The sequence below is a fragment of the Oppia nitens genome, unplaced genomic scaffold (genome assembly GCF_028296485.1).
Source record: "Oppia nitens isolate AA-2021 unplaced genomic scaffold, nextdenovo-longstitch-racon4-pilon3 scaffold6_pilon_pilon_pilon, whole genome shotgun sequence".
Lineage (NCBI taxonomy): Eukaryota > Metazoa > Arthropoda > Arachnida > Sarcoptiformes > Oppiidae > Oppia > Oppia nitens.
In genome coordinates, this window is record NW_026533250.1 from 5,831,740 (window position 1) to 5,903,828 (window position 72,089).

The window sequence follows — 72,089 nt, forward strand, 5'->3', positions numbered from 1 at the left end:
ATTGATATTAATCAAATAATTTTTTTAAAAAAAACTTATAATTTATTAGAAAGATATGCATACAATTGATTGGATGGAAATTTCATGTAATATGACTTCAATCAATTGGATCAATTCAACGACAATTAAATTTCCAGACAATCAAGACTTAATATGGACTGTCACTAACAGATCCATCATAATTGCTAATAATCAGAAATATTATTACTATTTATTTAAACAAACAAAACTGACACCAAATCAATATATAATTAGTTATCATAAAGCGTTTAATCGGATTAATGATCGCAACATAATAGCCATTAGTGAACGGTTTGATAGATTTGTATCAATTGTTTTACTAAATATTAACAACAAAACTATTCAATACTGTTATGATAATCATTGGGTTTTTATTGATAATCATCGCATATATAGACAAACTGTAAGTTATAATTTTTATTGAAAAAACTAGTTTTATATGAATTTATTGCAATTTTTTTTGATGAATTGTTTTAATATATAATTTTTATTGTTGTTGTCTTTTTTAAGTGTCGACCGGAAAATATTCAGACATTGATTGACTGTTCCCCACAAACCAAACAATCAATGATTATTATAGTGATGTCTATTATGTTTGTCAGTATATTTGCGATTGTCATCATAATTGTTGATACATTGACTTTATATTACAAATATCACTCGTCAACTGATAATTAATTTTTAGCTAATAGTTATGAAATACACTGTAAAATAATTATAATTATTCTTTAATTTAGTATTTAATTACTATTAAATATAATTAAAATTATTATTTTATTGTTAAAACTTTTTTATAATAATATAATTGACATTTAAAATATGTTAAAATTTAATATTAAATAATCTAAAATAATAGTTTTTATCATTTTAAATTACAATTAATTAATTAATTAATTAAAAAATACTTTAAATAATTAAAAGATATTTTAAGAACAAAATAATAATAACATAATTTATAAATGTGTAAAATAATACATAAATTATTATAAAAGTATTATAAATGTCAATAATTTAATTTAATAGTAAATTATATTAAAACATATAGTTTTTTGTTTATTTGTTTTTTCTAACTTTTTATTTAGTTTTTAAACAATGCATGTTATATATACAATGTTTGTTAGTATTATTTAAGATAAATTAATTAATAGTTTAGTAATTACTGTAAAAAAGTTCACATACAATGTGTTGTCCATTATATGACTCATAATATCATATAATGATATCTATATATTAAATAATTTATTGGTTAATATAATAGTCATATTTGAACGCATAATATTTGTAAAAAAATATTTAGATAATTATCTGATTAATATTAGTTAAGCATAGAAATAACTATTAACTAACTATAAGATAAATAATATTTTTATAGTATATTTATATTTGATATAATTTCTCTGTTAACACACATTGATTGCCGACACAAATGAAATCCATTTATATGATTGGTATTTATATATCAAATATATGTATTAATTATTTTTAAATATATATAATTATATTAATATAAAATGTTTTGTTGACAGCACTGTTGGTGTCGACCATTGCATCGGTTGTCATCATTGAGTCGAAAGATTTCTGTGAAGAATATCTGAAAAATGATAATAAAATTGATGTATCAATAAGTTTGTATAAAGACTATGGATATGATGAAGATATGATACTATTGTTTATCGGTAAAACCTACTGGAAATTGTCGGTCAAAGACAAAAACACAATTATGATTGACACCCAAAGTGCCGGTCAGTTTAACTTCTTATCCGATGATAAGTACTCTATGATCTGGTCTTTCAAGTTTGATGTCACCCATAATGTCTCAGATGAACAACAAATAGATGATAATGAACTCCCTTTTTGTCGTATGGGTTCTCTAGAGGTAATCCATATACACATTAATAATCAACCAATTGATTGATTTTTAATATATTAATTAAATATTTTTTTTTAAATCTTATAATTTTATTAGAACAATAAGATTGATTGGATGAAAAAATCATGTATTACTAACATAAATATTGATGATATCCATTGGATCAATTCAACGACAGTAAAACTTCCAAACAATGATATCTATATGTGGACCGTCTCTAACAGATCCATCATATTTGCTAATAATCATAAATATTATTACAATTTGTTTAAACAAAGTAGAGTCCAATCAATTGATTATTTGATTAGTTTTCGTAAAAAGTCTAATAATCAGTTTAAATGTTTCAATATAATAGCCATTAGTACACAATTTGATGAATTTGTATCAATTGTTTTAATGAATAATCAAAAAACTATCCAATACTGTGAATATATTGATAGCCAGTCTGTATGTCATAAATAATATATGTATTTAATACCAACCCTTTGATGTAATATTTTTTGTTTTGTTTTTCTATAGTGTGAATCGCAAGATATTAAGACATTGATTGACTGTTCCCCACAAAACAACCAATTGGTGATTATTATAGTTATGTATATTGTGTTTGCGGTCGTCATCACAATCGGTGGACTGTTTTTATATTACACACTATATCGTCAACTAATAATTAATTTTTAGCTAACATTTATTAAAAACAATGTAAACTCAATATAATAAATTATTTTTTTTCTTAAATTAATTAAAAACTAATAAAAACATATATATATATTTCATATTTATAATATTTAATTTAATATTTAACTGTTAATAATAATAATTATTTTATTGTATAAACTGTTATTATATGAATTAAATGTTTTATAAATAATTAAAGATATTTTAAAAACAAAATAATAATAACAAAATATTTAAACTGGATAATTTTTTGAAATAATTCATAAATTATTTATGATTATAAATTTCAATAATTCAATTTAATAGTAGATTATATGAAAAGTTTTGTTTGTTTGTTTATAACTTAAAATTTTAAAATGCTTTTTATTTAGTATTTAAATAATATATACTATAAATTTGTTAATATTATTTAAATAAATCAATCAATTAATAGTTTAGTAATTACTGTAAAAAGTTCACATACTATGTGTTGTCCATTATATGACTCATAATATCATATAATGATAGCTATATATTAAATAATTTATTGGTTAATATAATAGTCATATTTAGTTTTTTTTTGTATTTTTTGAAACGCATAATATTTTTTAAAGATTTTTTTGGACAATTATTTTAATAGTTAATCAGTGAAATAATTATTAACTAACTATAAGATAAATAATTTTACAGTTTATTCTTTGATATAATTTCTCTGTTATCATACATTGATTGCCGACACAAATGAAATCCATTTATATGATTGGTATTTATATATCAAATATATATGTATTAATTAATTTTAAATATATATTATATAAAATCTGATTTTTTGTCGACAGCACTGTTGGTGTCGACCATTATATTTGTTGTCATCATTGAGTCGAAGGATTTCTGTGAAGAATATCGAAAAAACGACAATAAAATAGATGTATCAATGAGTTTGTATAAAGAGTATGGATATCCTGAAGATATGATATTATTGTTTATCGGTAACACCTACTGGAAAGTGTCAGTTAATGCTAACAACACTGTTATGATTGACACCCAGAGTGCCGGTCAGTCTAACTTATTATCCGCTGACAAGAACTCTATGATCTGGTCTTTCAAGTTTGATGTCACCGATAATGTCTACGATGAACAACAAATAGATGATAATGAACTGCCATTTTGTCGTATGGGTTCTCTAGAGGTAATCCATATACACATTAATAATCAACCAATTGATATGTTATTAGTTATAATTAATTAAACCTAAAATTGCTTATTGTTTTTAGAAAGATAAGCAAACAATTGATTGGAAAGAGCAAACATCGTGTAATATTAAAATGAATTATATATTTTGGATGAATTCAACGACAGTTAATTTTATAGACAATTTTAAAATATGGACAATCACTAACAGATCCACAATATTTGCTAATAATATGAAATATTATTACTATTTATTTAATCAAAATAATGTGTCAACACATGAATATACGATTAGTTTTCATAAAGAGTTTAATGAGATTAGAGATAATAACATAATAGCCATTTGTGAACATTTTATGCATATGTTTTATTTATCAAAATTTTATTTATTAACTATTAACCAAACTATTCAATACTGTTATGATAATCATCGGGATTTTATTAGTAGTTATCGCATATATAGACAGACTGTATGTCATTTTATAACATACATTATAAATGAATTATTTGATGTATTATTTTTATTTTTTTAATTTTTAGTGTAAACCGGAAATTATTAAGACACTGATTGACTGTTCCCCGCAAACCAACCAATCGATGATTACTATTATAGTGATGTCTATTGTGATGTTTGCGGTCGTCGTCACAATCGGTGCACTGATTTTATATTACAAAATCTATAGTCGACTGATAATTAATTTTTAGCTAACATTTCTAAAAATATTTATTATAACATAAAAATAACATTTTTTAATATAGTTTTTTTAATAGTTATAATTAAATATTTTTTGTTTAATTAAGTAAAAATAATTTATATATATTTCATTTTTCATTTAAAAATATAAAATTTAATTTTAATATTTAACTAATAATAATAATTGTAAATACTGTATTTATTAATACTATAAACTACTTTATAATAACACAATAAATACATATATATTATAATAAGAATTTAATATTAAATAATTTAAAACAATTGTTTTGATCATTGATATTATATTAGTGAATAAATTAACTGATAATATAAATAACTTAGTATTTCAATGCATTACTAGTGTACTTATATAATATAAGTTATAAGTTATATCATGTTTTAAAGTATATTTATAACTTAAATGTAAATATATTTCTATTCAAAATTTTGTTATAATATCAATAATTATTATTTTTATAAAATGTAAAATAATATTACTTTAGATAACTTTTAATTTCTGAAACTACTAATTAATAATTTTTTAAAAAAATAATATAAATGTCAATAATTCAATTTAGCAGTAAATTATATTACATTAAAACGTTTATTTTTTGTTTGTTTAAATATAATAGTATTTTCTAACTTTTTTATTTAGTTTTTAAACAATAAATGTTATATATGTTTGTTAGTATTATTTAAAATAAATAAATTAATAGTTTAACAATTACTAAAAGTTTACATACAATGTGTTGTCCATTATATGACTCATAATATCATATAATGATAGCTATATATTAAATAATTTATTGGTTAATATAATAGTTATATTTAGTTATTTTTGAAACGCATATTAAAAAAATATTTAGACAATTATTTTATGAATATTAGTTAATCATAGAAATAATTATTAACTAACTATAAGATAAATAATATTTTTATAATATATTTATTTTTGATATAATTTCTTTGTTAACACACATTGATTGCCGACACAAATGAAATCCATTTATATGATTGGTATTTATATATGAAATATATATAAATTACTTTTAAATATATATTATATAAAATGTGATTTTTGTTGACAGCATTGTTGGTGTCGACCATTGCATTGGTTGTCATCATTGAGTCGAAAGATTTCTGTGAAGAATATCAGAAAAATGACAATAAAATAGATGTATCAATGAGTTTGTATAAAGAGTATGGATATCCTGAAGATATGATATTATTGTTTATCGGTAGCACCTACTGGAAATTGTCGGTTAAGAATATCGACACAATTATTATTGACACCCAAAGTGCCGGTCAGTATAACTTGTTGTCCGCTGACAAGTTTAAGTATATGCTCTGGTCTTTCAAGTATAACGTCACCGATAATGTCAATAGTGAACTACAAATATATGATAATGAACTGCCATTTTGTCGTAACGGTGCTCTACAGGTAATCCATATACACCTTAATAATCAACCAATTGATATATTTATTTTTTAAATATATATTAATTAAACCTTAAATTGATTATTATTTTTAGAAAAACAAGCTTACCCTTGATTGGGAAGATCAAATGTTGTGTATTATTGACATTAATGATATATTTTGGATCAATTCAACGACATTAATATTTACAGACAATTTAAAATTATGGACAATCGCAAACAGATCCACAATATTTGCGAATAATTATAAATATTATTATTATTTATTTAAACTGTCATCACATAAATATATGATTAGTTTTCATAAAGAATTGAATGAAATTAGAGTTAACGATATAATAGCCATTAGTGAACAATTAGTGAATAGATTTGTATCAATATTTTATTTGCTAAATATTAACCAAACTATTCAATACTGTTATGATATTCATTGGTATTTTATTAGTAGTTATCGACAAAAAAAATTTAAGACATTGATTGACTGTCGCCCGCAAACCAACCGATTGACTAAATTGAAGACTATATTGATGTCTATTATGTTTTTCTGTATGGTTACGATTACTATAATAATCGTTGCATTGATTTTATATTACAAAATCTATAGTCGACTGATAATTAATTTTTAGCTAACATTTGTATTAATATTTATTATAACATAAATTTAATTTAGTTTTTTTAATAATTATAACTAAATATTTTCTTTTTAATTATGTAAATATACTGTGTGTATATAAGTAAACATAATAGGTAAATTAAGAAACTAACTTCGGATTAAAACAATTTTATAATATAAATGTAGTCAAATCACATGTTAGTGTTTATCAGAGTTGGAAAAATGCAAATTTTTTCAATTTTTGATTTATAATCCGTCATAATTTCATGGATTATACATTGTATTAAAGTAAATAATACAGTTATATTAGATTATATTATACAAACATTTTTTGCTTCTCCCAACCTTAGCTTTTAATAATTATTATAAATTTATTTATAAATAATACAGATTTTAAAAACCGAATTTATTTTTTTTGTAAACTATATATTTGTTATTAGATTGAAACTGAGATAATGATTTTCCTGTCACAAATACTGTATATATATATATAAATTATTTTTACATAATATATATATTATATATATTTCATTTTTCATTTACTAGTAATAATTGTAAATATTAATTAATAGTATAAACTACTTTATTATAACACAATAAATACATATAAAATATTATAAAATTTAATATTAAATCATTTAAAGCAATAGTTTTGATCATTGATATTACAATTAATGAATAAATTAACAGATATTATAATTTATAATTATATAATTAAATATTATTTCTTAAATTACATAAATATTAATATTTATATATATATATAAAGTTTTAATTCAATTTTTATTGATAAATATAATATTTAAGTAATAATAATTATTATATCATTGTATAAATTATTATACCTTATAATAACTTACAATAAAATTTAATATTAATTAATTTCAAAACAATAATTTTAAACATTGATATTATGATATTAATAAATAGATTTTATTAATACTGTATATAATAACTTTTTATTATATAATACTAATATAATTAATTAATAATAAATAATAATATTTTTAAAAAAATAATAATTTAATTCTATTGAAGAAATTATCAATCATAAATATTATTTAACTTATTTTTTAAAAAAAATGTATAGATGTATCTAATGTATAGTTTTTTAATAATGATTTTTTTATAAACTTTTATTTAGTTTTATTTATTGGATAATATGTTATGTGATTGTAATTTTTGTATCCAATTATTACAAAAAAAATGTTTACATTGCCATTATATATGAGTCATACTATTATTTAATGATATACACTGTATATATTAAATCAATTACTAGTTTAAATAATAGCATAATTTACATTTACTAAATCAAATGTTTAGATAATAACTTTATTAAATTAGAAAAATAATAATTAATAATTTTTATTATATAAAAGTAAATTACTATTATTTTTGTTATAAAAGTTTTCATCAATTGATCGACAAAATGAGATCAATTTATTTGATTGGTATTTATATAAATATATATAAATATGTATTAATATTTAATTAATTATCTTATTATTATTAATAGCACTGTCGGTGTCGATGGTATTGACCATCAAATCGTTGGCCATCATTGAGTCGGAAGATTTCTGTGATGTATACGCGAAAAATGACTACAAAATTGATTTTGCAGTGAGTTTGTATAAACAATACGGATATCCTCAAGATATGATACTGTTGTTCATCGGTAAAACCTATTGGAAACTATCATTTATCGATGGCATCATCGATGGGTTGGTTACCATCGACAGTAGAAGCGCCGGTAGATCTGACTGGTGGTTTGCTGACGAGTATATTATGGTCGGGTCATACATAACTGATGCCAATAATAATAATAAGCAGCAAAAAGATTCAGATCATCCAATCTGTTATATCGTTACTCTACAGGTAATTAATATAAAAAAATTAATATATAGTGTATATACCGATATTAAACCACAATTAAAATATATCTCTTTTTAATTAATTAGAAACAATGGTTTAGCATTAATTGGTACGAAATTTTCTGCAATAATATGGGTTTGAATAGAGTATTAACAAAAGCAAGTCATGTCATTGACAATGATATTGTGGACAATGACTGGAAACCGGACCTAATGTGGATTATTATTAACAGATCTAATGTCCAATGTTTTGCTGATAATAACAACTACCTGTGCTATTGGATTAATACAACTGATTTGTCACTTAAACGTCTGAACAATTTTAGTAGACCTAATTGGATGTTTGGTCTAAACAATATAATAACTATTAGCCAACAATATACCAACTATTGTAATAATAATAATAAGTATAACCATTGTATGAAATCATCATCAAATGGTTATTATTTGGGATCAATTGTCTTTATGAATGTCCAAAAAACTATTCAATACTGTTTTACTGGCAATTATGATGACTTTAGTTTCTATCCAGTATGTTATATATATAATTTTTATTGATATTATATATATAATATTTTTTTAATTAAATCATTTTAATATTTATTATCATATAATTACATATAATTTTTTTTTGTTTTTAATTATTATTATTTATAGTGTAAATCGTCAGCTATAAAGACATTGATTGACTGTTCCTTACAAACCAACCAATCGATGAATAATTTGATGTCTATTATGTTTGCGATAGTTATCACATTTGTTGGACTGGTTTTATATTACATACTCATTAAGTTTAAACTAAATTTTGCATAATTTTGTCATAGATATTATAAATTAATTAATAATTATAATTTTAAAAAATGTATATAATGTTCAATAAATTTTTATTTAAATCTGTAATAAAAATATAATTGAATTAATAACATTTGGTGGGCCTGTTATGGATGGTTAATGATTTTAGACAATACATGATATTTGCTAACAATATAAAACATATAATTTATTTTGTTAATCAAGATATACATTGAATTGAGGATATGAGTAGTTTTAAGGAAAATAATTGGAGAGATGATCACAACAACAACAACAACGACAACATAATAGCTATTACTGAACAATATATTGACGATAATTTGGGATCAATTATCTTTATGAGTGACAATAAAACTATACAATAATGTTATGTTATCATTGATATTGATTACAATTTTCCTGCTGTATGTCATATATATTGTATAATTTACCATTTGATGTATTATTTTATAATATAAATTTTAATTTTAATGTTTTATTTAGTGTCTGCCGGAAGATATTAAGACATTGATTGACTGTTCCCCGCAAACCAACCAATCGATGATTAAGTATTACTTTTATAGTGATTGTCTGTGTGTTGTCGGTCGTCATCACTATTGGTGCACTGATTTTATATAAGTTATATTTTTCTTAAATACTAAAACTTTAACAATATTTTATTGTATTTTATAATTTTTTTATTTGGATTTTTAACAATACATGTTAAGTATTACATGTATCATTTAAATAAATCATACATTAGGTTATTATTTGCTGTAATTGTATGACTCATAATATCATATAATAATATTATTAGTTAGTATAATAATTATATTAGTAATACATTTAAAAAATTATTTAGTGATTAATATCAGTCATATTTAGTTAGTTGTTTTTGTGAAATATATAATTTTACTGTATATTTTGAAACAAATACTGTATTTCGATAATAACTTTATTAATTAATTTAAAAAAAATAATTTAAATTGAATAATATTTTTATTATCAAACATTAATTGTCGACACAAATGAAAGTCATTTATCTGATTGGTAATTGTTTATGAATTAATTAAATATCAATTTTCTAATATAATTAAAAATTAAAATTTTTCGACAGCACTGTTACTGGTGTTACACATCATCATTGAGTTCATGGATTTTTGTGAGGAATATATTAAAAATGACTACAAAATTGGTTTTGCAATGAGTTTGCATAAAAAACAATGGATATGATAAAAAATATAAGATTATTATTCATCGGTAATGCCTACTGGAAATTGTCTATCGATATGATCCATAAGACCGTCACTATTAGGACAGTAAGCATCGGTACGTCCAACTGGTTGTCCGATGACAAGTAATCTATGGCCTGGACACTGAATATTAGCAATAATAAGGATAACTGTATTATTGTAAATTATAATTTAATATATTTTATCTTTAATTAACTAAAAAAAATAAGATATAAAAAAATTAAATAAATTATAATTTTATAATTATAATATTTAATTTAATATCTAACTCATAATAATAATTGTAATTATTAATTCATTCAATGGTAATAAATTATTATATTAAATGGTTTTTCCTGGAATTAATTAGAAATTAAATATTAGATATCTATAAACAATATTATAAATATATTTAAAAATAATATTAAATTTATATAAACATATTATATAGAAAAATGTTTCAACACATTTAATTATGAAATAAATAATAGTTATTATAAAAACCATAATTGTCCATTTTTATGATTCATAATATCATTAAAAATGATAGCTATATATTAAATACATTATTGGTTATTAACCAATGGTTAATATTGTTTTATTTTGAGAATTATTTATATTTAATTTAATTTCTAACTCATAATAATAATTGTAATTATTCAATATTAATTCAATACTAAAACATTTACAATCTTTTTATTGTATTTTTTAATTTTTTATTTGGATTTATAACAAAACATGTTAAATATTATTATTTAAATAAATCATATAATAGTTAATTATTTGCTGTAAGAGTTCACACATACAATGTATTGTCCATTTTATATATGACTCATAATATCATATAACGATAGCTAATATTATATTAGTAATATATTTATAAATTTATTTAGTGATTAATATCAGTCATATTTAGTTAGTATATTGTGAATACATAATTTTACTGTATATTTTGAAACAAATATTTCGACAATAATTTTTAATAATTAAAGATTTAATTATTGATCAAAATTAATTGAATAATATTTTTATATTTTGCAATAGTCTATAAAAAATAATATCTTTATTTTTATTATCAAACATTAATTGTCGACAGAAATGAAAGTCATTTATATGATTGGTAATTGTAAATCAATTATATATTATGTATTAATAATTACTTTTGAATATCTGATAATAATTTAACATTTTTCGACAGCAGTATTGATGTTAACCATCGCATCGATGGTTAGCAATGAATCGAAAGATTTTTGTGAGGAATATCGGAAAAATGATTACAAAATCGGTTTTGCAATGAGTTTGTATAAAACCTATGGATATGATGAAGATATGATATTATTGTTTATCAGTAACACCTACTGGAAGGTGTCTAATAAGATGAACTCTGTAGTCACTATTGACACTTTAAGTGCCGGTACGTCCAACTGGTTGTCCAGTGACAAGTACGCTATGGTGTGGCCAAATAACTACAATTATGACCATAAAGATATCTGTCTTTACTGTGCTCTACAGGTAATCTAGATATTAATAATTTTTGATATAATATAATAACCTGTAATAAATTGTTTTATATTAATCAATAAATTTTTATATGACTACAAAATTTTTATAGAAAAACATGCATACAATTGATTGGGCATTTTGTAATGATACAAATGTTAACCATAATGGGATCAAATTGACAACAAGTATAACATTTCCAGACAATTTTAAGCCCGACATCGTTTGGTCTAATATTAATGTTGAAAGATACTTGATATTTGCTAACAATACAAAACATATACATTATTTTGTTGAAAAAAATATATTTTCAATTGAGGTTAAGAGTAAAACAAGTTTAAGGGAAAATAATTGGAGAGATAATCACTACAACATAATAGCTATTAGCCAACAATATATTGGCAATAGTTTGCAATCAATTATCTTTATGAGTGACAACAAAACTATTCAATACTGTTATGTTGTCTTTGATGACAAATTTCCTGCAGGTGTATGTCATATATACTGTATAATTGACCAATTGATTTATTATTTTTAATATAAAAATTTTTTTTATAGTGTCAACCGAAAGATATTAGGACAATGATTGACTGTAACCAACCAACAACCCCGCAAACCAACCAATCGATGATTAGTATTATTATTGATGTCCGTGTGTTGGCGGTCGTCATCTTTATCGGTGCATTGATAAACTATAGACTAATTATTAATTTCTAGTATTTCTAAGTATTTAACTCAATATTTTACTTTAATTAAATAAGATTATTTATACTTATTTAAATACACTATAAATTATAATTTAATATTTTTTCCTTAATTTGATTTTATATTACATAAACTATTGACTAATTATTAATTTCTAGCAAAGTATTTAAATCTATATTTAACTTTAATATATATATATATATATATATATAAAATAATTTACATTTCTTTAAATACACTGTAAATTATAATTTAATAATTTTTCATTAATTAAATATATAAAGTTTTCATCAAAAATCGTAATTTTTTATTCCATAATTATAATATTTAATTTAACATCTAACTAATAATAATAATTGATATTATTAATTAATTAAATTGTAAAATATTGATTCAAATATTTCGACAATAATTTTTAATAATTAGAGATTTAATTATTGATCAAAATTAATTGAATAATATTTTTATATTTTGCAATAGTCTATAAAAAATAAAATTAATAAAATCTTTATTTTTTATTATCAAACATTAATTGCCGACACAAATGAAAGTCATTTATATGATTGGTAATTGTAAATCAATTATATATATATATTAATTATAATTACTTTTGAATATCATATATTAATTTAAAATTTTTCGACAGCAATATTGATATTAACCATCGCATCGATGGTTAGCAATGAATCGAAAGATTTTTGTGATGAATATCGGAAAAATGATTACAAAATCTGTTTTGCAATGAGTTTGTATAAAGAGTATGGATATGATGAAGATATGATATTATTGTTCATCGGTAACACCTACTGGAAATTGTCTAATAAGAGAGACACTGTAGTCACTATTGACACTTTAAGTGCCGGTACGTCCAACTGGTTGACCAGTAACAAGTACGCTATGGCCTGGCCACATATCTACCAACAATACTATAGTAAAGATAACTGTCTTTACGGTGCTCTACAGGTAATCTATATATTAATATTAATTATAATATAATAACCTGTTTTATATTAATTCATAAATTTTCATGTCTAAAATTTTTTTATAGAAAGACATGCATACCATTGATTGGGCCAACACTTTGTGTAATGATATGAATGTTATCACCGAATGGATCAATTCGACGACAAATATAACATTTCCAGACAATTATTTTAAGCCCGACTTTGTTTGGTTTCTCATTGATTTTAAAGGATATTTGATATTTGCTAACAATGAAAATCATATAATTTATATTTCTTATCGTTATATACATACAGTTGAAGTTGTTGTAAATAGTTTTAGGGAAAATAATTGGAAATATGATCACAACAACAGTATAATAGCGATTAGCCAACAATTTATTGACAATATTTTGCAATCAATTATCTTTATGAGTGACAACAAAACCATTCAATACTGTTATGTTATGTTTGATAGCAGTTCTCCTTTTGTATGTCACATATATATTGTATAATTGACCGTTTGATGTATTATTTTTAATATAAATTTTTTTATATAGTGTGAACCGGAAAATTTTAAGACAATGGTTGACTGTTCCCCGCAAATCAAACAATCGATGATTAGTATTATAATTGCAGTGATTGTCCGGGTGTTGGCAGTCGTCAACTTTATCGGTGCATTGATTTTATATTAGATAAACTATCGATTAATTATTAATTTCTAACAAAGTATTTAAATCCATATTTAACTTTAATATATGAAAAAATAATTGACATTTCTTTAAATACATTGTAAATTATAATTTAATATTTTTTCATTAATTAAATAAAAAAAATTAAGATATAAAAAATTTAATAAATCATAATTTTTTATTTCATAATTATAATATTTAATTTAATTTCTAACTAATAATAATTGCAATTTTTAATTCATTGAATTGTAAAATAAACACAATTAGTTATATTTTTAAAATAAGTTACTAAAACATTTACAATATTTTTATTGTATTTTATAACTTTTTATTTATATTTTTAATAATACATGTTAAGTATTATTATTAAAATAAATCATATAATAGTTTATTATTTGCTGTAAGAGTTCACACATACTATATGTTGTCCATTATATGACTCATAATATAATATAATGATAGCTAACATTATATTAGTAATAGATTTATAAAATTATTTAGTGATTAATAACAGTTATATTTAGTTAGTTTTTTTGTGAAATATATATTTCAATAATAATTTTTTTTAGAATAAGTAATTTAATTATTGATGAAAATAAATTTAATAATATTTTTATATTTTGCAATAGTCTATAAAAAATAATATCTTTATTTTTATTAACAAACATTAATTGCCGACACAAATGAAAGTTATTTATATTATTGGTAATTGTAGATCAATTATATATATATATATATTAATTATAATTACTTTTGAATATCATATATTAATTTAACATTTTTCGACAGCAGTATTGATGTTAACCATTGCATCGGTGGTTATCAATGAATCAAAAGATTTTTGTGAGGAATATATGAAATATGACTACAAAATTGGTTTTGCAATGAGTTTGCATAGAGACTATGGATTTGATGAAAATATGAGATTATTGTTTATTGGTAACACCTACTGGAGCTTGTCTATTGATATAATCGATAAGACAGTCACTATTGGGACCGTAAGTACCGGTACGTCCAACTGGTTGTCCGGTGACAAGTACTCTACGGCCTGGCCGCAGATTATTAGCAAGGATAAGGTTAACTGTCTTTACGGTGCTCTACAGGTAATCTACATAATAATAATAATAATAATAATAACCAATTTGATTATATATTGTTTTTATTAATTAATTTATTAAACACATAAATTTTGATGTATATCAATATATATAGAAAGACATGCATACAATTGATTGGATCAACACTTTGTGTAATGATATGAATGTTATCACCGATTGGATCAATTCGACTAAAATAACATTTCCAGACAATAACTTTAATCCCGATCAGTTATGGATGGTTAATGATTTTAGACGATTAATGATGTTTGTTAACAATACAAAACATATAATTTATTTTGTTAATGAAAGTATACATTCACTTGAGGTTATGAGTAATTTTATTGAAAATAATTGGAGAGATGATTACAACAACAACAACATAATAGCTATTATCCAACAATTTATTGACAATACTTTGGGAACATTTATCTTTATGATTGCCAACAAAACTATTCAATACTGTTATGTTAACAATGTTGTTGATTACAATTTTCCTGTTGTATGTCATATATATATATATATATTGTATAATTGACCATTTGATGTATTTTATTTAATATTAAATTTTTTTTATAGTGTCAACCGGAAGATATTAAGACAATGATTGACTGTTCACCGCAAACCAATCAATCGATGATTAGTATTATTATTATAGTGATTGTCCGGGTGTTGGCGGTCGTCAACTTTATCGTTGCATTGATTTTATATTAGATAAACTATTGACTAATTATTAATTTCTAACAAAGTATATAAATCGATATTTTACATTAATATATGAAAAAAATAATTTCTTTAAATACATTATAAATTGTAAATTTAATAATTTTTTATTAATTAAATAAAAAAATTAGATATAAAAAATTTAATAAATTATAATTTTTTTATTTCATAATTATAATAGTTATTATCAAACTAATAACAATTGTAATTATTAATTCATTGAAGTGTAATATAAACATATAAAATAAGTTATATTTTTTGAATACTAAAACATTTAGAATGTGTTTATTGTATTTTATAACTTTATATTTGGATTTTTAACAAAACATGTTAAGTATTATTATTTAAATAAATCATACAATAGTTTATTAATTACTGTACGAGTTCACACATTGTCCATTATACATGTATATACATTATATATGACTAATAATATCATATGATGATAGCTAACATTATATTACTAATAGATTTATAAAATTATTTAGTGGTTAATAACAGTTATATTTAGTTAGTTTTTTTGTGAAATACATAATATACTGTATATTTTGAAACATACGGTATATTTCAACAATAATTCTTTTAGAATAAGAAATTTAATTATTGATGAAAATAAATTGAATAATATTTTTATATTTTGCAATAGTCTATAAAAAATAATTAATTGCCGACACAAATGAAAGTAATTTATATTATTGGTAATTGTAGATCAATTATATATACTGTATATATATATATATTAATTATAATTACTTTTGAATATTATATATTAATTTAACATTTTTCGACAGCAGTATTGATGTTAACTATTGCATCGGTGGTTATCAATGAATCAAAAGATTTTTGTGATGAATATCGGAAAAATGATTACAAAATCGGTTTTGCAATGAGTTTGTATAAAGAGTATGGATATGATGAAGATATGATATTAATGTTCATCGGTAACACCTACTGGAAGGTGTCTAATAAGAGAGACACTTTAGTCACTATTGACACTTTAAGTGCCGGTACATCCAACTGGTTGACCAGTAACAAGTACGCTATGGCCTGGCCACATATCCACAAACATTACTATAATGATAACTGTCTTTGCGGTGCTCTACAGGTAATCTACATATTAATAATAATGATAATATAATAACCTGTTTTATAAATTGCTTTATATTAATTTTATTAATTAAATTCATAAATTTTCATATTAATACAAAAAATTTTTATAGAAAGACATGCATACCATTGATTGGTATATTACTTTTTGTAATGATATGAATGGTATCATCCATTGGTTTAATTCGACGACAAATATAACATTTTCAGACAATAATTTTAAGCCCGACTACGTATGGTTTACTATTGCTAATAAAGGATACTTGATATTTGCTAACAATATAAATCATATAATTTATTTTGTCAATCGTTTTATACATTCAATTGAAGTTGTTTTAAGTAGTTTTAGGGAAAATAATTGGAAATATGATCACAACAACAGTATAATAGCGATTAGCCAACAATATATTGACAATATTTTGCAATCAATTATCATTATGAGTGACAACAAAACTATTCAATACTGTTATGTTATGTTTAATAGCAGTTCTCCAGATGTAAGTCATATATATATTGTATAATTGACCGTTTGATGTATTATTTTTAATATAAATTTTTTTTATAGTGTGAACCGGAAAATTTTAAGACAATAATTGACTGTTCCCCGCAAACCAATCAATCGATGATTAGTATTATTATTACAGTGATTGTCCGGGTGTTGGCGGTCGTCAACTTTATCGTTGCATTGATTTTATATTAGATAAACTATTGACTAATTATTAATTTCTAACAAAGTATATAAATCGATATTTTACATTAATATACGAAAAAATAATTTCTTTAAATACAATTGTAAATTTAATAATTTTTTATTAATAAAATAAAAAAATTTAATAAATTATTATTTTTTTTATTTCATAATTATAATTATCTAACTAATAATAATTGTAATTATTATTTCATTGATGTGTAATATAAAAATATAAAATAAGTTATATTTTTTTAAAATACTAAAACATTTAGAATATTTTTATTGTATTTTATAACTTTTTATTTGTATTTTTAAAACGTGTTAAGTATTATTATTTAAATAAATCATACAATAGTTTATTAATTACTGTAAGAGTTCACACATACAATGTATTGTTCATTATATATATGACTCATAATAACATATAATGATAGCTAATATTATACATTTAGTAATATTACAATTTTTATATTACACTTATTTAATTAGTAATACATTTATAAAATTATTTATTGATTAATATCAGTCATATTTAGTTAGTTGTTTGTGGAATATATAATAAGCTGTATATTTTGATACAAATATTTCGACAATAATTTTTAATAATTAGAGATTTAATTATTGATCAAAATTAATTAAATAATATTTTTATATTTTGCAATAGACTATAAAAAATAAAATTAATAAAATCTTTATTTTTTATTATCAAACATTAATTGCCGACACAAATGAAAGTCATTTATATGATTGGTAATTGTAAATCAATTATATATTATGTATTAATAATTACTTTTGAATATCTGATAATAATTTAACATTTTTCGACAGCAGTATTGATGTTAACCATTGCATCGGTGGTTAGCAATGAATCGAAAGATTTTTGTGAGGAATATCGGAAAAATGATTACAAAATTGGTTTTGCAATGAGTTTGTATAAAGAGTATGGATATGATGAAGATATGATATTATTGTTCATCGGTAACACCTACTGGAAATTGTCTAATAAGAGAGACACTGTAGTCACTATTGACACTTTAAGTGCCGGTACGTCCAACTGGTTGTCCAGTGACAAGTACGCTATGGCCTGGCCACATATCCACAAACAATACTATAATAAAGATAACTGTCTTTACGGTGCTCTACAGGTAATCTACATATTAATAATAATTATAATATAATAACCTGTTTTATATTAATTTTATTAATTAAATTCATGTCTAAAAAAAATTTTTATAGAAAGACATGCATACCATTGATTGGGCCAACACTTTGTGTAATGATATGAATGTTATCACCGAATGGATCAATTCGACGACAAATATAACATTTTCAGACAATAATTTTAAGCCCGACTTTGTTTGGTTTCTCATTGATTTTAAAGGATATTTGATATTTGCTAACAATGAAAATCATATAATTTATATTTCTTATCGTTATATATATTCAGTTGAAGTTGTTTTAAATAGTTTTAGGGAAAATAATTGGAAATATGATCACAACAACAGTATAATAGCGATTAGCCAACAATTTATTGACAATATTTTGCAATCAATTATCTTTATGAGTGACAACAAAACTATTCAATACTGTTATGTTATGTTTGATAGCAGTTCTCCTTTTGTATGTCACATATATATTGTATAATTGACCGTTTGATGTATTATTTTTAATATAATTTTTTTTTATATAGTGTAAACCGGAAGATTTTAAGACAATGATTGACTGTTCCCCGCAAATCAAACAATCGATGATTAGTATTATGATTGCAGTGATTGTCCGGGTGTTGGCGGTCGTCAACTTTATCGGTGCATTGATTTTATATTAGATAAACTATTGACTAATTATCAATTTCTAGCAAAGTATTTAAATCGATATTTAACTTTAATATATATATATAATAATTTACATTTCTTTAAATACATTATAAATTGTAAGTTTAATAATTTTTTATTAATTAAATAAAAAAATAAGATATAAAAAAAATTTAATTAATTATAATTTTTTTTATTTCATAATTATAATATTTAATTTAATATCTAACTAATAATTGATATTTTTAATTCATTGAATTGTAAAATAAATAAATAAAATAAGTTATATTTTTAAAATTACTAAAACATTTACAATATTTTATTGTATTTTATAACTTTAAATAAATCATATAATAGTTTATTATTTGCTGTAAGAGTTCACAAATACAATGTATTGTCCATTTTATATATGACTCATAATATCATATAATGATAGCTAATATTATATTAGTAATACATTTATTAAATTATTTAGTGGTTAATAACAGTTATATTTGGTTAGTTATATTTAATTAATTATAATTTTTTTTATTTCATAATTATAATTTTTAATTTAATTTCTAACTAATAATAATTGCAATTTTTAATTCATTGAATTGTAAAATAAACACAATTAGTTATATTTTTTTAATACTAAAACATTTACAATATTTTTATTGTATTTTATAACTTTTTATTTGGATTTTTAATAATACATGTTAACTATTATTTAAATAAATAATATAATAGTTTATTATTTGCTGTAAGAGTTCACACATATTATGTATTGTCCATTAATGTGACTTATAATATCATATAATGATAACTAATATTATATTATTAAAACATTTATAAAATTATTTAGTGATTAATATCAGTCATATTTACTTAGTTTTTGTGAAACAAATAATAAAAAAAAGATTCAATCATTTATTTATTTATTTTTTGTTATCAAACATTAATTGTCGACTCAAAAATGAAAATATTTATTTGATGGGTATTTGTATTTCAATTATAATTTCATTTTTAATATAATATTATAAAATTTGCATTTTTGTTGACAGCACTGTTGGTGTCGACCATTGCATTGGTTGTCATCATTGAGTCGAAAGATTTCTGTGAAGAATATCGAAAAAATGACTACAAAATTGGTTTTGCAATGAGTTTGCATACAGACCGTGGATATCCTGATGATATAATATTATTGTTTATCGGTAACACCTACTGGAAATTGTCGATTATTGACGCATCAATTGATTCATTGAGAATTAAGAATATCACTATTGAGACGGTAAGTGCCGGTACATCCAATTGGTTGTCCAGTGATAAGTACTATACGGTATTACCACCGATTATTCACAGAGATAAGGATAGGGATAACTGTCTATACGGTGCTCTACAGGTAATCTACACATTAATTAGTAATTAAGAAATTTTATACATTGTTTTATATTAAATATAATTAAAACCAGGCATTATCAGATGATTATACGGTCCCTTATTTTAAAAACGTAATTAACGACCAAGGTTAAAAAACAAAAAGTTTATAATACATAAATTAAATAACAATTATATTATTAAATTAAATATACTGCTTATTTAAAATAAATTTGTAACAGTCTATTTGAGCTAGGTCATATATATATATATTAATAAACCATAAGCATTTTAATCAAAAGTAATCAAAAATCATTATCCTGATAACGCCTGATTTAAACTAATAAATTTTGATTTATAAAAAAAAATTTAGAAAGACATGCATACCATTGATTGGGCCAACACTTTATGTGTGGATATGAATGTTCACAATTGGATCAATTCAACTATAATAACATTTCCAGACAATAACTTTAAGCCGGACCTGTTATGGATGCTATGGAGGGTTAAGGAATTTAGTCTATACATGACATTTGCTAACAATACAAAAAATATAAAGTATTTAGTTAATCAAAGTATACATTCAATTGAGGTTAAGAGTAGTTTTAGGAAAAATGATTGGAGTAATGATCAATACATCAACAACAACAACATAATAGCTCTAAGCCATAGATATGACCATATTTTGAAATCAATTATCTTTATGAATGTCAACAAAACTATTCAATACTGTTATGATATTGATTATAGTTTTCCTTCTGTATGTCATTTAAATATATATATATATTGTATAATTGATGTATTATTTTTAATATATAAAAATTTTCAATAGTGTTCAGCGGAATATATTAAGACAATGATTGACTGTTCCCCGCAATCCAACCGATTGATGATTATTATTATAGTTATATTTATTGTGATAGTCGTCATCGCAATCGTTAAACTGATTTTATATTACAGACTCTATCAACCAATGTTTTAATTGAATTGAATTATTATTATATAAACATTAATATATTTTTTGAAAACATATTAAATATAAGTATTTAAATTTATATTAGCATTTGATTTGTATAAATAATTAATAATGAATGTTTAAAAAATACTATAATTTATATAGTTTTTCTTATGTTAAAATAAATTAACTGTATTTAAATTAGTAATAAAATAATAAAAAATATTAAATATAGCAAAAACAGTTTTGATTAAGTTTTGTAAAAAATAATAGATTATTATTTATAAAAGTTTTCAAAAAATAAATTGGTGTTAAATTTATATATAATTATTAGTACATGACATATTTGTATGATTTTTACTTAACTTGTATTACGCCCCCCCCCCTGTATACACCCAGTGATGCCATTATTTAGATGGTATACTCATATATTTTTTATATCTATTCTATCCTTAATTTTATTATCATCTTAAAACAGCGATAAAAAAATTAATTAACAATTAGTAGTAAATAAAATTAAAAAATTTATTAATTTTTGTGTGTTTTGTTATTAATATTTTATAAAAACTTTTTATTTGTTGTTTTTTACAATATTTATTATAAGAGTATATTTTAATTGAATAAATCAATTAATAGCTTATTGCACATACAATGTGTTGTCCATTATATATAAAAATATGCAGTAAATGACTCATAGTATCATAAACTAAATACTAATAAATCATTTATTAGTTGAAATAATTTGAGTTATTTTCAACAAATTTTTCGATAATATTAATTTGTAATTTATTTTTCATGTATAGTATTTATTTTTATAATAATTAATATAAAATAAATAAGATTTTTATAATTATTATTCTTTTATAAAGTTTTTTTTGTTGTTAACACATTTGATTTTATCGACATAAATGAAAGTCATTTATATGATTGGTATTTATATATCAAATATATATATATATATCTATTAATCATTTTTGAATCTTTTTTAAAAATTATATTTTTATAACAGTACTGTTGGTGTTGATGTTAACCATCACATCAGTGGTCACCCAACTGTCCAAAGATTTCTGTGAGGAATATCGGAAAAATTACTATAAAATTGATTTTTCAATGAGTTTGTATAAACGTTATGGACATTGTAATGATACGATACTATTGTTTATCGGTAATACCTACTGGAAATTATCAATCATAGACGGATTGAGTGATAAGACAGTTACTATTGATACTGTTAGTGCCGGTGCAACTAACTGGTTGTTCGCTAACAAATACTCCATGGCCTGGTCTTTTAACATTGATATCAATGATTATGATGATTATGATAAGCAAAAAATTGCTACTAAATACTACCCATTGTGTCGTATAAGTGCTCTACAGGTAATCCATATACAACATTGCATTAACCCAATAGATATGTTATTATTATTATTATAGTAATTAAAACATTATATAATTTTTTATTTATTCAGAAAGACATGCATACTATTGATTGGATTAAAACATCGTGTAATGACATGAATATTACATTTGGTATTAAATCATCGGAAATAACTTTTAGCTATTTTAAGCCATTTGTTGTGTGGATTGTCTATAATTATGATAGATTTGCAACAAAAATGATTGCTTTCGCTGACAGTACCAAACATTTACACTATTTAGTTAATCAAAGTACAGGTGCGCTATCATATCATACGAGTAATGATTTTTATGGATGGAAATGGACAGGTCGTCAAAATATAATAGCTATTAGCCAACAATATACCTATAACTGTAGTGATACTACTGATCCCCACCACAACCAATCAACAATTAACAAAAACAACTGTTTGAATAGTATGGGATCAATTGTCTTAATGTATGGCGACTATGAAACAACTATTCAATACAGTTACGCTCATACTAATGGCCGGGCCATTGAATACGCTTATGTATGATATATAGTATAACCATATCATATTTGATTTTATATTTATTATTTTATATTTGAATTTAATTAACAATTTTATTTGTTTTCCTTTAAAAAAAAAAATTATTGTTTAGTGGAAATCGGCACCTCTTAAGACATTGATTGACTGTTCCCAGCAAACCAACAGCCAATCGATAATTATTATTACTATTATAGTGATATCTATTGTGTTTGCCATTGTATTGTCGGTAGTCATCACTATAAATGGTCTGATTTTATATTACAGACGGATAATTATTTTTTAACAATTTAAGCAATATTTAATATATATATAATCATCATTTCAATTGTATTATGTATAAAAACTATTGTATATAATAACAAAATAAGTATATTACACATAAAATAAGTTAGATTTTAAAACTAAGTTTTCATTATTATTATTACTATTATAATTAATTGATTATATTTTTTGTAAACTAAATATTTAATTTTTGTTATCTTATGTTAAAATAAATTGTATTAATATTAATAAGTAAAAGTTGAGTAAAGTATTATTTTATTGAATCAATTTTTTTTTAAATATATTTAATGCACCAAAAAGTTAGGTTAGGTTTTGAAAAATCAATTGGTGTTAAGTCTATACGATTATTAGTACATTTGTTTGACATTTTTGAGTTAACATTTTCAAACTCGTATTACGCCTCCCTATAGACACCCAGTGATGTCATTTTGATGGTATACCCATATTTCATATCTAAAGTTTACGATAAAACAATTATTTTAGCCTCCGATGAACGCCTCCTCCTTAAAACAGCAAAACCCATTTTGCAGACAAACACGTATTCATAGTATTTTTGGCGCAAAAAAAGTTTATACAGTATTTCTATACTAAATATATTGTATATTGAAATCATGTTTGCTATTTATTTTCAACTTAAATGTATATAATTTCTATATAAAAACTAAAAATAATAATTAATTATTACCTTACCATGGTTAATTTTTTAATTAAGTTTTTTTTTAAAAATAATCTTATATAATACATAAGTTATAAGTTATAATATGGCTATTAATAGTCTATTTTATATGTAATTTATTGTAAGTAATATTTTTTTAGACAAACATTTTGAACAACAAACTAATAGTTAACATAATTTATGTATAATTTATGTTATACAGTAAATACTATAAACATATAAACATAAGCGCAATATTACTATGTTTTAATACTATTGAGAGGCGTGGTCTATATAATAGCATTTCATTGTATTAGTTATATCTATATATATATATACTGTATATATATTATGTTTGATCTATGTTTTATTGATATGATTATAATAACACCAAAAAATGCATTGCATTTATAGTGTGTTTTTAAAAATAAAATAAAATAAAACATATTTTTATTATTATTTAGTGATTGAAAGCCTAAATACTTGACCACCGATTATATATAATGGCCACAAATCAACACATCGGCGGCAAACTGTTACCACTTATAAGCCGTAGTTATTATTATCACATCAAGAGCTTAGGCGGCGGTGGTCACCACTGCAGCCGCCGATCAGTACTTCATCGTTCATTGAACTCGTTTACGGAAACTGCGGTTAAATTTGTGACCACAAAACGCTGGACATCGACGTCGGCACAGAACAACACGGCCGCAGCTGATGACGGCCATAATCATCGTCGTGGCGATTGTCTAATCTATAGCGGACCCGACAATATGGTCAAACTAATCAAAACAATCAAATTGTTTTCAATATCGACGACAGTGTTGGCCGGCGGTGTCCAGCCGTTTATCATACAACAGATTTTGGCCACCAATTCGTCAGCTTTTGCCGTCGGTTTTGCCGGTATGACCAGCGCAGGCATACTGTTGTCGCCGCTGGTACTCAACTGGTTTACCCGACGCTATGTCACCCGATTGTACTACAACTACGATACGCAACGATTCACGGCGTGGACATTGAATCTGTTTTGTCGGCCGATTAGCCAACAGTACTCGTCGGCGGATGTGTCGATACCCGAAGCGCTCGGTATGTTCACCTCATATACGGTCAACACTGGCGCCGCTAAGGGACGGCCAACAAAGCGGCCGTTTTTTGTCGATCCCGAGTTTGTTACCGATTTGGACGCTTATAAAGTGATGTTGGGTTACGATCGGCCATTGGATATCACTTTAGACAATATTTTAGAGGACAGTCATCATCAGCAACAACAAGAACATAGACAACAAACTAATGATAAACTAAAATAACATTTTAATTATACAAATATTTTGAAGAAAAAAACAAAACAAAAATCATTTATTTAATATAATTAGTCAGTATTTTATATAAAAAAACATAAATTTGTTTAATTAATTAATAAATACTTTAATTGTTAATAACTATTATCTATATTTTAGTGTTTTTTTGTTGTTACTGTAATTATATTTATTTTAATTGATTATAACGCGTTTATCATAAAGTAAAATTATATATAGTTAAATATATAATTATAAATATATATATAATTTATATAATTAAATAATATTCAAAAACTGTTATTTAAAAATAATTTTTTAGTGCAATTATTATATTACCTGTATATTGATGTGTTTATCAAAATTAATTTACTATATATTATTATATATAGTAAACATATTTTAATTGATTAACGATTATTTGTATAATAATTAAATTTTTAGTTTTATTACTATTATAATCTATAAATCTTATAATAAAGTTATGATATAATCTATGACATAACCTGATAATCATAAGCATAAAGTTAACCCATTTTAGGGGTCAAAACAATTGCACTAATAGTCATATACTTAACTGTAGACTTAACGGTAAGACTAATTAATTATTGAAAAACTTTATTCAACTTATTTTTGATGCATTTAGCATATTGTGTGTACAGATTTTTATTAGTAATTTAATACAATTTATTTTTAAATATATAATAAACAAAATAGATATTTAATTTACAATAAAAATTAATTTTAATGACAAAATAATTGTTAAATATAAGACACAATACTGTTTAATGAAATGATAATTATAATGAAATATTTTAAATATTAATTGAGAATTTATATGTAATTTAGATTTTGTTTAATAGTTGAACAAAAAAAAACATTATATATATATAGTTAGCAAACAAACAAAAAAAACAAAACTTATATAATATTAATGACAAAAATTGTTAAATAATAGTTTAGTAATGTTGTTCAATGAAAATGATAATTATGATCATAAATAATTATTAAATACAGTTAACTTTAATGAAATATTTTTAAAATATATTAATTGATAATTATATATATATTAAATAAATATATATATATATTAAATATATATATATATAGTATATATTATATACATATATAGTTTGGTTTTGTTTAATAGTTCACACAAAAAAAATTGATTGATTGACAACAAAAAAATTATAACATATTATATAATATACAGTAAGTAATGACTATATTGTTTGTAATAAATTATAGTAAACAAACAAATATAAACTTATAATTTTATAAATTGTTTACAACTGTTTGCTATAAGTTTCAAATATCTTACGATAGACATCATAGATGGGCAAAAATATTATGTATATTATGATCACAATCATACCTAAAGTAACTATCGTTATAACCACCAATTGGTTGATATGCGGCGAACAATCAATCAATAACTTAATATCTAATCGATCACACTATAGAAAAACATATCATTAAAAACAAAAATGATAATTATTAAATAAAATTTCATCAAATATATATATATATATATATTATAAGACATACATTCGGGTGAAGACCCTCTGAAGGCTTTTCCTCAAAACAATATTGAATAGTTTTGCTGTCATTCATAAAGACAATGGATACCAAACTATCACCAGCTGTAGCTGATGATGATGACGATGACCGACAAAATGGTTGTTTACAATAGTTTGTAAATCGTTGGCTAACGGCCATAATGTTTGGATTAACTTGAAACTCGAGGTAATAAGAAGTACGTATTATCTTCCTTAGGTATGGTTGGGTAATATTAACCAAAAACTGTTGGACACCGTTTCGGTAGCCAAATATTGTCATAACTCGAGTTTCGTTTAAATGGATCCACATTATGGACGGAGTAAATTCCCGACTACTGGTAAGTGTCGTTGATTTGACCCAACGGGCAAAATTCAAGTTACGGCATGAAGTTTCCACCCAATCAATGGTATAGAAATCTTTCTAATGGTATTACCCGCACAAACAAACAAACAAAAAACAATTATTATTATTATTATTAGTAGTATTAGTATTATGTGTTTGAACTCATAATAAAACCTGTAGAGCACCGACACGACAGGGAGGATAGTCCTGATCGGCTAATAGCGGCTTAGCTTCGTTGGCATCGAATCGGAAAGACCAGGCCATCGAATAGTTGGTACCGGTCAGCCAATCGGACGTACCGGCACTCACCGAATCAATAGTAACAGTTTTGTCTATACCATCGATAAACGACAACTTCCAGTAGGTGTTACCCATGAAGAATAGGATCGTATCTTCGCGATGTCCGTACAGTCTATACAAACTCATTGCGAAATCAATTTTATAGCCATTCCTACGGAATTCGTCGCAAAACTCTTTCGACGACTCGATGATGACCACCGATGACGACAACAACACCAACAGTGCTGTGAAATAATAATAATAATATAAGATATTTTGATAATTGATTTCATATATATATATATAATACCAATCAAATAAATGGCTTTCATTTTGTGTGTATGTCGGCAATCAATCAATCAGTGATAACTGAGAAAAATAATTATTTTTTAAATGTTTGAATAATAGCACAAAAATTTAGTATTTATTTAAAACAAAAATAAATAAATAATTTAATTACTAATTATTTTATGATACTTATAATGTATTTGGATTTTACACACAAAAAATAAACTAAAGTTTATTTAACAACAAGAAAAAACTTTAAAAATAATAATATTAACCATTAGTTCAATATATACAATAATTAGCTATAATTTTATCATAAGTTATATAATTTATGAGTCATATACTTGTATATAATGGATATAACACTTGTATAAACTTTTACAGTAATTCAATATAATAATAATCACATTAAATATTTTTTATCCAACAGTCATCCAACAAAAAATAATATAAATAAAGATATTTTTGATTTAAATGATTTAATACATTTGATATTTTTAATTACCAATCATATTAAAAAAATAATAATAACTTTCATTTGTTTTGGTATTGCTTAAAATAATGTTTATATATTGTATCATATTATACAGTATACAGTATATAAAATTGAATAATAATAATAATATTTTTAATATTAATAAATTTAATAATTGAATAATAATAATAATTTATCAAAACTAATACTTTGTTTTACATATCATTTACATAAATAACAAATAAACAAAAAAGTTTACAACAAAATTTTTTTTGGCACTTATAATCTATTAATTATTTGCTAACATGTAAATTGATAATAGTTTTATAAAAATGTAATCATTTGTACCAAATAATACAGCAATACAACAACAACAAATGTTGTTTAAAAATAATAATTTTATTTTATTTATCAAATTTTATTATTAACATTGAATTATGTATACAATTATTTATAATACCATATTATATATACCATATTAGTTGCTAATCGTATTCAAACATAAGTTGATATCTAAATTTAAGTTTATGATAGTATTAATAAAATTAAGGTAACATTAATACATTATATAAACACAAATATATATAAATTTTATATTTTTATATTTTTACATTTTTACATTTTATATAATAAATATACATCAACAAAAAAAATTTCAAAAAAAATCAATTATAAACTTAGATATTGTGTAGTATTCAATGAAAATTAAACCATAAAAAATAAATAATAATAATTTCATATTAAATGTTTTGTCGGCGGCTATTGTTGACTAGGATTTCGGAAACAAAACCATTTAGACGATCCGTTTTTTTTTTTGATGGTCTCATCAACGCATCTGTCTATTTGGGGAACTGTTTGCCGATTCTGTTACTAAATTAAGTAATAGTAGTAATATATAATTGTTTAAATTTTTTGTATCTAATAATAATAATATAATTTTAAAAAAATACCTCTATTGTTGTCTATGGGTATTAAAAAATAAATACCAAAACAATGTTAATGTTACTAATGGTAATGCAATAGCAATTACATTGAGTATAATATCCGTCATCAGATTAGGTGGCATACAGTCAATCAATGTTTTCAAATACTCGGGATTGCACTGGAAATCATATTTAAAAAAATATATATATATTAATAATAAAATTAAAATAGCAAATCAATCCCTAAATTTTTTTCTCAACAAAAATAAAATAAAAAACTACAGTCAAATTATATCAATTAATTAATACTTGTATATAACACGTACTGTTGTAATATCATTGTATGAATTTCCCAGATAACAGTATTTAATAGTATTGCCAAACTTTGTGAACAAAATAGATCCAGAATTATTAAGACTAGTAAACTGTCCAATAATTGCCATCAATTTGATTACTTTATTCAACTGTTCAATCATTTTTAGATTATCGGTTTTATTGATGGTTGATATCGTAATGTTTGGATCCGATGAAAGGTTATATATTTTGGTTAAACCGTTGTTATTGTCAAAAAATATTACGATCGGATAAGTTATAGGCATAGGAGTCCAAGCCATGAATGGCTTGAAATTATCAGTAGATGGTATTATTATAGATGTGTTAAGACTACTACTACTACTACCACTGGTATTATTGAGACTACCATTAAAAGCCATCCGATCAATAGATACCATATTTTTCTAAGGGATTAAAAAAAATTATTGTATATACAGTATATTGAAATCAATTGATTATATAAATTATGTTTGTTTGATGGCCTAACCTGTAGAGCATAGATAAACGTTTCATTGTTTTCTTGTAGAGCCCAAACCATAGAGTAGTTATTACCGGACAACCAGTTGGACGAACCGGTACTGTTGACATCAATCGTAACACTCGTTGAATTGTCTTCACCCTCACTAGAGGTCAACCGCCAGTAGGTATTACCAATGAAAAAATATTTACCAGAATCTGTCGTTAAGTTGTTGTTGTCGTCGTTTTCATTCAAATGTAACGCAAAATCAATTTGATTGCCATTTGTCATAAATTCTGTACAGAAATCCTTAGTCGTCTCCTCATTACTGACCACCAGTGATGACAACACCAACAGTGCTATCAAACAAACAATCAAAGATTTTTAAAGATATTATTAACAAAAAAAATTGATTAATACATATACAATATACTATTAAATGATATAATACGATACCAATCAAATTAATAAATATTATTTTCATCTATGGATTGTATAATACTAAATCAATTCTCATTGATTTAGTTGTAATATATATTTTTTGATTAAAATTTTCACTAAAATTTAATGAGTTATTGTACTGTATATATTGATAACAAAAAAATTATTGATTGAACTTAATAAATAATAATATTCATAAATATACTGTATCTGTTATCACCAAAAAATAAAAAAAAATAAAATACTAATATAGCAATACGTTTCGCATATTGTTGGTTAAGTTGAAAAAATTATTATACAGTAAATAGTAATCGTTTAAAAAAAATTATACAAAATATTTAATATACAAAATAAATGGTGAGTCATATAATTGACAAATATATTTTTATAATCAATTACTAATATTATATTAAAATGTTAATGAAATAAGAAATTAATACTAATTAGTAATATTTAGTAATAAGTTATTTACATAAAATATTTATTATAATTTATAAATACTTATGTATAGTTACAACATAAAAAACTATAATTTTTTAGACATTATATATTTATTAATGTTTCTAATTTAGTAAATATTGAATTATTTATACAATTGATTGGATCAGTTTGATATGGTTTGTATAATATGTTTGAGTGATTAAAAATCATCCATTAAAATATCAAAATAAACTTTTATCATTGAATTTAACAATAATGTAGTTTACATTGTTTTTTTAAAAAAATAAACAAATATAAAATTAATTAATATATATTCCACTATATATAAAAATATAAATATTCCACTATATCTACTATAAGTGATATAATTTTTTTTTTAAAAAATAGTAAATAATTTTTTCAAGTTTTATATATAAGTTTTGTATAAAATAATTTCCAATCAATTGATATAATAGTTAATCAGTTATTCGACAATAGATTTTGTAAGATATAAACAATGCAACAATTATAACGACAACAATCACAATAGATATCTGTATAGTTGTAAACAATTGGTTGGTTTGCGGGGAACAGTCAACCAATGTTTTGATAGCATCTCCCGGTAGACACTAAATAATAAAAAAAAATATATAAAATGTAATAATTATTTTTGTTGAAAAAAATTGCGCTTACAATACGATAACGACGATAATTACCATTACTATAATAAGGACAGTATATATTATATTTTATAATAGTTTTGTTGACATCATTCATGAAAACAATTGATCCCAAATCAGTATTATTATTATTTGACTGACATTTAGGATCAATAGAATTATTGTTGGTATAGTATTTGCTAAAACCTATAATTTTGTGTCCGTCATCATCATCATCATCATCATCGGTATCCATCATCCAATCATAATCATCGGTAATATTAGCTGATCGACTATAAGATTGTTTAGTTAATTGGTCACTAAAAACGTATTGTTTAACAACTAGGTCACTGTTGGCAAAGCTCAGATAGTATCGACTGGTATTTAAAAAGTAGTCAATCCATACAAAAACAGGTATAAACTTATTATATCTAAATTGAATTGTTGTCGATTTGTCCCATTTGATTGTATCCGTATCCGTACACAAAGTTATTGCCCAATCAATAGTTTCCATATTTTTCTATATATTGTATATATAATAATTTAAAAATATTTAATAATAAATTATTGTTTTAATTAATTGTAAATTATTTGGTTGAGATTACTACTAATACTACTACAACCTGTAGAGCACCGATACGACACCACATGTGGTGTTGTCCATAATTCAGATGATCAGTTAGATTAGTATCAATACTAGAATCATATGGGACAGACCAGGCCATGGAGTACTTGTCTCCGGACAACCAGTTTGAAGTACCGGCACTTATGGTATCAATGGTCAGTGTTGTGTTGTTATCGTTGTCGTCTATGATCGACAACTTCCAGTAGATGTTACCAATGAATAATACAATCATATCTACAGGATATCCATCTGTGGTTTTATATAAATTCATTAGAAAATCAATTTTGTTGCCATTATTTCGGTATTCATTGCAAAAATCTTTGGATTCATTGTCGGCCATCGATGCGATGGTCGATATCAACAACATTACTGTTTTAAATCATCGGATTTTTTTTAACAAAAAAATAGTTAAATTATTATAATTTATATATAATATCCAAAGTATGATATCATAAATACCAACTGTAATACCAATGAAATAAATGATAATCATTTGTATGTGTATTTGTGGGTCAGTTATTGTGTTGAATAATTAATTAATTAATTAATAAGTTTTTTTAAATTATATAATTCTGAATATATTTCATCAAAAAAACCAAAGCCTATGATATATTTAGGTTTTGTTTTAAAATACAATATATTTTATAATATTGTAAAAAAAACATGAATAATATTGAGTCTTATATTATTAATAAACAACACAAAAAAATTATCAATAGTTTATGCTATTTATATTAAACTTTATTAATATTTGTTGAGATGATAAAAAATATTATTTAATTAAAACAAAAATACAAAAATGTTTAAATAATTTAATAAAACAGAAATAAAAATAAATAAATAACTTCTTGACTAAAATAAAATAAAAATTATTACAAAAACTTATTGAACAAAAAAAAGAGAGAAAAAAACAAAAATCATTTGGCTTTAGTTTTCTGTGTTTTTGATGAAGATTTTGACGGATCAGTTGAACGGGCAGTTTTCGACGGACTGACCACTGTTTTCGGACTGTTAGTTGGCTTAGGTATTGGATTAGGTATCGATCTTCTGGACAGGAAAACAGATGTCGATTAGGTAGCCAATCGGTACAGTTTTCGTCGGACAAATAGTGTCGGCGACAATGGGTTCGCGTACGAAACAAATAGAGCAAATAGTTTGCGGGCGACTCGACATTTGGATAGGCAAACGCCGAGGTCAGGTCGGGCGGAAATGATTCGTTAAAGCCGTTTACATAACCGGCGGGATCGCCAACGGGTCGGATAATCTGTTGCGAAGTGTCAAAATAGTAGACACGAATACCGGAGAATGTGATCATACGGGACCAACTGTTGCCAGCAGTGTCGGCGTCAGTGTAGGCCGCACTGTAGCCAACATCTGGTGACCACTGCCATTCGTCACCCTCGGTTCGCGTCGACTTAAGTGTACCGTCTGGCCAGTATGTCCAGTAGCGTTTGTTGCGAAACAAATAGGTAACACCTTTGTGCGGACCGGCCAATATGGTAACGATGGCTGTCTGTGCGGTCACGGGTGCCAACTCTGGCCACCAGACACGATAGGGACCTTTAGGTGATACCTGTTTGTTTGGCAAACCATAGATATCCCAGAAATACCAGCCCCTATAGATCCGTACGGTATTGTTTGGCAATCGATGGGCTGCGTGTATGTATGTGTCTTCACACAGGGCTCGCGATGGCTTCAGTTCCCACTGTCGCTGACTTATCGGTGCCGAGTCATTGTATTCTTGTCCGTCATCTTCCAGTTGGTTTTCGGTTTGATTTCCAGCCGTTATTGTCCGTAGCCGTGGCTGTGATAAAGGGTTTTCATAGACAGGTTCGGCTGCTGTCATCTCATCAGTCTTATGTACTGTCGTTGTTGTCGTCGTACCGATGATTGTAATGCCCAACACTATCATCAGTAGGTCAACCACTGTTGTCCGCTTACCAGACATTTATTTGGGATTAACTGTTATTTTTAAGGATCTATTCAAATAAGAAGACTTACAATTCAAGTTATATTACGTTATAAAATATCTTATAATTTACTTATACACTGAAAGTACACAATAATTGTATTAATAACTGTCAAAAACAAAAAATTATTATTTAAGTGAATGTAATTTTGGCAAAAGTTCGGTATATATAACCAATTTGTTGCTGAAATTTTACGCGCGCTGTTATAACCATTAATTTTAATTACAAATACTATTTTTATTATTTTATATTAGGTTAGGTTAGGTTGGAGTAGATGTAGAGGATTAGGTAGTGGTGTGCGGGGAGGGAAGTAATGGGAGATGAGGGCTGGTATCTAAAACTTAGGTTAAATTGTAATTTTAAAAGCGTTTTAAAAACTTTAACAATAAATGGGTAACATTTGCTAAGCTGTACCGTAATTTTGAATAATCCGTAATGTTTTAATTCACGCGATTTTTATTTTATTAATCGTCAAAAAAATAGACACAATTATTATCGAAATTATATTATTTTTCTTAGTTTGTATATTATACTATTGTTTGCTTGAATTTTCGTATTATTTTTTATTTTGTAAATAAAGTGTTGTTATTTTAATAATGTTATTATTATAATAGTAAAATTAAAACAATAATTATTATCAATTTATAATAACAATAATAGATATTTGTGTGCAAATTTTTCAAAAGTTTGATTTAATAACCAAAATATTTTTATATAACGGTTAAATTGTTTCAACTATTTTTATTGACAGCAGTTTTTCAATTAATTTATCAATTTTTTTTTTTGATAAATTAAATGTCAATTGACTTACAACTAATCAAATGAGACAACTATTGAGACAATTATTAACAAAAAAGTTTGTTTGGTTTTTTGTTGTTGTTGATTTGAAGCACACAATTTCCATTGAAATTGTTATAATAATAATAACAAAAACACAAAAAACTATTATTTAATTATTTTCTTTTTATTTTGTGGTTAATATCTCAGCTATCAATGTCTGTCATATTTTGTGGCTTTTAATGGTTATCAACGATTTAAACAACAGATTACTTACCCAACTATGATAGGGCTGTCAATGTATTGCAAACATTATTATCGTCTACCTGTGCTGTTGTTTGGCCAACTAAAAACTACTTACACATTGATGGACATGGATTTAAATGACAATATAATCGACAATTTGTCGACCAAATTCTGTACAGTCATTGCCTTTACAACACACGGAACAGGATGTCTGGTCGAGTATCAAAATTCATTGTTTGTCATAACCAATGAACATGTAGTCAAAGATTTGTGGCACACAATCATACTGTGCAACAATTCCGGCGGCGAACGCCGATACGGCCGTATCCTATCTACCGATCATACCATGGATTTGGCACTTATCTGGTTTCCGACTCAAGGTCTCCCAGTCCAGCCGTTTACTATAGCACAGTCGGTCGAGTTTGGCGACGAAATGCTGACACTGGGTTTCGGGCACCGGTATCCTACATACGATATGGGCGCCGGCATTGTTACCTGTCCAGACTCTACCACCTATACCAATCGTCCAGATGTACTGTACAATAGCCAGCCGATTACAATGATCGAGTCGACAGCCACACAGAGGGGTGGTTTTTCCGGCGGACCACTAGTCAACCAAAACGGACAGTTGGCCGGCATTCTCTGTATGTCCGCAATGGACGGTCTACTACACTATTCGACACCAGCCTATTGTATAGAAAGTAAGTAATATAATTAGTACTGTAGTCATAATAAAAATTAACACAATTTTTTTATTTGCATCATAGGGTTTATCAAAGGTGCCTTATTTTTTGATGATCAGGAATGGCAGCGCAGGGATGCAGAACATGGACTTAGATTAGGACTGTGCTTACGATGGAATCACCAACTGATGGGCTGTCAAATAGTTGACAAGTTTGAGGAAACTTTTGAAAAGTAAGAGATTTAAATAATTTTTTTTACAAAAAAAAACAAAATAAAGAGATAAATAACTGATTTTTTGTTTTTTTTGTTGACAATATTCTCAAAAGCAATAATCTTAATGTCGACAATGTTATCATCGAAATCAATGGCCAACCATTGCCATCGTTGGACAGTTTTATTGTTGAACTGACTAAATATGATTCATTTACCGATATACCTGTCCTGATTGCCGGTGACTTCTATCACCGTATTATACGTAATCCACGAATTAATAAGTCGTTTCTGTAAATAATAGAAAATATTAATCAAAAAAAATTATATTTAGTTTCATTATTAAATAAATTTTACAAAAAAAAATCAAATTAACAAAATTTACTGATTGTTTTGTATTATCTAATCTAAATCGTAAATACAGTATAAATACAGTATATATGCTATACAAAAAAATACAGTATATACTGATGTTAAAAAACTATTAGTATTTAATTAAATACAAAATAATAAATTAATTATATTTTAAATTCAATACATTTATTTTCTACAATTTTTTACAATATTATAATCTAATGTAAATTAAAAAAAATAACTTAAAATATAACAAATTATAATTATTTTAAAAATATTTTTATTTATAGCTTAGTTATGACTTATTTAGATAGAGATTCAATAACTATTGATTTAAATGTAATTAATAAATTAATTTAAAAGTAAATATTAAAGTTGTTATATTTTTTTAAGCCCTACTCTATTAGTTAGACAATTAATTAGTCGATAGTTGTAATAATAGTTTGAATATATTAAATTAATAAATTTTTAAAAAATGTATAAAATCACTTTAACTTGTTGTATATACTGATGGACAGTTAGTTAGTTAGCTTATGGATGTAATGGTTAACTTCAAAATAACTTTTTAATTAATTTGTAATAAAAATCATTTTCAATCAATCAAACAAAAAAAATCTATTGATATTTACTGAGTTCGGGATTCTCTCTCAACAGTCGTTGCCTTTCTTCGCGCCAATAGTTCAACACTTGGTGTCGTTCGTGGTATTGTCGCTGCTGTTCGTCGTCCTGCTGGTCCACTACGGCAAAGTTGTCCGCAAGATCGGCCATAACCAGCGAAATCTGTTCGTCAACTTCTTCAAGTTGTCGACGAATCTGTTGCAGTTGACGATTGGGAAGCGGATCGTAATAGGATTTAGCTCCCGGTTCGAAGCTATTGGTGTCCAAATTATAATCAAGAAACTCGATTATTGGCAACGATTCGGGCATACCATACCAATCATAGTTATAAAAATCGTTATAATTTTGGCTCCAATTGGTTGCCAGTTGTCTGGTGGCCATCATTACGCCAATGATGACAATAATACAAAGAAAATACACCGGCGCCGACATCCAGTCTAACTGAGACATCAGTAGTGCCGGCAGGAATAAGCCAGCCAATGGCCAGCGCGATACCGCCCATCCAAGTCTACGCTGAACCGATGGCCACCGACCCCGACAACGGCGTTCACAGTACTGGTTAAATTGTTCATTGGTTGGCCGACGGGACTGTCGTCTAATTAATGAGTCATTCAATAATTGGTGACAGTTCGGGCATCTGAGACCCATGGACTCGATTTCATAGGCACTGTTGTCTTGTTGTGCCCATTGGATCAGACACGACATATGATAGCCGCCAGGACAGAAGCACGGCTGAACAATAGGATCCGAGTCCGATTCGTCAGTACATCGACATATTGGACAGTAGTCGGGTAGTTGATTTACGGGTACATTTGGATCCCAAAAATTTGGCTGAACAAAATGCTGCTGTCCTATTGCCATACCTTCTTCACCCACTTCTACATCGTCAAATGCAAGTCCGGCAATTGGTACACCTCCTGCTGGAGCTACTGGCGCTGGAGCACCTCCTACGGCTCCTAATAGATTTTCATCGGGCATTAACTCTTGTCCACCGGCGACGGCTTCTCCACCTAACTTGGCATTAGCTAACTGTTCATCTAATTGTTGAAAGAAATTGGCGACCATTGGATTCATTTCTATTTTCATATTGTCTAACTGTACGACCGGTTCGTCAACGACCACTTCGGGCATCGGTGGCAACAATTGGTTTGCCTCGGCATTGGCTACCATTTCGTTCAATTTTTGGGCCATCTCTTCCCACAGTTGATCCACATCCTGCTCGACGACATTCTCGACAGCCAATTGGTTGTCTTCACGGGATCGTTCCCGAATTACCGTCATTACCGCTTCTAATGCTGGAAACTGTGGCTGTCTGGCTTGCTGTGTCCAAATATCCCGGAGCCGATTGATCCATTCTCTCAACAACTGTCTCATAAACGTTGGCTGCCATTGCTTTTGGGACATACTATTGGATTTCGGTGCGGATAACTGTGCTGTTCTTGTCTATCACTTTTCTAATCCAAAAATAATTTCAATTTTTATTTAAAAAAAATAAAATTATAACTTAAAATATATAAATACTAATTGTTAAAATAAAATGGTTAATAACTTTATGTAAAGCATAGTCTAACATTGGTCAACCCCCCCCCCCACTTAGTTTGATAGAGATAGAGATAGACAATTAATTAAATAAAATATTGTATTTTTAAAAAATAATAAAATATTATTAAACTACCTGAGCTTTACATTAATTAAATCTGTTCACAATTTTATTGATACTTTCTAAGATCGGGCCACTCACGCAACAGCCGTTCCCGTTGGTCGCGCCAATAGTTCAATACTTGGTGTCGTTCGTGGTATTGTTGCTGTTGTTGTTCGTCCAGTTGGTCCACTTGGGCATAATTGTCGGCCAGATCGGCCATAACCAGCGATATCTGTTCTTCAATATCCTGGAGCTCTTCGCGTGGCTGTTGCAGTCGGCGTTCGGGTAACGGATCGTATTGGGAAACAATACCCGACTGATACTCACCGGTTGACATATTAAAGTCAATAAAGTCCAGCAATGGCAGCGACTCGTCCGTGTGGTTCCAATGTCTTAGAAATTGCCGATACTGTTTGAGCCAATTACTAGACAACATACCGGTAATCACCATTAGGGCAATGCATCCGATCAAACAGATATAAAACACTGGCAACGTTATCAACGGGTGCCGTATGGTCAGCAGCACCGGTAACAGTGCATCGACAAACAATTGACAGCGTCGGGCCGCCCGTTCCAGTTTGCGTTGAACCGATTGCCAGCCACCCGGATATCTCTGTTCGAGATACTGGTGAAACTGGGCTCTGGTTGGCCGACGTTCAACCATATTAAACAATGGATAGTTTATCAATCGGCGACAAACAGGACACGTACGCAATCCATCATACCAGCCAACATACCTGTCCTGTGTCATCATTCGGTTCAAACAACGCAAATGATAGCCGGCTGGACAAATGCACGGATAGACAATTGGATTTCTATCGGGATCATTATCTGGATCGTCATCGTCACGCCTACAAATAGGACAGTGCTCTTGAAAGTCCGGTTCAAATGGTTCTTGTATTTGTGGCAGAGGTGGTTGCGGTACACCACCAACGGCTCCCACTAACCCTTGTTCTTGTTTACCGATACCTGCCTGCTGTTCGGCTAACTGGGCATTAGCTAACTGTTCATCCAATTGGTTAAAAAATTTGGCAACCATTGGATTCATTTTCATCTCCAACTGTACAACCGGTTGGTTTGCTGGCGGCGGTGCCTGCAATTGGTTTGCTCCGGTTTTAGCTATCATTTCGTTCAATTTTATTGCCATTTCTTCCCATAGTTGATCCACATCTTTTTCGACACCATTGTCAGCTACATTGGAAGCATCAGCAGCAGCAGCAGCAGCTGCACCGTACGGTTGCAGTGGACCGGGCGGTGCCTCAATTGCCAACCTTACCGGCGGTCCTTCTATTGCTGGAAACTGTGGTCGTCTGGAATGTTGTCGCCAAATATCCTGAAGCCGAGTAATCCATTGTCTCAATAACTGTCTCATAAGCGTTGGTTGCCATTGATTTTTAGACATATTTTTTAAAAATTTTGTTGGATTCAGTGGAGGATGAGGAGAGGATAACTGTCCACTTGGATTGCAATCTGTCGTGAAATTAAATATTTGTATTAAACTTTCATATTTCGATCAGAATTTCATAAAATTGTTTAAAATTTAAAAAAAAATATATAATTAATTGTTTAAAAATGTTATAAAACACTCACTCACACACACACACACACACACAGAGAGAGAGAGAGAGAGAGAGAGAGAGATCTAATTTTAGATGATATAGATTTAGATTAATTTTTAAAAAATAATATTTTTTTATCATTTTTTAACCAAATGAATATATTCCTCAAAAATAAATAAATAATAAAACAAACTATAGATTAGTAACAATATTTTAAAATTTATATACAGTACTTGAAATCATTTATAATTTACTGATTCATAGCATAGGGATCGTTGGCTAATTCGGGTCGTTGTAGTAATAGTTCGTATTGATTGTCCAAAATATCGACCCAATTGTGCAAACCATTGTTGAACTGTTCAACTTGTTGTGGATCCGATTCGTTGAGCACCTGTACCCGTTCCTCCATTAGTGCCTGTATATTATTGGCTGCTTCATGCAAATCGCGCAAATGTTCCCGATCTCTGTCGTATTGGGCACCGGGAACCGGATCGTGACGTGTACTGACACCGGGATCATACTTACGGCTAAGCGGATTGTAGTCGCGAAACTCCAGTTCCGTTAACAGTTCGGTTTCGTTCAGTCGACGCCATTCGAAAAAATTCCTACAATATTCAAACAACTCATGGGTAACAAACCCACCGAAAAATCCGATCATAAAAGGATAGGTTAGCTCTATTGCTTTGCGAACAATAAACGGTAGAGTACTCACTGATTGTTGGTCGGCCAGGTAGTGATACATGAATCCATAGATAGCAACGGCCAGTGACAGTAGTTTGAATTTCCTATCAAACGGACAGTACTGTCGACTATACTGGCCAAACGTATTCCTGAAATGCTCGACAATCAACTCGTGTCGTAATGGTTGCCGACATTGTTTGCATTTGTTGCCATCGCGCGAGTAGGCCGGTTGCATCAATGCCAACACTAGGCAAGTAAAATGATATCCACCGGTACACAGACACGGATAGACAATCAGATCGTCGGCTTCAATCTCATCGTCCAGACATATGGGACATACAGCTGGCGAATAGTTGTTCAACATTTGGTCGAACGACTGCATAGTCTTATTGGTGTTGTGTCCATACAATCGCCGTATATGTCGTCGACTTTTTTGTTTGTCTTTTCTCTTTTGTCTTTCTTTCTCTCGTTTCATCTCTTTTAGTGACTTCGGCTGATTGGTTGAAGACATGTCTATCTTTTCTTTGTTTTTTCCGATTGCCTTTCGATGACTACTATCTCTCTCTCTCTCTTTCTGTTTTCAATAATTTTTTTATTTGAAAATTCATTTTAAAATTATTATTATAATTTCAATAAATAAAATTATGTTAAAATAAGTGGTGATATTGAGCCAAAAATAAAATATTAAATAAGACTTACATGTTATTAGCCAATAATTACATTAGTTTTAAAAAAACTAACTGTTCATTCAAAACTGTAGTTAAAATAATTTTTTTTAATTTACAAATTACAGATGAATTAACACTGAATTTACTGATTCATAGCATAGGGATCGTTGGCTAACTCGGGTCGTTGTTGTTGTAGTTCGTATTGATTGTCCAAAATAGCGACATAATTACGCAAATAATTGTTGAACTGATCAACTTGTTGTCGATCCGATTCGTTGAGCACCTGTAGCTGTTCCATCAGTCTTGCATATATATTATTGGCTGCTTCGTGCAAATCGCGCAAATGTTCCCGATCTCTGTCGTATTGGGCACCGGGAACCGGATCGTGACGTGTACTGACACCGGGATCATACTTACGGCTAAGCGGATTGTAGTCGCGAAACTCCAGTTCCGGTAACAGTTCGGTTTCGTTCAATCGGCGCCATTCGAAAAAATTTCTACAATACTGGAACAACTGTCTGGCCATGTCTTGGCCGAGAAACCCGATCATAAACGGTACGGTTAGTTCCATTGCTTTTCGCACACCGCGCGGTACAGTACTCAGAGCTTGTTCATTGACCAGAAAGTAATACATGAATCCATAGAAAGCAACGGCCAGTGCCAGTAGTTTGCATTTGGCATCAATCGGACTGTGCAGTTGCCTATAGTGACCAAACGTATCCCTGAAATGCTCGATAACCAACTCGTGTCTTAACCGTTGCCGACATTGTTTGCATTTGTTGCCATCGCGCGAATAGATCGGTTGCATCAATGCCAACACTAGGCAAGTAAAATGATATCCACCGGTACACAGACACGGATAGACAATCAGATCGTCGGCTTCTATCTCGTCGTCCAGACATATGGGACATACAGCTGGCGAATAGTTGTTCAACATTTGGTCGAACGATTGCATAGTCTTATCTGTGTTTTGTCCATATAATCGCCGTATCTGTCGTCGACTTTTTTGTTTGTCTTTTCTCTTTTGTCTTTCTCTTTCTCGTTTCATCTGTTTCTGTGACTTCGGTTGATTGGTTGACGACATGTCTACTACTTTTACTTCTTTGTCTTTTCCGATTGCCTACCGATGACTACTATCTCTTTCTTGTATTTAAATAATTTTATAGTTTTTTTGAAATTTAAAAAAAACTATTATTATTTTTTATAGTTTTATAATTATATTGTTATAAATGTTAAAATACTTTTAATTTTTAATGTCTCTCTCTCTCTCTCTCTCTCTCTCTCTCTCTAATTAATTAATTACATTTCGTTTGATAACTAACTGTCCATTACTTTAGTTATATTACATAACTTTGTTTTATATACAAATGACTGAAAATTCGGCTTAAATCTGTATTATAGACAGCCAGCAAAAAAGTATTGTTTTTATGTAGTAATTCATATATAAAATGTTAGTTTTATTACTTAATTATTAATTAGCTAGGTTAGTTTGGGGTTAGGAAGTGGATGGGTGGGTGGGGTGGGTTTGTAGTAAATAATTTTTTACTGGCTGTCTATTATATAGATTTATTCCGAAAATTCAAACTAAATTTACTCATTCATAGCATAGGGATCGTTGGCTAACGCGGGTCGTTGTTGTTGTAGTTCGTATTGATTGTCCAAAATAGCGACATAATTACGCAAATAATTGTTGAACTGATCAACTTGTTGTCGATCCGATTCGTTGAGCACCTGTAGCTGTTCCATCAGTCTTGCATATATATTATTGGCTGCTTCATGCAAATCGCGCAAATGTTCCCGATCTCTGTCGTATTGGGCACCGGGAACCGGATCGTGACGTGTACTGACACCGGGATCATACTTACGGCTAAGCGGATTGTAGTCGCGAAACTCCAGTTCCGGTAACAGTTCGGTTTCGTTCAATCGGCGCCATTCAAAAAAATTTCTCCAATACTGGAACAACTGTTGGGCCATATCTTGACCGAGAAAACCGATCATAAGCGGTGCGCTTAATTCAATTGCTTTGCGAATACCCGGCGTTACAGTACTCAAAGCTTGTTCATCAACCTGAGTGTAATACATAAACACATAAAAAGCAACAATCAGTGCCAGTAGTTTGCATTTGGCATCAATCGGACAGTACAGTCGACTATAGAGACCAAACGTATCTCTGAAATGCTCGATAATCAACTCGTGTCGTAACCGTTGCCGACATTGTTTGCATTTGTTGCCGTCGCGCGAATARSTCGGTTGCATCAATGCCAGTATCAGACAAGTAAAATGATAGCCACCGGTACACAGACACGGATAGACAATCAGATCGTCGGCTTCTATCTCGTCGTCCAGACATATGGGACATACAGCTGGAGAGTAGTTGTTTAACATTTGGTCAAACGATTGCATAGTCTTATCTGTGTTTTGTCCATACAATCGCCGTATCTGTCGTCGACTTTTTTGTTTGTCTTTTCTCTTTTGTCTTTYTTTTTCTCGTTTCATMTGTTTCTGTGACTTCGGTTGATTGGTTGACCACATGTCTACTACTTTTACTTCTTTATCTTATTTGACTTTTCCGATTGCCGACCGATGACTACTATCTCTTTCTTTCTATTTCTTGTATTTAAATAATTTTGTTGTTTTTTGAAAAAGTTTAAAAAAAATAAATTGAATTATCTTAAAAAACTTTTAAAATTTTCTCTCTCTCTCTCTCTCTCTCTCTCTCTCTTTCTTTCTCTTTAACTAACATTTTTTTATATTATAAGTTATAATTTAATAAATAATTACAACTGTCCTTTACTTTAGTTATATTACATTACTTTTTTATATATATATCAATGAYTAAATTTAYTSATTCATAGCATAGGGATCGTTGGCTAACTCGGGTTGTTGTTGTAGTAGTTCGTGTTGATTGTCCAAAATAGCGAACAAACTGTTTAAATCATTGTCGAACTGTTCAACTTGTTGTGGATCCGTTTCGTTGAGCACCTGTAGCCGTTCAATCAGTCTTGCCTGTATATTATCGGCTGCTTCATGCAAATCGCGCAAATGTTCCCGATCTCTGTCGTATTGGACACCGGGAACCGGATCGTGACGTGTACTGACACCGGGATCATACTTACCGCTAAGCGGATTGTAGTCGCGAAACTCCAGTTCCGGTAACAGTTCGGTTTCGTTCAATCGGCGCCATTCAAAAAAATTTCTCCAATACTGGAACAACTGTTGGGCCATATTTTGACCGAGAATACCGATCATAAGCTTAACGCTTAGTTCCATTGCATTGCGAATATCGGGCTGAGCTGTACTCAGGGTTTGTTCGTCAATCAGAGTGTAATATAAAAAAGCCTGGAAAGCAACAGCCAGTGCCAGTAGTTTGCATTTGTCATTAAACGGACAGCGCAGTCGACTATAGTGGCCAAACGTATCCCTGAAATGCTCGATAACCAACTCGTGTCGTAACCGTTGCCGACATTGTTTGCATTTGTTGCCATCGCGCGAATAAGTCGGTTGCATCAATGCCAACACTAGGCAAGTAAAATGATATCCACCGGTACACAGACACGGATAGACAATCAGATCGTCGGCTTCTATCTCGTCGTCCAGACATATGGGACATACAGGTGGCGAATAATTGTTTAACATTTGGTCAAACGATTGCATAGTCTTATCGGTGTTTTGTCCATACAATCGCCGTATCTGTCGTCGACTTTTTTGTTTGTCTTTTCTCTTTTGTCTTTCTTTCTCTCGTTTCATCTGCTTTTGTGACTTCGGCTGATTAGTTGACGACATGTTTACTACTAATTCTTCTTTTTTGACGACAAGTCTCTTACTCTATCTCTTACTTGTCTTTATTGATAAATTTCTTAGTTTTTTTCAATTTAAAGTAAAAAACTTTATATTTTTTATATAAAAAATTTATGAAAAAATGAGTCGAAACAACACATTTAATTAGAGACATTGAGGACCACAACAACAAATATGTGGTCAACCAATCAGCCGAAGTCCAAGAATGCGATTAAACGAGAGAAAGAAACACAAACCAGAAGAGAAAGACGAAAAAGAAATAGACAAAGACGGCGACAAAATACCGATAGGACGACAGTTCAAGTGATCGACAATCCTTTGGTCGACGACCAAACGCCCGGTGTGTGTCCCATATGTCTCGACGATGAGGACACAGATGAAAATCCAGTGATAAGACCGCCGCCGTGTAAATGCAATGCTTCAATGCATTATCTATGTCTAGTTCGTGTGCTCAGCCGTCAAGAGTATGCTCGCAGTGGCCGATGTACTGTATGCCAGCAACCATACCGGTGTCCGTGGATTATTGTCCAATTGCGCAATACTTTTCGCCAGTATTATAGCACCCATTCCGTACACAACAGGCTGACAATGTTTTTAATCGGAATACTTGGTTCGGTCGGTGCACTGGTTTATATGATACCCGTCGACCATCTGGACGATGACAGTTGGACTGTATATTTTTTGTCGGTAATAGCACCGATTGTTTGTGCAATTAGTGCCGGCAGTCTCTTAACACGTAACTATATTGAACAGTATCGACAGTATCTGGATTGGTGTCAACAAATCGACCAACTACCCTGCTATGAGTTTACCAGATATAACCAGCAAACAGATTCCTATGATCCGGAAACAGGTGGCCATCAGTACGATGCCAGACAAGTTGCCCTGGAAGAGTTGGCCCGTATACAGATGATTATCAATCGTGATATGCAGGCAGATATTAGGGCTGACATTGCAGATAATTATACACCTCTAAACTGGTCTGACCCGCAAATGGCCGACGATTATCATGTAAGGGCACGACTGTTGGTTCGGCTCGTTCAACGACAAAACCGATTTACTGAACAATATCCCGAAGTTGCCAAACAAGTGTATGTTTATGATAATAATGATGGTCTTCTATGAACACTACTGTTTGAAATTTAAATGATAGCTACAAAAAATATATAATATTAGATTGTCTGAAATTTAGTGATACAAAAAAATTGTGGTCGAGATATAAACGATGGGTTAAAATACATTTTTAATATATTTTTTTATTATAAAAGTATGGATAGCATTAAATATATATATAATTTGCGTTATATACTGTAGTTTAAGTTATTGTCTAATATAAAATATCATAATTTAGTTAAAAATAAGTTTACTCAATGAGATAATAGGTTATGTTAAGAGAGAGAGAGAGAAAGAGAGAATTTTTTGTTGTTTCTCTCTCTCTCTCTCTCTCTCTCTCTCTCTATCAAGATTTTTATTGTATATTTTATGTATAATTTAAAATTTAAATAGTATACAAAATATCAAAGAAAATATCAATTTTTTAAACTTTAACGATTATAACAGTAAAAATCAAACACAACAATTAAATTAAAAAAAATTTTTTTTTACCATTATTATTTTAGTAGAAAACTAAAAAAATTTACAAAATAAAGTTAGACGAACTAAACTATCGGTAGTAAAAGATTCGGATAAAATAGCATTTCCACACACAATAAAATCATACCATATTGAACGACATAATAGACATTATCATTATCAACAGCAAAGTCAACACAAGTATGGCCGACAATCCTCCTCCACAGCCACCACAACAACATCCAGCGGTTCTGCCAAACCTACAGCGTATCACAGATCTATTACAGAATATCAACGCTATACTCGATAGACCAATAGTAGAGCTTAGACGGCAACAACCGGTTCCCAATCATCAACCGGCCGAACCGTGGATTAATATGACCCACAATGACACCCAATATCTTGCAATTGCCGGCGATAATATTCAACTAGAAGTTGATTTTGTCAGAGGGTCTGAACATCACATAGAGCTCGGAGAAAACTACAGAATCCGAGGCCGACCAGTCGTTTACGATATCGGCGGTCCGGAAAGGATAATGGCTGAGACAAACTTTCCATATTCCAATTAGGAGCAGATCTATCTTGTAAGCTCCGTTTTTTGTATTATTTACACGCGCTATTGTTTCAATGGATTTAATTGTAGTTCACACGCTATTTACACGTATTTTTAATAATTAATAAAATAAAAGTAAATATGTTTAAGCAAAAATAATATCATAATACATTTAACTAACCTAACCTATTTATAATGGTATTACAAAAATGATAACTTAACCTAATCTATTGTATTAGTGTTCGCTCCGTTACCTAACCTGGTGTTCGCTCCGCAACCTTATCCTAATTATAATGGTATTATACAAATGTATTATATAACTGTATCACGTATTGCACGTGAAATATTTAATTATATCTATTGAAACAATAGCGCGTGTAAATAATACAAAAAACGGAGCTGACAACATAGATTTTAGCCTCCAATTATTTTGCCATCTTTTCGTACGGCATAATTGGCTGCAGTGGACCACAGTCCCAGATTGTGGTCAATGACAACGGACACTATCTGTTTGTTATCGATCCCCAGACAGCTATACTGCTGCGCAATCAGTGTATCAGTCGGACTAACCAACAGTCTCTTCTCCATGATTTGATGTGGTCGTCCACTCAGATATCGATTCTGGGCCAATATCTCTATCAATGGTCAGCTGGCAATGTCAACGATATCCAAATCATGAGTCTTCGGGCAATTATTTATCGATTAGTCAATCGACTGGAAGATCTCATGCGTAGAGCTATCCGATTGAAATCAATTTACGAAAAAGCTATCGTATGGGTAGAAACTATGAACCGATTGCAATTAGTCAATCCTGCGCCACCACTTATGCATATTGTGCCACCAAATCTCCAACCAGTTCCAGATATATTCGTACCAAATTTACAGCAATCGGTGGCCAGAATTACGGGATTTGTAAACCAAGTCACTCAACACCAGATGTTTACCCGTAATTGGCAACAAATGTTCAATGAATTTGCAAACATTAATACATCGGTTCCGATAATAGGCAATGAAGAACAAAAAAATGAAGATCAAGTGTTTGAACAAACGGTACGACTGACCAATAATCAAGAGTTTTTGGTTAAAGTATTTGCCAACAATTTAGCCGAAAACAATGAATGGGCATATCATGTACACTCACCGGCCTTTACAGAGACATTTCAAGATAGATACGAAGTTAGGCCAGTTGTTGGAGACTTTGAGCCATTAGTAGTTATGCGCAGACTTAGACCACCCGGTGTTAATATACCGCTGCACAGTCATGGTTTGACCGGCAGTAACAAAGCCAACAACATTCAGGGCGGAAACAACGGCTTTCAAGTAACTACACTCAACTTTTCCGGTGTCGATGGTCTCAATCACAGTCGACTATATTTTGTAAACCGTGCGATGGCTATGGAGTTGAGAGAAATGTTTGAAATAGTACCCAACCATCCCATTACAGTCTTGAGTCAATACCATCAATGGTTTTCCGAATTGATTCATAAGGCCCGACTTGTCTGCGATCTGCGCCAATGGTATCGACAGATGGCTCGTCAAGATGTTGGCGGCCAATGGCTGTTAGACATTCAGCATTGCGCCCAACAATTGTTTCTACTTCCCCGACAACTGTTCCTCAACTATACATTCATCAGTAGATTAGAACAGTTGTGGAATCACAGTCTACTCGTACCCCATATAGAGAATCAGGAATCAAAGTTTCAGTCAATTCAAACAACAGCAGCCATGTATTCGGGCAAAAAATCGGGAATTAAAAATGATAAAAAAAGATATTGGCCAATACAGTCGGGTTCGGAGTTACCGAAAAAAAATAAAACACCAAAAACACTATAGAGTAAGACAATCCAAAAACAATTTTATATTAAATAAAAAAGAAATTTAAAAAACATTATTTTCAGCTAAACATTAAATATTAGTTACAAAAATCTATTATCTCTCTCTCTCTCTCTCTCTCTCTTTCTCTCTCACAATATATTGCTTGTGATAAATGAAGTAGTATTTTATTACTTTATTTAGATTAGGTTGGAGTGTGTTGAGAGGGAAGTAACGGGAGTTGAGGGCTGGTATATTAAACTTATTAAAGTGTCAATATTAACAGCGTTAAAAACTTAGACAACAATTGCGTTAAATATACTGTACCTGTTCAAAATTACTTAATATAGCATAAACTAACATAATTAAATTATAATGGTATTACACAAATGCTAATTAACTTTAATCAATTATATTTTGTTTTGTTATATAACAGTTACTTATTGGTTACATATACTGATTCTGTTGATCTGATACTTGTATGATATGTTTGTACAATGCATTGGAAGGTATAATAGTATTGATCGAACAGATATATTAATAAATGAATAGAATATTGAACTATAAAAAAATAAAATCAGTTATATATATATATATTTTTTTTGAATTTAACTATAAAATAATTATTCTATTTTTCTGCAAAATAATTTACTTAACATTTCTTTTTTTTAAAAAAAAATCTTTAAATCATTTATCGTTTCATTTTTTTTAAGTCAACTGTTCCTCAAGTAATTTGCCAACGATTTAGTGGAAACCAATGATTGGACATATTTAGTACACTCGCCGGCATTTATAGAGACATTTCACAATCGCTACGAAGTTAGGCCAGTTGTTGGAGAGTTCGAGCCATTGGTAGTTATGCGTAGACTTAAACCACCCGCTGTTAATATACCACTTCACAGTCACGGTCTGGCCGGCAGTTACGCTGCCAACAGCATTGAGGGCGGAAACAACGGCTTTCAAGTAACTACACTCAACTTTCGCGGTGTCGATGGTCTCAATCACCGTCGACTATATTTTGTAAACCGTGCGATGGCTATGGAGTTGAGAGAACTGTTTGAAATAGTACCCAATCATCCCATTACAGTCTTGAATCAATACCATCAATGGTTTTTCCAAATGATTCAAATGACGAGTCCAGTCTGTGATCTGCGGCAATAGTACAATGTGTAAATTATAAGACGCAGGTTTTAAAACTTTTATTACACAAAAACTATAATAGATATTTATATCAAATAAAGTACAAAATAATAAGAAATAGTTAGGGTTTATAAAAATAATTTTTATAAGTTTTAGATTTGGTTGTTTATTCAAAGCTGTAATAGTTCAACAACGGTTTGAAACTTTAATTAAAAATTTTAGATTTGGTTGTTTATTCAAAGCTGTAATAGTTCAACAACGGTTTGAAACTTTAATTAAAAATTTTAGATTTGGTTGTTTATTCAAAGTTGTAATAGTTCGGCCGAACCGTGGATTAATATGACCCACAATGGCCGCCAACATCTTGCAATTACCGGCAGTAATATTCAACTAGAAGTTGTTTTCGAAAACATCAGATACGTTGAATTTGGAGATTTCTACAGAATGCGAAACCGACCAGTCGTTTACGATAACGGAGGTCCGGAAAGATTAATGGTTGAGACATGTTTTCCATCAGTCTATTTCTCAGCAATATTTTCGTACGGCATAATTGGCTGAAGTGGATCACAGGTCGAGCTGTCGGTCAATGCTAACGGAGAGTATTTGTATGTTATCGACCCGCAGACAGCTATACTGCTTCGCAATCAGTGTATCAGTCAGACTAACCAACAATCTCTGCTCTATGAGTTGATGTGGTCGTCCACTCAGATATCGACTCTGGGACTATGTCTCTATCAATGGTCAGCTGGCAATGTCAACGATATCGAAATCATGAATCTTCGGATAACTATTTATCGATTAGGCAATCGATGTGAAGATCTCATGCGTAAAGCTATACGATTAAAATCAATTTACCAAAAGGCCATCGTATGGGTATAAGCTATGAACAGATTGTCATTAGTCAATCCGGCGGCACCTCTTATACAGATTGTGCCTCCAGGTGTCCAACCAGTTCCAGATATAGTCGTATCAAATCTCCAGGAATCGGTGGCCAGAATTACAGGATTTGTAAATCAAGTCACTCAACACCAGATGTTTACCCGTAATTGGCAACAAATGTTCAATTAATTTGCAAACATGAATACATTGGTTCCGATTATAGGCAATGAAGAACAAGTAATTGGAGAAGAAGTTTTTGAACAAACGGTAAGACTGACCGCTATTGCCAACGAATTAGTCGAAAACAATGAGTGGATATATATTGTACAGTCTCAGGCCTTTACGGATACATTTCAAAATAGATACGAAGTTAGGCCAGTTGTCGGAGACTTCGAGCCATTGGTAGTTATGCGTATACTTTGAAACACCCGCTATTAATAAACCACTGCACAGTCTCGGTCTGGCCGGGAGCTACAATGCCAACAACACTCAGGCGGAAACAACGGCTTTCAAGTAACTACACTCAACTTTCGCGGTGTCGAAGATCTCAATCACCGTCGACTATATTTTGTAAACCGTGCGATGGCTATGGAGTTGAGAGAAATTTTTGAAATAGTATCCAACCATCCCATGACTGTTATGAGTCAATACCATAAATGGTTTACCGAACTAATTCATATGTCGCGTCTAGTCTGTGATCTGCGACAATGGTACCGACAAATGGCTCAACAAGACATTGGCGGCCAATGGCTGTTAGACATTCAGCATTGCGCCCAACAATTGTTTCTAATTCCCCGCCAACTGTTCCTCAACTATACAATCATCAGTCGTTTGGAACTGTTGTGGAATCACAGTCTACTCGTACCCGATATACAGAATCAAGAATCAAAGGCACAGTCGCTTCAAACAACAACAGCCATGTATTCGGGTAAAGTATCGGGAAATACAAAAAAAGACATGGAGGCAAACAGTAGAAATCGGAGAAACCGCAGAAAAATCTAAAAACTAAATGATTGAACCAAAACACTATGGAATCAATTCAAAAAAAAACAATTGGATATTAAAAAAATAAACTTAAAAATAACATTATTTTCAGTTAAACATTAAATATTAGTTACAAAAATCTATGAACTCTCGGCTTAAATGTATATTATAGACAGCCAGCAAAAAGGTATTGTATTTTATGCAGTTATAACTTATACATATATAAAATGTTAGTTTTATTACTTAATTATTATTTAGTTACGGTTAGTTTGGGGTGCGTGCGAGTTTAGGAAGTGGTTGGGTGGGTGGGGATGGCTTTGGGGTAAATAATTTTCTACTGGCTGTCTATAATCTTTAATCTCTTTCTCTCTCTCTCTCTCTCTCTCTCTCTCTCTCTCTCTCTCTCTCTCTCTTTCTTTGAAATTTAATAATTAGTTTTAGATAGACATATGTTTAATCAGTTAAAAAAGTATTTTCCCTCATCTCTACCCATCACTTCACTTCATCCCAACCCATCATCATTTCTAACCTCAGACACCAAACTACTCACAATTCCCTCACAAAAAAGCCTACACTTGATCTACAAAAAAAAACAATTGTAAATAATATAATTATTTTTTTATTGAATGCAATGATTAAAAAAAAATTAAAAATATGAAAATTTTAACAATAAAAATCAAACACAACTATTAAATATATAAAAAAATAATTATTACAACAATGTTAGATGAAGTAAGGCATCGGTAGTTCACAAAAAACACCAACAGTTCCAAACACAAAACAATCAGTAGATATTAAACGACAAATTAGGCAACAAAACAATGGCCAACAATCCGCCTCCACAACAACATCAAGTATTTCTGCCAAACATACAGCGTATCACAGATCTATTGCAGAATATCAACGCTATTCTCAATAAACCAATAGTAGAGATTAGACGGCAACAACCGGTTCCCAATCGGCCACCGGCCGAACCGTGGATTAATATGATCCGCAATGGCCGCCAATATCTTGCAATTGCCGGCAATAATATTCAATTAGAAGTTAGTTTAGGAATTACCACACACGTAGAACTTGGATATCATTACAGAATCCGAGGTCGACCAGTCGTTTACGATTTCGGCGGACCGGAAAGGATAATGGCTGAGACAAACTATCCCTCTGAGCATTACTTTGCCATCTTTTCGTACGGTATAATTGGCTGCAGTGGACCACAGGTCGAGCTGTCGGTCAATGCCAACGGAGAGTATTTATATGTTATCGATCCCCAGACAGCTATACTGTTGCGCAATCAGTGTATCAGTCAAACTAATCAACAATCTCTGCTCTATGAGTTGATGTGGTCGTCCACTCAGATATCGATTCTGGGACTATGTCTCTATCAATGGTCAGCTGGCAATGTCAACGATGCCGATATCATGAATTATCGGCTAAATATCTATAGATTAGGCAATCGATGGGAAGATCTCATGCGTAGAGCTATCCGATTGAAATCAATTTACCAAAAGGCTATCGTATGGGTAGAAGCTATGAACAGATTGCCATTAGTTAATCCGGCGCCACCTCTTATGCAGATTGTGCCTCCAGATGTCCAGCCAGTTCCAGATATAGTCGTACCAAATCTACAGCAATCGATGGCCAGAATTACGGGATTAGTAAATCAAGTCACCCAAAACCAGATGTTTACTCGTAATTGGCAACAAATGTTCAATGAATTTGCAAACCTGAATACATCGGTTCCGATTATAGGGAATGAAGAACAAGTAAATGGAGAAGAAGTGTTGGAACAAACGGTACGACTGACCAATAATCAAGAGTTTTTGGTCAAAGTATTTGCCAACGATTTAGTGGAAAACAATGAGTGGACATATTTAGTACACTCGCCGGCATTTATAGAGACATTTCATAATCGCTACGAAGTTAGGCCAGTTGTTGGAGAGTTCGAGCCATTGGTAGTTATGCGTAGACTTAAACCACCCGCTGTTAATATACCACTTCACAGTCACGGTCTGGCCGGCAGTTACGCTGCCAACAGCATTGAGGGCGGAAACAACGGCTTTCAAGTAACTACACTCAACTTTCGCGGTGTCGATGGTCTCAATCACCGTCGACTATATTTTGTAAACCGTGCGATGGCTATGGAGTTGAGAGAACTGTTCGAAATAGTACCCAACCATCCCATTACAGTCTTGAGTCAATACCATCAATGGTTTTTCCAACTGATTCAAATGTCGCGTCTAGTCTGCGATCTGCGACAATGGTATCGACAAATAGTTCAACAAGACATTGGCGGCCAATGGCTGTTAGACATTCAGCATTGCGCCCAACAATTGTTTCTACTTCCCCGACAACTGTTCCTCAACTATACAATTATCAGTCGTTTGGAACAGTTATGGAATCACAGTCTACTCGTACCCCATATAGAGAATGGGGAACCAAAGGTACAGTCGATTCAAACAACTGCAGCCATGTATTCGGGTAAACGTTTGGAGAAAAGAAAATATGAAAAAAGAAAATATGAGTCAAAACAGAAACCGCAGAAAAGTGTAAAAAGAAAATGATTGAACAAAAACACTGTAGAATCAGACAATCAAAAAACAATTGTATATTAAATAAAAAAGAAATTTAAAAAACATTATTTTCAGTTAAACATCTATGAATCTATATTATAGACAGCCAGTAGAAAATTATTTGCCCCCAAACCCACCACCATCTACACAACCACTTCCTAACCTCACACTCACCCCAAACTAACCGTAACTAAATAATAATTAAGTAATGAAACTAACATTTTATAAATGTTTATTGCATAAAAACTATACTTTTTTGCTGGGTGTATATAATATAAAATATTTTCCCTCATCCCAACCCATCATCACTTTCTAACCTCACACACCCACCTACTTAACTCCCTCACAAAAAGCCTTCACTTGATCTACAAAAAAAACAATTGAAATTATTATAAAAAAATTTTTTTTGAATGCAATGATTAGAAAAGCTAAAAATATGAAAATTCTAACAATAAAAATCAAACACAACTATTAAATTTAAAAAAAAATTATTATTATTTTAGTAGAAAATTTGTTAGATGAAGTAAGCCATCGGTAGTTCACACAAAAAACACAAAACAATCAGTAGATTTTGAACTAATCAGTAGACAACAAAACAATGGCCGACAATCCTCCTCCACAACCACCACAACAACATCCAGCGATGCAACTGCCAGACATACAGCTTATCACAGATCTATTACAGAATATCAACACTATTATCGATAGACCAATAGTAGAGGTTAGACGGCAACAACCGGTTCCCAATCGTCCACCGGCCGAGCCGTGGATCAATATGACCCACCATGGCCCCCAACATCTAGCAATTGCCGGCAATAATATTCAATTAGAAGTTGTTTTCGCAATCAGCAGATACGTAGAACTTGGAGATCAGTACAGAATCCGAGACCGACCAGTCGTTTACGATATCAACGGTCCGGAAAGGTTAATGGTTGAGACAACTTTTCCCGCTAATCATTACTACGCCATCTTTTCGTACGGCATAATTGGCTGCAGTGGACCACAGGCGAAGTTGTTGGTCAATGACAACGGATCGTATTTATATGTTATCGACCCGCAGACAGCTATACTGTTGCGCAATCAGTGTATCACTAGGACTAACCAATTTTCTCTTCTCTATGAGTCGATGTGGTCGTCCATTCAGATATCGATTCTGGGTCAATATCTCTATCAATGGTCCGATGGCAATGTCAACGATATCCAAATCATGAATCTTCGGATAATTATCTATCGATTAGGCAATCGATTGGAAGATCTCATGCGTAGAGCTATCCGATTAAAAACAGTTTACCAAAATGCTATCGTATGGACAGAAGCTATGAACAGATTGCCATTAGTCAATCAGGAGCCACCTCTTATGCATATTGTGCCTCCAGATGTCCAGCCAGTTCCAGACATAGTAGTACCAAATCTACAGGAATCGGTGGCCAGAATTACGGGATATGTGAATCAAGTCAACCAACACCAGATGTTTACCCGTAATTGGATACAAATGTTCAATGAATTTGTAAACCAGAATACATCGGTTCCGATTATAGGCACTGAAGAACAAGTAAATGGAGAAGAAGTATTGGAACAAATGGTACGACTGACCAATAATCAAGAGTTTTTGGTTAAAGTATTTGCCAACAACTTAGCCGAAAACAATGAATGGACATATCATGTACACTCGCCGGCCTTTATGGACACATTTCAAAATAAATACGAAATAAGGCCAGTTGTTGGAAACTTCGAGCCATTGGTAGTTATGCGTAGACTAAAACCACCCGCTGTTAATGCACCGTTGCACAGTCATGGTCTGGCCGGCAGTTACGATGTCGACACCTTTCAGGGCGGAAAGAACGGCTTTCAGGTAATTACAATCAACTTTGAAGGTGCCTATGGTCTCAATCATCGTCGACTATATTTCGTAAACCGTGCGATGGCTATGGAGTTGAAAGAAATGTTTGAAATAGTACCCAACCATCCAATTACAGTCTTGAATCAATACCATCGATGGTTTTTCCAACTGATTCATATGTCGCGTCTAGTCTGTGATCTGCGACAATGGTATCGACAAATGGTTGAACAAGACATTGGCGGCCAATGGCTGTTAGACATTCAGCATTGCGCCCAACAATTGTTTCTACTTCCCCGCCAACTGTTATTGAAGTATACATTCATCAGTCATTTGGAACGGTTGTGGAATCACAGTCTACTCGTACCCCATATAGAGAATCAGGAATCAAAGGTACAGTCGATTCAAACAACTGCAGCCATGTATTCGGGTAAACGTTTGGAGAAAAGAAAATATGTGTCAAAAAAGTCAGATTCGCAGAAACCGCAGAAAAGTCTAAAAACAAAATGATTGAACAAAAAAACTAAGGTATCAGACAATCAAAAAACAAGTAGATATTTAAAAAAAGATACTTAAAAAAACATTATTTTCAGGTAAGCATTAAATATTAATTACAAAAATCTATTATCTCTCTCTCTCTCTCTCTCTCTCTCTCTCTCTCACACACACACACAATAAGTTCAGATAGACATATATTTGTTTGTATATATAAGTTTTAATCAGTTTTTAAAAATTTTTATTCCATAATCTCTACCCACCACCCAACTTAACCCCAACCCGTCATCACTTCTAACCTCCTAAACCCCATACACCTAACTTCCCACAAAAAAATCGGCTTAAATGTATATTATAGACAGCCAGTAGAAAATTATTGTTTTTATGCAGTTATACACAAATAAAATGTTAGTTATTTAATTATTAATTAGTTAGGTTAGTTTGGGGTGGATGTGAGGTTAGGAAGTGGTCGGGTGGGTTGGTGAGGTTGGGGACAAATTTTAAGTGAAATTTTCTAATGGCTGTCTATAATCTACATTTGTTCCAAAAAATCCACACTTAATCTAATAAAAATACAATTGTAAATATTATAATTTTTTTTTATTAAATGCAATTTTTAGAAAAACCTAAATATAAAGATTCTAACAATAAAAATCAAAAACTAATATTAAATTTAAAAAAAAAATAATTATAATTTTAGTAGAAAATTAAAAAAAAAGTTTAGACAACAATATTAGATGAATAAGTCATCGGTAGTTCACACAAAAAAAACAACATCAGTTCCAAACACATAACAATTAGTAGATTTGACAACAACCACAACAAAGATAACAAAACAATGGCCGACAATCCTCCTCCACAACCACCACAACAACATCCAGTGGTTCTGCCAAACATACAGCGTATCACAGATCTATTGCAGAATATCAACGCTATTCTCAATAGACCAATAGTAGAGATTAGACGGCAACAACCGGTTCCCAATCGTCCACCGGCCGAACCGTGGATTAATATGACCTACAATGGCCGCCAACATCTTGCAATAGCCGGCAATAATATTCAATTAGAAGTTAGTTTAGGAGTTAACACACACGTAGAACTTGGAGATCATTACAGAATCCGAGGTCGACCAGTCGTTTACGATATCGGCGGTCCGGAAAGGATAATGGCTGAGACAAACTTTCCCTCTGAGAATTACTTTGCCATATTTTCGTACGGCATAATTGGCTGCAGTGGACCACAGGTCGAGCTGTCGGTCAATGCTAACGGAGAGTATTTATATGTTATCGATCCCCAGACAGCTATACTGCTGCGCAATCAATGTATCAGTCGGACTGACCAACAGTCTCTTCTCTATGAGTTGATGTGGTCGTCCACTCAGATATCGATTCTGGGATTATGTCTCTATCAATGGTCAGCTGGCAATGTCAACGATGCCGATATCATGTATTATCGGCTAAATATCTATAGATTAGGCAATCGATGGGAAGATCTCATGCGTAGAGCTATCCGTTTGAAATCAATTTACCAAAAGGCTCTCGTATGGGTAGAAGCTATGAGTCGATTGCCATTAGTCAATCCGGCGCCACCTCTTATGCAGATTGTGCCTCAAGGTGTCCAACCAGTTCCAGATATAGTTGTACCAAATCTACAGCAATCGGTGGCCAGTATTACTGGATTTGTAAATCAAGTCAACCAACACCAGATGTTTACCCGTAATTGGCAACAAATGTTCAATGAATTTGCAAACATGAATACATCGGTTCCGATTATAGGCACTGAAGAACAAGTAATTGGAGAAGAAGTGTTTGAACAAACGGTACGACTAACCAATAATCAAGAGTTTTTGGTCAAAGTATTTGCCAACAATTTAGTCGAAAACAATGAGTGGACATATTTTGTACACTCACAGGCCTTTACGGAGACATTTCAAGATAGATACGAAGTTAGGCCAGTTGTTGGAGGCTTCGAGCCATTGGTAGTTATGCGTAGACTTAAACCACCCGCTGTTAATATACCACTTCACAGTCACGGTCTGGCCGGGAGTTACGATGCCAACAGCATTGAGGGCGGAAACAACGGCTTTCAAGTAACTACACTCAACTTTCGCGGTGTCGATGGTCTCAATCACCGTCGACTATATTTTGTAAACCGTGCGATGGCTATGGAGTTGAGAGAACTGTTCGAAATAGTACCCAACCATCCCATTACAGTTTTTAGTCAATACCATCAATGGTTTTTCCAACTGATTCAAATGTCGCGTCTAGTCTGCGATCTGCGACAATGGTATCGACAAATGGTTCAACAAGATATTGGCGGCCAATGGCTATTAGACATTCAGCATTGCGCCCAACAATTGTTTCTACTTCCCCGACAACTGTTCCTCAACTATACAATCATCAGTCGTTTGGAACAGTTATGGAATCACAGTCTACTCGTACCCCATATAGAGAATCAGGAATCAAAGTTTCAGTCGATTCAAACAACAGCAGCCATGTATTCGGGTAAAAAATCGGGAGTTACAAGAAAAAAACATCAGGAATCAAAACAAACCGATTCGGAGAAACAGCAGAAAAGTTTAAAAACAAAATGATTGAACAAAAACACTAAGGAATCAAACAATCAATAAACAGTTGGATATTAAAAAACATTTTCAGTTAAACATTAAATATTAGTTACAAAAATCTACGATCACTCTCTCTTTCTTTCTTTCTCTCTCTCTCTTTCTAAAAAATTTAGTGATTTGACAAATAAACAGCAATAATTGAATCAATTTAAAATTAAATAATAAGCTTCATGTAGATATAACTTATATATGTTACAAAAATTTTAAAAAAGTTTAAAATATATTTCTATCATCTCCGGCCAAACCGTGGATCAATATGACCCATAATGGTCAACAATATCTTGCAATTGCCGGCAATACTATTGAACTTTGAAGTTGTTTTCATAATTAGTACATACGTAGAACTTGGAGAAAACTAAAGAATCCGAGGCCTACCAGTTGTTTACGATATCGATGGTCTGGAAAGGTTAATGGTTGAGACAACTTTTCCCGGTAATCATTAATACGCCATATTTTCGTACGGCATAATTGGCTGCAGTGGACCACAGGCAAAGTTGTCGGTCAATGACAACGAAGAGTATTTATATGTTATCGACCCGCAGACAGCTATACTGCTGAGCAATCAGTCGGACTAACCAACAGTCTCTTCTCTATGAGTTGATGTGGTCGTCCACTCAGTTATCGATTCTGTGTCAATGTCTCTATCAATGGTCAGCTGGCAATGTCAACGATATCCAAATCATGAATTATCGACTAAATATCTATAGATTAGGCAATCGATGGGAAGATCTCATGCTTAGAGCTATCCGATTGAAATCAATTTACCAAAAGGCTGTCGTATGGGTAGAATCTATGAATCGATTGCCATTAGTTAATCCGGCGCCATCTCTTATGTAGATTGTGCCTCCAGATGTCCAACCAGTTCCAGATATAGTCGTACCAAATCTACAGCAATCGATGGCCAGAATTACGGGATTAGTAAATCAAGTCACCCAAAACCAGATGTTTACCCGTAATTGGCAACAAATGTTCAATGAATTTGCAAACATGAATACATCTGTTCCGATTATAGGCAATGAAGAACAAGTAAATGGAGAAGAAGTGTTTGAACAAATGGTACGACTGACCAATAATCAAGAGTTTTATGTAAGATTATATGCAAACAATTTAGTGGAAAACAATGAGTAGACATATTTTGTACACTCGTCGACATTAATTTATTTATTTGGTATCATTATCTAAATAGTTGCCTAAAAATATTGTTATTATCAACATTCAAATGCTCCTGATGTGTGAACACAACATCTACTTGATCTATTAAAAAAACAATTGTAAATTTTTTTATTGAATGCAATGTTTAGAAAAACCAAATATATAAAAATTCTAACAATAAAAATCAAACTATTAAAGTAAAAACAAAATAAAAATTATTTTAGTAGAAATTTAAAAAAATAAAGTTTAAACAACATTGTTAGATGAAGTAAGCTATCGGTATTTCAGACACAAAAAAACACCAACAGTTCCAAAGACAACACAATCACTAGATTTTGAAAGACATATTAGACAGCAATCACAACAAAGACAACAAAACAATGGCCGACAATCCTCCTCCACAACCACCGCAACAACAACAACAACCAGAGGTTTTGCCAAACATACAGCGTATCGGAGATCTATTACAGAATATCAACGCCATAATCGATAGGCCAATAGTAGAGATTAGAAGACAACAGCCGGTTCCCGATGGTCCACCGGCCGAACCGTGGATTAATATGAACTATAATGGCCACCAATTTCTTGCCATTGCCGGCAATAATTATCAAGTAGCTGTTGTTTTCGCAATCAATGTCAGCGCATACGTAGTACTTGGAGACAATTTCTACAGAGTCCGAGGCCAACCAATCGTTTACGATATCGGCGGTCCGCAAAGGTTTATGGCTCAGACAAATTTTCCCGAACGTACTTTTTATGCCATATTCTCGTACGGCATAAATGGCTGCAGTGGACCACAGGCCGAACTGTCGGTCAATGACAACGGACACTATCTGTTTATTATCGATCCCCAGACAGCTGTACTGTTGCGCAATCAGTGTATAAGTCGGACTAACCAACTGAATCTTCTCTGTGAGTTGATGTGGTCGTCCACTCAAATATCAGATCTGTGCCAATGTCTTTATCAATGGTCTGCTGGCAATGTCAACGATGCCGATATTCTGAATCTTCGGCTAAATATATATCGTTTAGGCAATCGATGGGAAAATCTCTTGCGTAGAGCAATCCGATTGAAAACAATTTACCAAAAGGCTATCGTATGGGTAGAAGCTATGAACCATTTGCCATTAGTCAATCCGGCGCCACCTCTTATGCAGATTGTGCCTCCAGATGTCCAACCAGTTCCAGACATAGTAGTACCAAATCTACAGCAATCAGTGGCCAGAATTACGGGATTTGTAAATCATATCACTCATCACCAACTGTTTACCCGTAATTGGAAAGAAATGTTCGATGGATTTGCAAACCTGAATACATCGGTTCCGATTATAGGTACTGAAGAACAAGTTAATGGAGAAGAAGTGTTGCAACAAACGGTACGACTGACCAATAATCAAGAGTTTATTGTCAGAGTAGTTGCCAACAATTTAGACGAAAACCAGGAGTGGACATATTTTGTACACTCGCCGGTCTTTAGGGACACGGATCAAAATATCTACGAAGTTAGAGAAGTTGTCGGAGACTTCGAGCCAATGGAAGTAAGGCGTAGAATTAGATCAATCGCTCTCAGTCTACCGCTGCACAGTCACGGTCTGGCCGGCAGCTACTATGCCGACAACATTCAGGGCGGAAACAACGGCTTTCAAGTAACTACACTCAACTTTCGCGGTGTCGATGATCTCAATCACCGTCGACTATATTTTGTAAACCGCGAGATGGCTATGGAGTTGAGAGAAATGTTTGAAATAGTACCCAACCATCCAATTACAGTCTTGAATCAATACCATCAATGGTTTTTCCAAATGATTCAAATGTCGCGTCTAGTCTGCGATCTGCGTCAATGGTACCGACAAATGGCTCAACAAGACATTGGCGGCCAATGGCTGTTAGACATTCAGCATTGCGCCCAACAATTGTTTCTACTTCCCCGACAACTGTTTCTCAAGTATACAATTATCAGTCGATTGGAACAGTTGTGGAATCACAGTCTACTCGTACCCGATATACAGAATGGGGAACCAGAGGTACGGGCGATTCAAACGACATCAGCCATGTATTCGGGTAAATGTTATGAAAAAAGAAAATATGTGTACAAAAAGTCAGATTCGGCGAAACCTCAGAAAAGTCTAAAAACAAAATGATTGAACAAAAACACTAAGGAATCAGATATTTAGAAAATATTATTTTCGGGTAAAACATTAAATATTATTTTTAAAAATCTATTATCTTTCTGTCTCTTTCCTCCTCTCTCTCTCTCTTTCTTTCTCTCTCTTTCTCTCTCTCTTTCTCTCTCTCTTTCTCTCTCTCTAACATTTAACTATTAGCGCCTGAAATTAACTAAATTTATTCAAAATAAAAAATACATTAAAACATGAAGTAATCCATCGGTAGTTCATAAAAACTCCAACAGTTCCAAACAAAACACAATAAGAAGATATTGAATAACATATTAAACAACAAAGACAACAAAACAATGGCCGACAATCCTCCTCCACAACCACAACAAAGACAACAAAACAATGGCCGACAATCCTCCTCCACAACCACAACAAAGACAACAAAACAATGGCCGACAATCCTCCTCCACAACCACAACAAAGACAACAAAACAATGGCCGACAATCCTCCTCCACAACCACAACAAAGACAACAAAACAATGGCCGACAATCCTCCTCCACAACCACTCCATGCCAACGGACAGTATTTATATGTTATCGATCCCTAGACAGCTATACTGCTTTGCAATCAACTAACCAACAGTCTCTTCTCTATGAGTTGATGTGGTCGTCCACTCAGTTATCGATTCTGGGCCAATATCTCTATCAATGGTCAGCTGGCAATGTCAACGATATCCAAATCATGAATCTTCGGCTAATTATCTATAGATTAGGCAATCGATGGGAAGATCTCATGCGTAGAGCTATCCGATTGAAATCAATTTACCAAAAGGCCATCGTATGGGTAGAAGGTATGAACAGATTGCCATTAGTCAATCCGGCGGCATCTCTTATGCAGATTGTGCCTCCAGATGTCCAGCCAGTTCCAGATATAGTCGTACCAAATCTACAGCAATCGGTGGCCAGAATTACGGGATTGTCGCGTCTTGTCTGTGATCTGCGACAGTGGTATCGACAAATGGTTGAACAAGACATTGGCGGCCAATGGCTGTTAGACATTCAGCATTGCGCCCAACAATTGTTTCTACTTCCCCGACAACTGTTCCTCAACTATACAATCATCAGTCGTTTGGAACAGTTGTGGAATCACAGTCTACTCGTACCCCATATAGAGAATGGGGAACCAAAGGTACAGTCGATTCAAACAACAGGAGCCATGTATTCGGGTAAACGTTTGGAGAAAAGAAAATATGAAAAAAGAAAATATGAGTCAAAACAAACCGATTCGGAGAAACAGCAGAAAAGTCTAAAAACAAAATGATTGAATAAAAATCATCAGATCAGGGATCAGACAATCAAAAACATTTGGATATTAAAAAATATTAATTTCAGGTAAACATTAAATATTAGTTACAAAATCTATGGTTTCTCTCTTTCTTTCTCTCTTTCTCTCTTTCTCTCTCTCTCTCTCTCTCTCTCTCTTTCTCTCTCTTTCTAAAAACTAAATGTTTCGACAAATCATTGTATCCATTTGAAATTATATAATTAGTTTCACTAAACTAATATTTGTTACAAAAGTTTTAAAAAATATTTCTATCATATCCACCATCACCACATCCATCACCACATCCATCATCCCACTTCACCCAATCTAATCATCACTTTCTAACCACACACACACACACACACCTAACTCCAGCCTAACCTTGAAGAAGTATCCACTCTTGATCTACAAAAAAAAATCAATTGTAAATATTATAATTTTTTATTATTGAATGCAATATTAGAAAAACTAAAAATATAAAAATTCTAACAATAAAAATCAAATACAACTATTAAATATATAAAAAAAAAATTATTATTTTAGTAGAAAATTAAAATTTTTTTTAACAACAATGTTAGATGAAGTAATCCATCGGTATTTCACAAAAAAACACCAACAGTTCCAAGCACAAAACAATCAGTAGATATTAAACGACAAATTAGAAAACAAAACAATGGCCGACAATCCTCCTCCACAACCACAACAACAACCAGCGGTTCTGCCAGATATACAGCATATCGAAGATTTATTACAGAATATCAACACTATTATCGATAGACCAATAGTAGAGCTTAGACGGCAACAACCGGTTCCCAATGGCCCACCGGCCGAACCGTGGATTAATATGACCCACAATGGCCACCAATATCTTGCAATTGCCGGCAATAATATTCGATTAGTAGTTGTTTTCTCAAATGTCAGCACATATGTAGAACTTGGAGAAAACTACAGAATCCGAGGCCGACCAGTCGTTTACGATATCGACGGTCCGGAAAGGATAATGGCTGAGACAAATATTCCCAGTAATCAATTCTTTGCCATATTTTCTTACGGCATAATTGGCTGCAGTGGACCACAGGCCGAGCTGTCGGTCAATGCCAACGGAGAGTATTTATATGTTATCGATCCCCAGACAGCTATACTGTTGCGCAATCAATGTATCAGTCGGACTGACCAACAGTCACTTCTCTATGAGTTGATGTGGTCGTCCACTCAGATATCGCTTCTGGGCCAATATCTCTATCAATGGTCAGCTGGCAATGTCAACGATGACGATATCATGAATTATAGGCAAATTATCTATAGATTAGGCAATCGATGGGAAGATCTCATGCGTAGAGCTATCCGATTGAAATCAATTTACCAAAAGGCCATCGTATGGGTAGAAGGTATGAACAGATTGCCATTAGTAAATCCGGCGGCACCTCTTATGCAGATTGTGCCTCCAGATGTCCAGCCAGTTCCAGATATAGTCGTACCAAATCTACAGCAATCGGTGGCCAGAATTACGGTATTTGTAAACTATGTGACTCAAAACCAGATGTTTACTCGTAATTGGCAACAAATTTTTAATGAATTTGCAAACCTTAATACATCGGTTCCGATTATAGGCAATGAAGAACAAGTAAATGGAGAAGAAGTGTTGGAACAAACGGTACGACTGACTAATAATCAAGAGTTTTTGGTCAAAGTATTTGCCAACGATTTAGTGGAAAACAATGAGTGGATATATTTTGTACACTCGCCGGCATTCATAGAGACATTTCACAATCGCTACGAAGTTAGGCCAGTTGTTGGAGAGTTCGAGCCATTGGTAGTTATGCGTAGACTTAAACCACCCGCTGTTAATATACCGCTGCACAGTCACGGTCTGGCCGGCAGTTACGATGACAACATAATTCAGGGCGGAAACAACGGATTTCAAGTAACTACACTCAACTTTAACGGTGTCGATGGTCTCAATCACCGTCGACTATATTTTGTAAACCGTGCGATGGCTATGGAGTTGAAAGAAATGTTTGAAATAGTACCCAACCATCCAATTACAGTCTTGAATCAATACCATCGATGGTTTTTCCAACTGATTCATATGTCGCGTCTAGTCTGTGATCTGCGACAATGGTATCGACAAATGGTTCAACAAGATATTGGAGGCCAATGGCTGTTAGACATTCAGCATTGCGCCCAACAATTGTTTCTACTTCCCAACCAACTGCTCCTCAAGTATACATTCATCAGTCGATTGGAACAGTTGTGGAATCACAGTCTACTCGTACCCCATATAGAGAATCAGGAATCAAAGGTACAGCCGATACAAACAACAGGAGCCATGTATTTGGGTAAAAAATCGGGAGTTACAAGAAAAAAACATCAGGAATCAAAACAGTCGGATTCAGAGAAACCGCAGAAAAGTCTAAAAACAAAATGATTTGACAAAAACACTAAGGAATCAAACAATCAAAAAACAATTGGGTATTAAAAACATTATTTTCAGGTAAACATTAAATATTAGTTACAAAAATCTCTGATCTCTCTCTCTCTCTCTCTCTCTCTCTAAAAAAATTAAATGATTGGACAAATAAACAGCAATAATTTAAAATTAAATAATAAGTTTCATGTAGATATTTGTATGTTACAAAAATCAAAGTTTAAAAAAATATTTATACAATCTTTACCCCCCACCCCACCACCACACCCACCACTCCACTTCAACCTAATCTATAATCACTTACACTCTACCCGCTTAACTGTCACACAAAAAAGCCTAAACTTTAAGAAGTACCCACACTTGAACTACAAAAATATAAAAATTCTAACAATAAAAATCAAACACAATTATTAAAGTAAAAAAAAATAATTATTATTTTATTTGAAAATTAAAAATAAAGTTTAGACAACAATATTAGATGAAGTAAGCCATCGGTAGTTCACACAAAAAACAACATCAGTTCAAAACTGTATATTTTGAACGTCATATTAGACAACAACCACAACAAAACAATGGCCGACAATCCTTCTCCACAACCACCACAACAACAACCAGAGGTTCTGCCAAACATACAGCGTATCGAAGATTTAATACAGAATATCAACGCTATTCTCGATAAACCAATAGTAGAGATTAGAAGACAGCAACCGGTTCCCGATGGTCCACCGGCCGAACCATGGATCAATATGACCCACCATGGCCAACAATATCTTGCAATTGCTGGTAATAATATTGAACTACAAGTCGTTTTCTTAATCAGTACATACGTAGAACTTGGAGAAAACTACAGAATCCGAGGCCGACCAGTCGTTTACGATATCGATGGTCCGGAAAGGATAATGGCTGAGACAAACTTTCCCATTAATCATTACTTTGCCATCTTTTCGTACGGCATAAATGGCTGCACTGGACCACAGGTCGAGATGTCGGTCAATGCCAACGGACAGTATTTATATGTTATCGATCCCGAAACAGCTATACTGTTGCGCAATCAGTGTATCAGTCAGACTAACCGGCAGTCTCTTCTCTATGAGTTGATGTGGTCGTCCACTCAGATATCAGATCTGGGCCAATGTTTCTATCAATGGTCAGCTGGCAATGTCAACGATGCCGATATTATGCATTATCGGCTAATTATCTATGGATTAGGCAATCGATGGGAAGATCTCATGCGTCGAGCTATCCGATTGAAATCAATTTACCAAAAGGCTATCGTATGGGTAGAAGCTATGAACCGATTGCCATTAGTTAATCCAGAAGCACCTCTTATGCAGATTGTGCCTCCAAATGTCCAGCCAGTTCCAGATATAGTCGTACCAAATCTACAGCAATCGTTGGCCAGAATTACGGGATTTGTAAATCATGTCACACAACACCAGATGTTTACCCGTAATTGGGAACAATTATTCAATGATTTTGCAAATATGAATACATCGGTTCCGATTATAGGCAATGAAGAACAACAAAATGGAGAAGAAGTGTTTCAACAAACGGTACGACTGACCAATAATCAAGAGTTTTTGGTCAAAGTATTTGCCTATGATTTAGTCGAAAACAATGAGTGGACATATCTTGTAGAGTCGCTGGCATTTTTGGAGACATTTCACAATCGCTACGAAGTTAGATCAGTTGTTGGAGACTTCGAGCCAATGGTAGTTATGCGTAGACTTAAACCACCCGCTGTTAATACACCGCTTCACAGTCACGGTCTGGCCGGCAGTTACGATGTCAATACCTTTCAGGGCGGGAACAACGGCTTTCAAGTAACTACACTCAACTTTTCTGGTGTCGATGGTCTCAATCATCGTCGACTATATTTTGTAAACCGTGCGATGGCTATGGAGTTGAGAGAAATGTTTGAAATAGTACCCAACCATCCAATTACAATCTTGAGTCAATACCATCGATGGTTTTTCCAACTGATTCAAATGGTGCTTCTAGTCTGTGATCTGCGACAATGGTATCGACAAATGGCTCAACAAGACATTGGCGGCCAATGGCTGTTAGACATTCAGAATTGTGCCCATCAATTGTTTCTACTTCCCAACCAAATGTTTCTTAAGTATACATTCATCAGTCGATTGGAACAGTTATGGAATCACAGTCTACTCGTTCCCCATATAGAGAATCAGGAATTAAAGTTTCAGTCGATTCAAACAACAGCAGCCATGTATTCGGGTAAGAAATCGGGAACTAAAAGAAGAAAACCGGAATCAAAACATACGGCTTCGCAGAAACCGCAGAAAAGTCTAAAATCAAAATGATTTGACGAAAAACACTATAGAATCAGACAATCAAAAAACAATTAGATATTGAATAAAAAAGAAACATTATTTTCAGCTAAAAATTAAATATTAGTTATAAAACTCTATGATCTCTCTCTCTCTCTCTCTCTCTCTCTCTCTCTCTCTCTCTCTCTCTCTCTCTCTCTCTCTCTCACTCACTCACTCACTCACTCACTCACTCACTCACTCACTCACTCACTCACTCACTCACTCACTCACTCACTCACTCACTCACTCACTCACTCACTCACTCACTCACTCACTCACTCTCTTTCTCTCCTACTCATCACCCAACACTCAAAAACATCAAAAACCAAAATCTAAAAATTATAACAATAAAAATTAAAACAACAATTTTTAAATTAGAAAAAATAATAATTATTTTATTAGAAAATTAAAAAAAAAGTTTAGACAACAATATTAGATGAGGTAAGCAAACGGTAGTTCACACAAAAAAAACGCCAACAGTTCTCCAAATACAACACAATCAATAGATCAACAACAAAGACAACAAAACAATGGCCGACAATCCTCCTGAACAACAACCAGCAGTTCTGCCAAATATACAGCGTATCGAAGATCTATTACAGAATATCAACGCTATTTTCGATAGACCAATAGTTGAGCTTAGACGGCAACAACCGGTTCCCAATGGTCCACCGGCCGAACCATGGATCAATATGACACATCATGGCCCCCAATATCTTGCAATTGCTGGCAATAATATTGAACTACAAGTTGTTTTCATAATCAGCACATACGTAGAACTTGGAGAAAACTATAGAATCCGTGGCCAACCAGTCGTTTACGATATCGGTGGTCCGGAAAGGATAATGGCTGAGACAACTTTTCCCATAACTACTTACTTTGCCATCTTTTCGTACGGCATTATTGGCTGCAGTGGACCACAGACCGAGCTGTCGGTCAATGCAAACGGACAGTATTTGTATGTTATCGACCCGCAGACAGCTATACTGCTTCGCAATCAGTGTATCAGTCGGACTAACCAACAGTCTCTTCTCTATGAGTTGATGTGGTCGTCCACTCAGTTATCGATTCTGGGCCTATGTCTCTATCAATGGTCGGCTGGCAATGTCAACGATATCCAAATCATGAATCTTCGGATAATGATCTATAGATTAGGCAATCGATTGGAAGATCTCATGCGCAGAGCTATACGATTGAAATCAATTTATCAAAAGGCTATCGTATGGGTAGAAGCCATGAACCGATTGCCATTAGTCAATCCAGCGCCACCTCTTATGCAGATTGTTCCTCCAGATGTCCAGCCAGTTCCAGATATAGTGGTACCAAATCTACAGGAATCGATGGCCAGAATTACGGGATTTGTAAATCAAGTCAACCAACACCAGATGTTTACCCGTAATTGGCAACAAATGTTCAATGTTTTTGCAAACATGAATACATCGGTTCCGATTATAGGCAATGAAGAACAAGTACATGGAGATGAAGTATTTGAACAAACGGTACGACTGACTAATAATCAAGAGTTTTTGGTCAGAGTATTTGCCGACAATTTAGTGGAAAACAATGAGTGGACATATTCTGTACAATCGCCGGCTTTTACGGACACAGTTCAGTCAGAATACTTAGTTATGCCAGTTGTTGGAGAGTTCGAGCCATTGGTAGTTATGCGTAAATTTAGACCACCCACTGCCAATATGCCACTTCACAGTCACGGTCTGGCCGGCAGTTACGATGCCGACAACATTCAGGGCGGAAACAACGGCTTTCAAGTAACTACACTCAACTTTCGCGGTGTCGATGGTCTCAATCACCGTCGACTATATTTTGTAAACCGTGCGATGGCTATGGAGTTGAGAGAACTGTTCGAAATAGTACCCAACCATCCCATTACAGTTTTGAGTCAATACCATCAATGGTTTTTCCAACTGATTCATATGTCGCGTCTAGTCTGCGATCTGCGACAATGGTATCGGCAAATGGTTCAACAAGATATTGGCGGCCAATGGCTATTAGACATTCAGCATTGCGCCCAACAATTGTTTCTACTTCCCCGCCAACTGCTCCTCAAGTATACAATCATCAGTCGATTGGAACAGTTATGGAATCACAGTCTACTCGTACCCGATATAGAGAATGGG

At 30.8% G+C, this 72,089-nt stretch overlaps 12 protein-coding genes across 14 annotated transcripts; 10 read left to right on the plus strand and 2 right to left on the minus strand.

The window, feature by feature from the left end:
* Positions 1 to 1,447: 1,447 nt before the first annotated feature.
* Positions 1,448 to 2,187, plus strand: LOC128962807 (uncharacterized). Its single transcript, XM_054309208.1, has 4 exons — positions 1,448 to 1,469; positions 1,548 to 1,897; positions 1,988 to 2,104; positions 2,173 to 2,187. Exons 1-4 carry the CDS (start codon positions 1,448 to 1,450, stop codon positions 2,185 to 2,187), a joined length of 504 nt encoding a protein of 167 aa, XP_054165183.1.
* Positions 2,188 to 3,212: 1,025 nt separating this feature from the next.
* Positions 3,213 to 4,358, plus strand: LOC128962092 (uncharacterized). 3 transcript variants are annotated; one of them, XM_054308427.1, is made up of 4 exons: positions 3,213 to 3,308; positions 3,385 to 3,734; positions 3,820 to 3,859; positions 4,277 to 4,358. In XM_054308427.1, the coding sequence occupies exons 1-4, from the start codon at positions 3,287 to 3,289 to the stop codon at positions 4,279 to 4,281; spliced, it is 417 nt and encodes a 138-aa protein (XP_054164402.1). In that variant the 5' UTR covers positions 3,213 to 3,286; the 3' UTR covers positions 4,282 to 4,358. The 3 variants fall into 3 exon arrangements, 2 of the variants coding, with proteins under 2 accessions (XP_054164402.1, XP_054164401.1); XM_054308426.1 differs by lacking the exon at positions 4,277 to 4,358 and having other exon boundaries at positions 3,824 to 3,934; XR_008484637.1 differs by lacking the exons at positions 3,213 to 3,308; positions 3,385 to 3,734; positions 3,820 to 3,859 and adding an exon at positions 4,104 to 4,206.
* A 3,536-nt stretch (positions 4,359 to 7,894) lies between these two features.
* On the plus strand, positions 7,895 to 9,535 carry LOC128962808 (uncharacterized). Its single transcript, XM_054309209.1, has 4 exons — positions 7,895 to 7,937; positions 8,003 to 8,361; positions 8,445 to 8,888; positions 9,392 to 9,535. Exons 1-4 carry the CDS (start codon positions 7,916 to 7,918, stop codon positions 9,533 to 9,535), a joined length of 969 nt encoding a protein of 322 aa, XP_054165184.1. The 5' UTR covers positions 7,895 to 7,915.
* A 1,936-nt stretch (positions 9,536 to 11,471) lies between these two features.
* Positions 11,472 to 14,222, plus strand: LOC128962809 (uncharacterized). The gene is made up of 7 exons (XM_054309210.1): positions 11,472 to 11,501; positions 11,583 to 11,893; positions 11,994 to 12,371; positions 12,440 to 12,560; positions 13,233 to 13,549; positions 13,635 to 13,754; positions 14,088 to 14,222. Exons 1-7 carry the CDS (start codon positions 11,480 to 11,482, stop codon positions 14,220 to 14,222), a joined length of 1,404 nt encoding a protein of 467 aa, XP_054165185.1. The 5' UTR covers positions 11,472 to 11,479.
* Positions 14,223 to 16,838: 2,616 nt separating this feature from the next.
* On the plus strand, positions 16,839 to 17,846 carry LOC128962811 (uncharacterized). The gene is made up of 3 exons (XM_054309211.1): positions 16,839 to 17,144; positions 17,260 to 17,643; positions 17,712 to 17,846. Exons 1-3 carry the CDS (start codon positions 16,839 to 16,841, stop codon positions 17,844 to 17,846), a joined length of 825 nt encoding a protein of 274 aa, XP_054165186.1.
* A 677-nt stretch (positions 17,847 to 18,523) lies between these two features.
* On the plus strand, positions 18,524 to 19,662 carry LOC128962812 (uncharacterized). The gene is made up of 4 exons (XM_054309212.1): positions 18,524 to 18,587; positions 18,666 to 18,982; positions 19,074 to 19,457; positions 19,528 to 19,662. Exons 1-4 carry the CDS (start codon positions 18,566 to 18,568, stop codon positions 19,660 to 19,662), a joined length of 858 nt encoding a protein of 285 aa, XP_054165187.1. The 5' UTR covers positions 18,524 to 18,565.
* Positions 19,663 to 20,582: 920 nt separating this feature from the next.
* On the plus strand, positions 20,583 to 21,986 carry LOC128962813 (uncharacterized). The gene is made up of 4 exons (XM_054309213.1): positions 20,583 to 20,624; positions 20,692 to 21,029; positions 21,378 to 21,764; positions 21,837 to 21,986. The coding sequence occupies exons 1-4, from the start codon at positions 20,621 to 20,623 to the stop codon at positions 21,984 to 21,986; spliced, it is 879 nt and encodes a 292-aa protein (XP_054165188.1). The 5' UTR covers positions 20,583 to 20,620.
* Positions 21,987 to 22,867: 881 nt separating this feature from the next.
* On the plus strand, positions 22,868 to 24,717 carry LOC128962814 (uncharacterized). The gene is made up of 5 exons (XM_054309215.1): positions 22,868 to 22,889; positions 22,969 to 23,336; positions 23,429 to 23,887; positions 24,000 to 24,132; positions 24,629 to 24,717. The coding sequence occupies exons 1-5, from the start codon at positions 22,868 to 22,870 to the stop codon at positions 24,715 to 24,717; spliced, it is 1,071 nt and encodes a 356-aa protein (XP_054165190.1).
* A 521-nt stretch (positions 24,718 to 25,238) lies between these two features.
* LOC128962091 (transmembrane protein 70 homolog, mitochondrial-like) lies at positions 25,239 to 26,163 on the plus strand. Its single transcript, XM_054308425.1, has one exon. It carries the CDS (start codon positions 25,328 to 25,330, stop codon positions 26,129 to 26,131), a length of 804 nt encoding a protein of 267 aa, XP_054164400.1. The 5' UTR covers positions 25,239 to 25,327; the 3' UTR covers positions 26,132 to 26,163.
* A 1,242-nt stretch (positions 26,164 to 27,405) lies between these two features.
* Positions 27,406 to 28,683, minus strand: LOC128962815 (uncharacterized). Its single transcript, XM_054309216.1, has 4 exons — positions 28,611 to 28,683; positions 28,196 to 28,545; positions 27,668 to 28,099; positions 27,406 to 27,576 (listed from the first exon to the last, which is right to left on the minus strand). Exons 1-4 carry the CDS (start codon positions 28,630 to 28,632, stop codon positions 27,406 to 27,408), a joined length of 975 nt encoding a protein of 324 aa, XP_054165191.1. The 5' UTR covers positions 28,633 to 28,683.
* Positions 28,684 to 29,775: 1,092 nt separating this feature from the next.
* On the minus strand, positions 29,776 to 31,356 carry LOC128962090 (uncharacterized). The gene is made up of 5 exons (XM_054308424.1): positions 31,233 to 31,356; positions 30,807 to 31,135; positions 30,313 to 30,723; positions 30,014 to 30,165; positions 29,776 to 29,933 (listed from the first exon to the last, which is right to left on the minus strand). Exons 1-4 carry the CDS (start codon positions 31,258 to 31,260, stop codon positions 30,016 to 30,018), a joined length of 918 nt encoding a protein of 305 aa, XP_054164399.1. The 5' UTR covers positions 31,261 to 31,356; the 3' UTR covers positions 29,776 to 29,933; positions 30,014 to 30,015.
* A 4,305-nt stretch (positions 31,357 to 35,661) lies between these two features.
* On the plus strand, positions 35,662 to 37,105 carry LOC128962816 (probable periplasmic serine endoprotease DegP-like). Its single transcript, XM_054309217.1, has 4 exons — positions 35,662 to 35,747; positions 35,879 to 36,615; positions 36,682 to 36,829; positions 36,925 to 37,105. Exons 1-4 carry the CDS (start codon positions 35,713 to 35,715, stop codon positions 37,103 to 37,105), a joined length of 1,101 nt encoding a protein of 366 aa, XP_054165192.1. The 5' UTR covers positions 35,662 to 35,712.
* The last annotated feature ends 34,984 nt before the right edge of the window (positions 37,106 to 72,089 follow it).

Coding starts and splice junctions, on each gene's coding strand:
- LOC128962809 (XM_054309210.1), top strand. CDS start 11,480: ATGAAAGTCATTTATATGATTG. Junction 11,502..11,582: donor GAAAGTCATTTATATGATTG/GTAATTGTAAAT, acceptor TTTCGACAGCAG/TATTGATGTTAACCATCGCA. Junction 11,894..11,993: donor GTCTTTACTGTGCTCTACAG/GTAATCTAGATA, acceptor AAATTTTTATAG/AAAAACATGCATACAATTGA.
- LOC128962813 (XM_054309213.1), top strand. Junction 21,030..21,377: donor GTCTATACGGTGCTCTACAG/GTAATCTACACA, acceptor AAAAAAATTTAG/AAAGACATGCATACCATTGA. Junction 21,765..21,836: donor TTGATTATAGTTTTCCTTCT/GTATGTCATTTA, acceptor AATTTTCAATAG/TGTTCAGCGGAATATATTAA.
- LOC128962090 (XM_054308424.1), bottom strand. CDS start 31,260: ATGAAAATAATATTTATTAATTTGATTG. Junction 31,136..31,232: donor AATATTTATTAATTTGATTG/GTATCGTATTAT, acceptor TTTGTTTGATAG/CACTGTTGGTGTTGTCATCA. Junction 30,724..30,806: donor CGTTTATCTATGCTCTACAG/GTTAGGCCATCA, acceptor TTAATCCCTTAG/AAAAATATGGTATCTATTGA.
- LOC128962807 (XM_054309208.1), top strand. CDS start 1,448: ATGAAATCCATTTATATGATTG. Junction 1,470..1,547: donor GAAATCCATTTATATGATTG/GTATTTATATAT, acceptor TTTTGTTGACAG/CACTGTTGGTGTCGACCATT. Junction 1,898..1,987: donor GTCGTATGGGTTCTCTAGAG/GTAATCCATATA, acceptor TAATTTTATTAG/AACAATAAGATTGATTGGAT.
- LOC128962091 (XM_054308425.1), top strand. CDS start 25,328: ATGGCCACAAATCAACACATCGGCGGCAAACTGTTACCACTTATAAGC.
- LOC128962815 (XM_054309216.1), bottom strand. CDS start 28,632: ATGAAAGCCATTTATTTGATTG. Junction 28,546..28,610: donor GAAAGCCATTTATTTGATTG/GTATTATATATA, acceptor ATTATTTCACAG/CACTGTTGGTGTTGTTGTCG. Junction 28,100..28,195: donor GTCGTGTCGGTGCTCTACAG/GTTTTATTATGA, acceptor TAATACCATTAG/AAAGATTTCTATACCATTGA.
- LOC128962812 (XM_054309212.1), top strand. CDS start 18,566: ATGAAAGTCATTTATATGATTG. Junction 18,983..19,073: donor GTCTTTACGGTGCTCTACAG/GTAATCTACATA, acceptor AAATTTTTATAG/AAAGACATGCATACCATTGA. Junction 19,458..19,527: donor TTGATAGCAGTTCTCCTTTT/GTATGTCACATA, acceptor TTTTTTATATAG/TGTAAACCGGAAGATTTTAA.
- LOC128962808 (XM_054309209.1), top strand. CDS start 7,916: ATGAGATCAATTTATTTGATTG. Junction 7,938..8,002: donor GAGATCAATTTATTTGATTG/GTATTTATATAA, acceptor TATTATTAATAG/CACTGTCGGTGTCGATGGTA. Junction 8,362..8,444: donor GTTATATCGTTACTCTACAG/GTAATTAATATA, acceptor TTAATTAATTAG/AAACAATGGTTTAGCATTAA.
- LOC128962811 (XM_054309211.1), top strand. CDS start 16,839: ATGTTAACTATTGCATCGGTGGTTATCAATGAATCAAAAGATTTTTGT. Junction 17,145..17,259: donor GTCTTTGCGGTGCTCTACAG/GTAATCTACATA, acceptor AAATTTTTATAG/AAAGACATGCATACCATTGA. Junction 17,644..17,711: donor TTAATAGCAGTTCTCCAGAT/GTAAGTCATATA, acceptor TTTTTTTTATAG/TGTGAACCGGAAAATTTTAA.
- LOC128962816 (XM_054309217.1), top strand. CDS start 35,713: ATGAGACAACTATTGAGACAATTATTAACAAAAAA. Junction 36,616..36,681: donor ACCAGCCTATTGTATAGAAA/GTAAGTAATATA, acceptor TTTGCATCATAG/GGTTTATCAAAGGTGCCTTA. Junction 36,830..36,924: donor TTTGAGGAAACTTTTGAAAA/GTAAGAGATTTA, acceptor TATTCTCAAAAG/CAATAATCTTAATGTCGACA.
- LOC128962092 (XM_054308426.1), top strand. CDS start 3,287: ATGAAATCCATTTATATGATTG. Junction 3,309..3,384: donor GAAATCCATTTATATGATTG/GTATTTATATAT, acceptor TTTTGTCGACAG/CACTGTTGGTGTCGACCATT. Junction 3,735..3,823: donor GTCGTATGGGTTCTCTAGAG/GTAATCCATATA, acceptor GTTTTTAGAAAG/ATAAGCAAACAATTGATTGG.
- LOC128962814 (XM_054309215.1), top strand. CDS start 22,868: ATGAAAGTCATTTATATGATTG. Junction 22,890..22,968: donor GAAAGTCATTTATATGATTG/GTATTTATATAT, acceptor TTTTTATAACAG/TACTGTTGGTGTTGATGTTA. Junction 23,888..23,999: donor GGGCCATTGAATACGCTTAT/GTATGATATATA, acceptor ATTATTGTTTAG/TGGAAATCGGCACCTCTTAA.